The sequence below is a fragment of the Lepeophtheirus salmonis genome, chromosome 7 (genome assembly GCF_016086655.4).
Source record: "Lepeophtheirus salmonis chromosome 7, UVic_Lsal_1.4, whole genome shotgun sequence".
Taxonomy (NCBI): domain Eukaryota; kingdom Metazoa; phylum Arthropoda; class Copepoda; order Siphonostomatoida; family Caligidae; genus Lepeophtheirus; species Lepeophtheirus salmonis.
The window spans coordinates 2,513,730-2,585,818 of NC_052137.2; the positions used below are offsets into that span (position 1 = coordinate 2,513,730).

The window sequence follows — 72,089 nt, forward strand, 5'->3', positions numbered from 1 at the left end:
GACGGTGCCACTTGCCACACAGCGCGCGTAACAATTGGGACATCATTTTGGTGAGCAATTAATTTCACGTTTTGACCCGGTGAATTGACCACCAAAATTGTGTGATATCACACCTTTGAACTTTTTTGGTTGGGGGCTACGTAAAAGCAAAAGTCTATGTGGATAAACCAGCGACGATTGAAGCATTGGAAGGAAATATTGAGCGAGTTATTCGTGAGATTCCGGTCACAATGCTCGAACGGATCATCGAAAATTACAAAAATTAGCACAAAAGAATGGACCATTTATAGGCCAGTTGCGGCCAACATATGAAGGGGAATATTTTCTAGAAATAATTGGAAAAGGATTGTTTTTTTGGTTCATAATAAAGTTTTGACCATAACATAATATTTTATGGTTTTTTTTCTACAATCCAAAAACCGCACGTTTTGAATCACCCTTTACATACATTCGAATGTCCTTATTTGAGCCAATAATAGACTTTGTATTCAAATTTGTGGGATGTTTTAACATATCCAAGTATTTTAGATGTATTTTGAAACGTTTATTCGGTTTAAGTTACTTATATTTGCCCCAATATGACTCCTTTGAAACAAAGTACATTTATCCCGTTCTTATAATTTTATTGCGATGATAAATTTTGGCTATTTTAAGAGGACAATTCGCAACAAATTCAAAAGGTTAATAAGAATAATTCGTCTAAGAATACAGAATTTCATGTAGAGAAAATCTATTTTAGCTTGCTTTTTTTTGTTAACAGGCCGGCCACATATAGCAATGCTAGAGCCATTAATATTTTAGCTTATATATATAAAAAACATGAATATTTCCATAAGAATTTCTTAATTAAAATAAATAAATTATTCATATTTGAAGAAATTTTGTAGTCATTATTGATTACGTTCTGCTTGTTTATTCTTTTTTCCTCTCTTTCACTTCTTTTTAAAATTTAAAATACAACTATAATATAATACTGCGTATTTGTTTATTTTTTGGTTTTTTTTATTTACAAAACTCCGATCATAAATACCCAAAACAATGAGTAATTACTCATTTGCTAAAGACGTGTATTTTTGGTTGTTTTTGTTTCATGTTTTGATAAATTTTATTTATTCTCTACCAACATGCCATTGTAAATCAAAAATAACCTAGAGGGTGGGGTTTTAAATCCAGTAAATTTACGATAAGATATGTCACAATTTATTTCCCAAAATCAATTCAGCAACTTACAAATCTTTTTCTCTTACATGGATGTGTTCATAGTTTGAGTCAATCACTCAAACCAACCACCTCCAGCTTCAACCGCATCCTCCAACCGGGTCATAAACCTGGTGCATGCCTTGATGAGGAACACCATGTCCATGTTGGGCACTACCTCGAGAATGGAAGCCTATAAAGAGTCAACAGTGTTATGTATACGATTATTAAACTCTCTTTCCAAGACACCCGACTACCAATAGTAATCCAAGGAGTTCATATCCGACGAGCTAGGAGAAACCATTTTCATTTGCTCAAATATAAATGCTGATTATTTCAGAACAAATCCGGTTCCAATTATCCGATTTGGACAAACAGCACTAATTTAACATTGTAGCATGATCCCGGATCTATTTAACAGATATTTAAGCTCTCTAGATTCATTATCTATGGAGTTATTTACGTCATTGGGTGTGCACCCAGCATGAAGGCACAGAATAATGGCGGTCTATTTGTAGGTTATCATAACTTTTTTACTATTTTGTTTTATTCAATTTTGTCAGTTGAACCTGATTAGCTTATTTTGATAAACATAGATCAAAGGGTTGCCAAGATATTAAGGTCTAAACTTGTCCCGTATTTAAAATCCATACCCTGTACACAAACATTACACATAAAGTATATAAAACTTTTAAAAAAAAGAGGAAATTAAGTTAAAAACAAATTTAAATTGACATTTTTTAAGTCCTTTTTAAAGGGTATAACATCATTTCATTGTCTCAACTCCAAACGAAAGTAACGTCTTGTTTTTACTAATATAATGTTCATAGACACTGCTAGACTAATATATTTTTGTTGTTATTTTACAAGTACAATATATATATATATATTTTCGAATTGAGTCGTGTGATACATATCTCCTTTATTGTTCTTAGACTCCTTCTAACTTTTGGTTCCCCTCTTTTCATGTTTCTTGGATATTTCATTGTTTTTCTATTAGATATTGTACATTCTAGTTTTCTCACAATCCCCATTCATTTTCTTTAATGGATATACAACAGAGAATGTATATACATACATACATGAGGCAGGAAGGAAGGAAGTTCATTGACTACAGCAAAGGAATGATAGGGAGATGAAATAAATTGATGGGGTGCCCTCCTTTCCCTGTCCTGAATCCCAATGGTCTGGAAAATTGATGTCTCCGGGTCAATAACTACGAATCAATGCAATTTTATTTATTAAAGTGACATGGTAGAATATCATTATAATGTACACTGGCAAGAAAAAGTTTGGGGAAAATAGAATTTCACTCATTTTTCTAACTACCTATGACTTTATCCTAAGGTAACACAGTAATTAGACTATCAAAATGAAGAAAAATTAACGTTCAATATGCATATGAAGATTTATTTGTACAAAATCAAAGTATTTTTATTTAAACTTTGGATGTATCAAAAAATTCTCTCTTTGGCCCTAAAACTACTTGACAGTCTTTTGCCATTCTTGTTATTAGTTTTTCAAGAAAGACAGGTGTGATATTATTCCAATCATTCTTCAAAATGTTCCCCTTCCTTGTGGAAACTTTTTCCAGAACTTTTCTGTCTAGGTGTTCCCACAATAGCTCTATTGGATTCAAATAAGGAGATTGAGCTGGGGCATTGCCTAATGTATAAGATGTGAGAGGCTTCTTTCTTTTCCAAGAAGTTTTTGCAGAGCTGAAAAACAGACGTCTTTCCAATAAATCTCTATCCAGAAGGAATGGTCTGCGTCTTTAGGATAAAATGATAACCCTTCTGAAGGAATTAAATACCATTCTCTCATACTTGCCACATAGAAACATTACTAATGAATTTAAGCCTGTCCAAAACAGCTGGGTTTTGGCGAACAAATAATTGAAAAATATTTTATGTTTTTTTTTTCGCAATAATTTTATCGGGTTAAAGTAAAAAATATAAATAAAGTCATAAACATTGATGAAAATGACGAAAAAGTATTTTTTTTCTAAACTTTTTCTTGCCAGTGTATATAGATTCCATTGAGGGATATAGTCGAATTTATAAAACATATGTACTCATCTAATTAAATTAGGTAAAACGATGGAATAGCAAAATTCGTTGACCTGGTTTTTTTTTTAAATAAAAGTGTTTTTGTTTAATTTCAATCCAGCAAAAATAATTTTATACATCATTACAAAAAAATTTAAAATTCAAAGACTCCTAGGTAAAGATTAATAAGAAAAAATCAAATGTTAGAACTTTGATTTAACAAAGAAAGCGAGTGTGTGTAAAATAAATAATATATAATTAATCAGGCAATAAAAAAGGACATGCAAAGTTTGATTTGTTGGAGAGTTATATTTGTAAGTACTTGTTGGACTCCGAGTAGAATTGGGGATCGACGTCGAACTAATTATAGAAAAAATCCTTGCTTATTATCTTCTTTTTTTCCTCTCTCGACACATCTGATTATAGCTGATGTAATGAAACGTTATGAGCATTATTTTTTTTCTCCTCCAAAAAATTATTCAAATTGTCAGGGTTACCATGTTGATTTGATTTTTTTTAAATATCCCCATTGTACACAGGATTTTCATCGCATACAGCTTTATGTAATTTTCAAATGTTTTTACTGAGGAAGGCGTGGGACTGATTCTGCTCTATTTATGTTGATGGATTGATAGTAGGAAATGCTCGTATTTTTAAGTAATCCAACTTCCTATTTTCATCCACTCTCGGATCCGTCATCCACTTATTGCATTCTTTGTTTCGATAGACATCAAAACGTACTTTTTTAGACCACATGATACGAGACTAACGTTAACCCTTGCAGCATAAAAGATCCCCTGCAATTCGAATATGGCTAACTCCACGTATCTTGTGGATGTAGAAATGAACCAATCAGTATCGGTCTTGGACTTATTTGTGAACAATGAGGATGTTGCCATTCTATAATAACGAATCCATTTTTATTGGGAGTCTGTCAAATGGTTTTTCAGAACAATTCTTGGGTTCATAGACTCGATACTGTTATTTATATTTAATCTTCTTTTTCTTTGCTTCACTATAAGTGATGGGTTCTCAACATTGGAGCAATAAATCAGGGAGAGTTTTGATTTGGTAATTTGAAAGAACTTCTAGATGCATGAAGAATGGCGCTGTCAATTTGTGGAAGTAAAAAACCCTCCTTATCGTTATTGAACTTTTTTTTAAACCATCTGTTAGTTAACTGGGATATTATACACTCCAAGCTTGATAAAATTATTTTTATTCCTGTCAGTCTATAGTTTATCACCAAATAATTTTCGCTATGTTCCTAAAACATTAAACTGATTATATACAATTCTTTATTAATCTTGTTGATGCCTTGTTTAAGAATTATTCGTATATTTATCCTTTTTTCCAATGTGACAACTGAGGCCATAGATAAAAAAGGACAAAGTTTTTATTGAATTGTGATGGTGTTAGATATTGTCGGGGTAATTATACTGTAATATATATTTTTTTAATTATCTTTCTTTTTTCCATGATTTTTGCGGGCATACAACAGTACATGTTATCTTATTTAACACTACCTTATTCAAGCAATCTATACTTATGTATCACTAAGGCAAATAACAGTAGCTACAAAAATGTAGTATTATTGTTATTATTTTATAAACTACATGCAACCATATTAAACTAATTTGATTCCTAGAATTCGCATCAAGTAACAAATATTTTATAAAAATAAAAAGTTAATGTTCTTACGCTAAGAATAATAAATTATACTCTTGCTCAATATTTTATCAATATTTTTTATTCTTACAAGTATTTTTAGCATTTTGATTGATATTAACGAGTGCGACATGAATAAAATAGTTAAAAATAATAATACAAAGTTTAAATGACGTAGTTAGTATTATCGTTTATTATATGATTAAATACGTCAATATTTTTGGGGGTTCTTTCTTATCCAATTCGCTAACCGCGTTATAAAAGATGTTCACTTAGGGATAGTTAAAAAAAAGTTTTGAGTTTGGTTTCTGTATATTTATAATTTATCTTTCATTTTAGACTGCACATTCCAATCATGGGCAGTAGGTTAAAAGAGGAAAAATGGAAAACGGTTCACATTTAAAACAAAAAAAACACACACAATAACAATGAAAAGTTGCGTGATTACGTTATTAATTAATATCCGACGAAATTGTATAAAAGTCCTCCTCTCCCTATTTATAAATTAGTTCCATTGTTTTAATACAATTAACCATGTAGCGAAGTAAAAACCATGTGATAAATATCGGAAATATTTGAATACACTATTAATATTACTCTATACTTAACTATGTAACCTCTATGAATTCACCCTTTAAATTGAAAAAGAAAAATATATATTGTGTTTTTATTAACCTGTACATACTTTCTATGTCTTAGTTCAAAACAATAAAATACTTCTTGTGTCAGTAGAACCTACCAAGATTAAAATAATTGTTAATTTCCCTGGGGTATCTGTAGGAAACAGGCTAGAGCCCCCAACCCCCCAATTGAGAGAAATTTTTGTCATAACCTTACAAAAATTATTACTTTCTCTAAGGGCAAAACAGGTAAAAAAAAAAGATTTAAAGTTTTATTTTCCTAAAAATAGTTTACATGTTTGGTTTTTAAATTGAATTCCATCCATTCAAATAAAGTACCTTTTCCCGTATAGATTCATTGGTTTGTGCAACCCCATATGGGCACAATGATAGGCTAAAACATCCATTTACCATGGTTACCTATCGATACAGTTAATTGAAAATAAGGAAGGTGAGAAAACTGAAATGGAATTGGCCGATGAAGAATAACTCAGAGGAAGTAAGGAACTGCAGACTTTTTCAATTCTGATTGAGTATATACTCCCTTGCAGAATAACCCAAGAAACTTACGACTTCGATGGTCTCACATAGTAATCTGATAGGTATCTTGCAGCCATTACTATTCAAGAGATACGACGGTCTTGTAACCGGGCACAGAATAATTAAAAATTGAGATACAAGACCCTAACTGTTTTTTGGGTACTCGAATTTTTACCGATCTTAAAGAAGATCCAAAAAAATCATCCTGATCTTAAAATAATTATGATATACTTCATAAATATAGGACATGTCTTTGATACGGATCTGAAATACTTGGGTATAGCAATAGTGTATTTGTATTATTGAAGAGAGGGATACGAACAGACTTTGGGAATTCGAAGTTTTACTGACTTCGAAAAAAAAAATATTATAGTTTGATAATTAATCCTATTTAAAAATGTATATATGTTACCTATATCAAACGTAGCATTTCTATTTATCTTGAATTATTTATTGAAACAACATCTACATTTTTCATTGCATGGTTATTCCCAATTTTATTATAACAATAATTGTTATACTAATTATGTTCTTACAGTAATAAGATTGAGTTGGTCATTGTTTTGGTATCCGTAACCAGAAGAAATGTAATTTTAATCTGGATTCTATTCTGTTTAGGGCCAAACTTCACATAAAATACTCATAAAATTCGTCTAATTTTGAGCCAAAATTTACTCGCATATTCACAAAAAAAAAAAAGAAAATCGGTCCTATCTTTATACCATCCCTCTTATTTATTTTAAGAAAAGAAGACACCAATATAAAAAGTGAAAAAAATAGTTCAGCAACTAATCTTCTACTGCACTGTGGGCATCTACAGATCCAGCCGTGGAACAATACTTCCTTATATTTCGATCAAACAGACGAAACTGTTAATACAGCGGCTATACGGGCAATAACATTTGTAGTGAAATCTACAACGCGAGATCTTAATGTAGGGGGTAAGTTTCATGTAGGCAAGAAATTGTTGTCAAGGTACCTTTTGCAATTTTGTTTTATAAGCCAAATAACTTTTAGGCCTATTAATGGCCCAGCTAAGTGTAACACAAACTTAAAAGGTGTCAATTGTATGTATTAAATAATATAATCTGAAATGAAAAGGATATAAAAACCTAAATGTTCAGGTCACCAAAGGACGACGCTTTTTAAGATTCCAGTTTAATGTGTGAGCTGTGTAAAGAAAAAAACTCTGAAAAAAAATTTATTAAAGTGAATTATTTCTCATAGAAAATTGGAGTAAAATAGATATACAGAGAGCCGGGATCAAATTGTCGCCTACTTTAAACCTTGATAACTTGAAGACGACCTTATGAAATAAAAAACCGGTTACCAAATAGGAAAGGTATTCTCATCAGCTGACGATACGTAGTTCAGTTAGCATCATATGAGGAGATTAAGAGCTATAAGTGGAACGAGGAGCTTTCGAGGTCCGCCGTAGTTATGGCATTGGTTAATAATGTAGGTGAAATCTCCAATTCAACGATTGCTTCAACCTTAGGAGTGAAGTAACGGACTGTTCAGCGTATCCGTAAGAAGCTACAGGACACCTGGGATGTTGATGCCACCATAAAAAGGGCACCCAAGGAGGAGGGCGCCGACAGGAAGGTCAGGGACACCGACTTTGTCGACAAGGTGAAGAAGATTGTTGAGGATGACCCTACCAGGTCCATGAATGCAGGAGACAGACCGTGGGTGTGGCAACAGGACTCAGCACCCTGCCATGTGTCCAAAATCTCCATGCAGTGGTTAACCAAGAACTGTTATGACGTCGTAACAAAGGATTTGTGGCCTCCTAACTCTCCCGACCTTAATCCTTTGGACTATTTTGTCTGGGGCTATGTCGAGAGACATACCAACAGACATATCCATAGCACTAAGGCCAGCCTGATGGACTCCATTAAGGAGGTATTCGGCAACATGGACAATGAGGTGGTCAGAAGAGCCTGCAGCCGGTTCAGAGGCCGTATTGAGGCCGTTATTGATGCCAACGGTGATTATATCGAATGAATAGCTACTCTATACCTATATGCTCGTCATAGTTTTGATTTTCAATAAAAAAGTTAAGAAATGTATATTTTGTGTTGTTTTTTGTAGAAAAATATTTTGGCGACAATTTGATCCCCGCTCCCTTCATAATATAGAATTCAGTGGCAGGGAGGTTTTTCATAAATTAAGGGTTTTTGGTAAATTGACTTCTTCGGGTGGTGTATGATCATAGGGATTTCAATGAGTTACACATCAAAGAGGAGAGTCTGTGGGTCTATGTCTTGGTGGGTGGGCCCAGTAAAAAGTGAAAGGGGGTATGGAGGTTAGTAAAATAGTGCAAATACAAGGTTTTTTCAAGGTTTCAAAAATGGGCTAGTATGTGTTGCAGCGGACCCATAATAATAAATGGTAATTCCTGCTATGACTCTAAGCACTGAATTTATGTAGATTCATTAGTTCATATGAATAAAATCCCTTATTTTTCTGATCTTAAAGCCTTTGTATTCCCTTTGTTCCAAAGTTATTCATGTATGTATTGCTTGCTTACATATATAGTAGACATCTAATAATACATTTGTTTATAATAACAGAATGTACAGAGTTGGATTATCCCTTCATCCCTTCTTCGTGTTCAGTCTCCTACTTCTTCTCAAGAGATTGAGAAAATACAAGAAGGGAGAACAGATAAGAAAGTGGAGGGGGGATGGAATAAATAACGTAAAATCAAATTGTGTTAGACACACACCCACACATATCAGCTAATATAGAAGGATACATATATATACACATTGATCATTAACAAAAAAGGGATGATGAGATGGAAAAAAACGAACTGTGTAAATGTACTCATCAACAAGAGCAGAATTGCTTCAATTTACCTCACAAAAAGGGTTTTTATCTTATCATATAATAATTTTCTACAAACATATATATATATATAGAGAGAGAGAGAGATTTGTTGAAAGTATGACTATACTTGTGAAAGGTTTTTTCTAGGTGGCAACCTTAACAATATTTAATATATATTTTCTGATAGTATTATCATTATTATTTAATTCAAAATGGAGGGAAACTATAAGTATACAGTGTGCGAGCTGCTCATAGTTAATATACAGTGTTAGTTGGGGCGTTATAGAACATTTCTTAGAAAGCGAGAGGGCCTTTTCTAGATGGTAATATAATATAATTTTTTTAATTTCCAAATCTGTAGTCATAATTATTGAATTCTTAAAGACAGAACATCTAAGTATAAAGTAAAAACTATTGCTTGGTCTCGTAAAACATGAAGATGAACAATGAGGGTTTGCTTTGGAGTTATAAATATAGGCCCATGTTGGACGACTCGGAGTAAAATTGAGGATCTATATCGGAGTATTGTAGTCTATATTTCCTTGCTCTTTACGGAGTTGAATTTGTGTTTATTTATTTCCTCTAATTCTATTCGATAATCTAAACAGGATTTTTTAAATTTCCATGGCTGTTATTACTATTATTTAATTTTCGAGGATAGAACATCTAAGTAATAAGTAAAAAATAGTGATTTAGCTCATGAAAGACGAAAAATAACAATAATGGTTCAATCAGGAGTTATAAATATAAGTTTTTGTTGGACTGGGAGTAGACTTGAGGATCAACATCGGAGTATTCCAGTCTATATTGCCTTGCTAAATACAAAGTGGGATTTGTGTGTATTTCCTTACGATAGATTTAATAAAACGCCAAGAGAGCTAAGCTGCTCTCCCTCCCCCCTAACATTTTCAACTTGTCAGGATTACCACGTTAATTTTCTGGGTTTTTATATTATAACATACAAATAGGTCATATACAGGGTGTCCACGATAAATTAGAACTATCTTAAAATTCAACCTGCTTGATAAAAATGGAATTCGGAGTGTATTTGTTAATATGAAAAAGTTAGACATGATATTAAACAATAAATTTATTCAACTTGTCCTCCCTCAGCAGCCACCATCTTCTCCATCCTGCCCCTAAAGGATTTGCATACCCTGATGACTTCCGTGGCATCGACAGCATTCCACTCCCTCGTAATAGAGCCCTTCAGGGTCGCGATGCTCTTGTGGCTGACCTTGCACACCTCCCTCTCCAACTTCCCTACCAGTTGTAATCACACGGATTGAGGTCGGGTGAGTTGGAGGGCCAGGTGTTGCGATCTCAGAAAGTGATGTCGTGGGAGTTGAAGAGGTTAGTGGTCATTATGGCGATGTGTGCGGGCGCTGAGTCTTGTTGGAATATGAACTCCCTCCCAGCGGCCGTATCCTTCATCCAGGGGATGACAAACTCCTCCATGACTTCGCAGTACCTTATCGTGTTAACCCTTTCCTTGGGATTGAAGAAGAAAGGAGGCATCCCCTCACCGGTGCTGCAGATGACACCCAGGGTCATCACGGAGGCCGGGAACTTTGTGGTGAAGACTGCAGGGATCCCTTCTCTCTTCTTGGCAAACCACCTGTCATTCTGGACGTTGTAGCATCTGTTGACAGTCCAGTTCTTCTCGTCGGAGAAGAAGATGATTCTTCCTCCATGGCTCTTCAGGTCATTGAGGAGACGCTTACACTTTGGTGAGCCTGGTGGCCTTCATGGATGCCGTGAGGATGTGTTGTTTGGTCATTCGGTATGAAATGTACCCGATGCCCTCATTTACAGCCTTGGAGACCAGCTGCTTGCTCACTCCACGGTTCTTGGCCAACCTTGACAAGGAAGTCTCTGGCGAATCCTTGATGGACTTCCGAAGGCTTCAAGGAAGTGGGGAGTGCAGATTCAGTCACTTCTCATGTTGTGGGCCTTGCGGCTGACCTTTCCCTCAACCTCCCAGGCATTGAAGACCTGGAAGACCGTGGTCTTGGGGTAGTTAAGAAGCTTGTAGATAGCAGAGGGATTGTGTCCTGCGCAAGTCAATTCGAGGATGGCGTCTCTCCTTGCTTGTTCTATGATGATTATTGTTTGTTGTCAAAACAATTGTGGTGGAAGTTATAGTGTATTGTTCACGCAACCTTTTATATTTTTGAATTAACCCCGAATATCCACATTATGGATCTGGATGAAGTTTAAAGTAGTTCCAATTTATCGTGGACACCCTGTATTATGCATCAATGTTTATAAGTATATTAGTTCTTGCTGGAATCGGAATAAAATTGAGAATTAACATCAAGGCAATTCCTGCCTATATTTTCACAAGATACAGAGTGAGATTTGTTTTTATTTCCTTTATCATATGACTGCTCACATCTATTCTAATAAAACTTCATAACAGTTAAGCTCTCCTCTCCATAACATTATTTGAAATGTCAGTTTCATTTATTTTTACATACCGGATGGTCATATTTTATGGAGCTCTAGACAACATATCTAGATTTGTATGACTACCGCTATATAAAAAGAAAATAAGCAGAAAATTTACATAGTTAACATGACAATTTAAAAAATATTTTGTATGTGAGCAACTTAGCTGTCCTGACGGTTATATTTGGATATTCAACATCAACGATATCTACAAAATTTGAAAATATTGTTCAAGTTACCAACTACAAAAAGTATTCCACTCTTATTTTTAGGTCATATTTTATGGAACTCAAATTATATATTTAATGTGCAAGAGACTCTTGAGACTCAAATATTATTTAATTATATTGTGAATAACATATTTAATAATTTATAAATGAATGGGCTACTCGTAAATGTGATGGATCGAATATTCTCATTAATAAACTATAAACAAACATCCACGATTCCAATTGTTGATTAAATATTACAATTCCATCATCAGTTTTTTTTATTATTATATACATCACTCAAGTGAATATTCTGCTAATTAGAAATGTTTGTATTCACATTTCATACTGCAAATTACCAAATGGTGATGTTTGAATTATGAGTGTATATCCACAAAACTTCAAATTGGCATTTGGTTTCTTTTCAAATTGCTTTAAATAAAAAATTCACATTATATAATCTATAAATAACAGTTAATCTTTTTTAGTAATTCTACCTACAATCAAGGATTACAATATAAAGAAAAGGACTGGATAAATGCCCATTTTAATTGGAAGTTATATTGTCCCATTTAGAACTTAGAAAAACTTACTAACATTTTGGTGCGATGCAAAAAGTTTGACAACTTGGCGTAACAGGTGTGTGTCCAAATCCAGATCAGAAGGATGGGTGTTCAAATAAAGAGGTGTATAAAAAATTTCTATATCATTTTGAAACTCATTATATCAAATAGAAAAAAAAATCTCAAAAAATAATTTTCATCAACCATAAATGTGTCTTTTGTAACCAAATATCTGGATCTATCTCATTTAGAAAACTTAATTTTTTTTTAAATATAGTTTTTATTTTTCATATCGTAAAATGACTCCGTGGCGCAACGGTAGCGCGTCTGACTCCAGATCAGAAGGCTGCGTGTTCGAATCACGTCGGGGTCAGTTATACCCTTTTTCTTATTGATTCTAAATATTGATATTTTCTTCATCAATAATAAATTTATCGATAAGATTGAAAATCTTCAACATGGTTGACCCTCCAAATAAACATTAGTATATAATTTATCTCAAGTTTTTTGAAGCTCATTCATCAAATATAGAATCAGTTTAAAAAATATTTTGATCTATCGCACAATGCACTATGTCACAATGTGCATGTCATCAGTGATGTTTTGATGTGGTTTTTTTTGGATAAGACCATTCTTACTTTTAAACAAATGGCCCTTTTTTATATAGAAAATATACATAATTCTAGTCTCAAATCCAGTGCTGGTGTAAAATTGTCAAGTCACAAGTCAAGTAGATGAATGCTTTCTACGAAAAATGTGTATTGACATATTGTCGTTAATAACTAAAGCTTCAGAATCAAATGAAAATGAAATTAAAAGATAAAAAAATGTTGTATGTATGGAAACTTATTTTACACCATGTAATATAAGTCACTTTATTCGACTCCGTGACACAACAGTAGTTCGGTTGACTCCAGATCAGAATTCTGTGTGTTTAAATCATATGAGGGTAAATTTATTATTATATTGATTCTTACTTTTGATATCTTTATGCACATTGATAAATATTTAAATTAGATTAAATAATTTTTATCCTGGTTTACCAATCAAATATTCTTTACAATTTTTTTTAAAGGGGTTTAAAGCTCATTATTTCATTTACAAAACGGATTCATCAACTCATAATTTTTATAATGTCTGTCTACCTATTCATTGTAATCAAATTTCCGGATGAATTGAAAATGCAACATTATTCAATTAAGAGTTATAAAGAGAAAAATAAAGTTTGTACCATAGTATTTTGAGTACAACTCAAAGATTTATCCTTGACTCCGTGGCACAACCGTAGCGAGTCTATCTCTACGTGTTCAAATAACGTCGGAGATCAATCATCATTTTTAATTTTATTGATTAATTATTTTATAAAATTTTTAATCAATAAGCAATCAATGAAGTAGTATAATATCCTAATAATAGAGGCCACAACTTATTTTTGATGGCTGTTTGGCACTGTGAGGAAGAAGTCTTATTAATAAAAATCTTGGGTAGTAGAACTCACCTGTTCTAAAGATAAAATGGTTAGGGATATTCTTAGTTTAAAGAATAAGTTTTGACTATACTCATTGGTTTTATAACATCACCTGAATAAATTGAATTGATTAAATGATTGGCCAAAACAATATACCAATAGGAAGAAAAAAATTGATCTTGCATCTTTTTTCCAAAAATAAATATTTGTCCAGTCGAATCTTCTCTAATCCCTCTTTGTTGTTAAAAGCTGAAATTGCGAATAATCTCCATTCCCAATTTGTCGGCTCTCTATAAATTTGAGTAGTTATTAGTCAGTTGCAATGAGAAAGAAATATATCTAGACTACCATTTATTTTTGACTGCAATTTAGCATTTTGAAAATAACAAGTTTGGACTATTCAATATTAACATAATATTATGTCAGAATAATAATATTCCTAAAAGTAAAATAGAGTTTGAACTGTTGTTTTTTTTTCAAATGTAAAACCCGTTAATAAGCTTGACTCCGTGGCGCAACGGTAGCGCGTCTGACTCCAGATCAGAAGGCTGCGTGTTCGAATCACGTCGGGGTCAAAATATCTACTTTTTCTATTTTGATAAATACTTTATCATTTAGAAATGTTACAATATGATTGGAAAATCTCCATTTGTGTTAATCATTCGAAGAAATGGTTGTTAATATATTTTTGGAAAGCTTTTAGAGTTTATTTCCTTATACTTAAAAAATATATCCAATCAAAAAAGAAATTTCCAGTTTTTCTTTTTTATGATCACGTCGTAAGTTACCTTAAATCCAGATTTATAAAAAAAATGTTAATACTGTTATTACTTTCTGAAATTAATATTTTTTCATTGAATTTTTAGTTCATTGTAAAACCGGTTAATAAGCTTGACTCCGTGGCGCAACGGTAGCGCGTCTGACTCCAGATCAGAAGGCTGCGTGTTCGAATCACGTCGGGGTCATTATATATTTTTGATTTATTGATTCTTGATTTTGATGCTTTATGTTATTTTATAATATTCATTATTTTATCAACCATAAATCTCTATTAACCAGTTGTATTGTAGTCTAATCTGCGGATCAATTGAAAAAGCAATGTTATCAAATAATATAGATAATAATATAATATATTGTTGTGCCCGTTCTTTGTTAGAAATAAAGTCTGCAGTACCTTCCAGTTCAGTCTCACTCTATTCCAATTCAGTTCTTTATATCTGTTCTAAATATTGGTGACGTCACGCAACTTTATTTCTTCTTTGTTGAATCAGTTCTAGCACTTGTACGAATTACCACATCTACCGTGGATATTCACATCGGTTATTTTTTTATATGTATTATTATTTGTATATAAATATAATAAGTTGGTAAAAAGTAATTTCGTATTTCCTGCTATTTTTTTAACTAAGTATATGTTGTTCATTATTGGTCTCATTGGATCATAAGATAAGTCGTTGTAAAGGTGTAAGGATATGCTACAAACGTTTTTGTGACAGTATTGCGCTTGGCAGCTTTTGTCGTGCATTATCGTGCGTTGAGTATGGAGGTCTCTAAGGAAGAAATTTGCCAAATTTAACGTTTTCCCTACTGGAAAGGGAAAGTTCCCGTTGAAAGTGACAAAATAAATTTACAATACCGGCTGCGCCGAAAAAATCATTACATTTCAATCTAGAACATTATCAAGATGTTTATCTTCATATGTTTTTTTATTATCAGCAATCAGTTGTAATAGGGTATGTCAATATAATAAAGATAACTATCATGATGTCTTGGCTACCCTAATTATCGATGTAGACCCCCTTGGCAGCAATGATGGCTTCAAAGTGGCCAAGGAGGACCTTGCACCCATTGTAGATGTAGTCCTCAGATATGGCATCCTAGTGTTGGTTGACGATGTCTTTGAGGTTTTTGATAGTTGGATGACAGACGGTGCAGACCTTGGACTCAACATGCACCCAAAAAGTGAAGTCCTATGAGTTGGTATCTAAAGAGTAGGGGGTCACATTTCCGTTGGCCAGAAAGGCTAATTGTCCTCCAACCACTTCTGGGCATTTTTGGACGTGTGTGCAGGTGCACCATTTTACTAGAATACCACGTTCATGTCCGGGTAGTTGATCTGGACCCACGGCAACAACTTTTCCTCTAAGGCCTGCACGTATTTGGTCCCTGTGAGCCTTTACCCGACCTAGAACTTGATGAAATGCCATTTAAGACAACACAACCCAGGGACATGACAAATGCATTGTGTTTTGTGGTAGTGAGATCCCAAAGAAACTCATCAACCTCTCCAAAAGATAAATACCTGTTATTTTGGAAGTTTTGCAGAAGGTCCACTGACCAAGTCTTCTCATCACTGAAGATGACAACCCGACTGGACTTTGCGTTCTTGAGGTAATTCAACAAAGCCTTACAACGTTGGAAATGGATCTCTTTTATGGCTGGTGTTATAAAGGGTCTATCCACTGTTACAAGGCACTTGCCCCCAGCCTTTTTGATGGTCCTTCGGACGTTTCGGTCCGAAACGCCAAAGTCCTAGGCATACTCCCACATCAACTTCAAAGGGTAGGCCTGGGCAGCCTCCTTGACTTCTTTAAGATTCAATTTCATTTTTTCAGCCGACCCATGATTCCTGTCTACTGTCTCCTACTACATAATGGCATACCCAGTTTGCCTGAAGATCCCCAAGTGCTTCACAATCTCCATTGGTTTCTGCTCAGTTTTCAAAAGTGTATTGACTAAAATTCCATGGTCACGTTTAGATGATATTTTTTGGGCTTCTAAGACACTTAGGAAAATTTAGTTTCTTTGTTTTCATTTTTTGTTTAATTTTAGTATTTGACCAGAAACATTTTGCTGCATTCACAAAAACGTTGATTTATTTTGCAAAATCAAAGTGAAAAGATTTTTTCACCAAACACCGTACATACAATGCCGATACTATTTCCGTTAATGTTGAACAACAGTCGTTACAGCGATTTCTGGTACAGTGGAGGTGATTGATTCACCTCGCACTCATAGAATTGTCGTCAAAAATGTCAATAAAATCATAAAAATACAAGATAGACTGTCATGTTAGCATCGCCCAGAGGCTGAACATCGATCATAAAACCACTTTAATCAATTTGCAGAGGGCTAGATACATCAAGAAACTCGAATAAGAGGAGAGGATTCGTGTTTCATCAACTCAACGGAAGCCGGCACACATGTTTGATGACGTACCAGAAGCTCTGAGAGCTCTGATGGGAAGTACTGCCACCTGTTCCTGTCTATGGCCAACGCGCTTGGTGTAGAAATTTGGTCTGAATAGAAGTCTTTGAATATTGTTTTTGCAAGTTTTAGTCCAATAAGAACAAGGGATTTTACGAAAAGGACATTATGAAGTTGGATTCTCGTTGGCTTGAAGTTATCAAACAGAACGGGGCATACTTGGCTTATATCGAATGAATGTAACACTTCATATAAAACATTGAAATAAAGTAAAAAATACAACTGTACTTTTTTTCAACCTAATATCTAAAGGATATTTTTGTGAGAACACCTCTTCTCCTGATATCATTTTTATATATATATATACCCACATATATAATTAGATGTATATACATATGATAGATGCGGTAACCCGCTTTTATAGGTGTATAAACTATTTATTTGTAAAAACTTTGCGTATTATAATACTATAATATGAACAATTCTCTCTTTCAAAGTAAAGAGGTTTTGTGGTTTAAAATGTATCTTTTTGGTGGAAGTGACAAAACCATGATACATTCAACTTTGGAATCACAGAGCTTTTTCATTTTGACAGGGAGAATATTTAAGATTTGAATAATAAAATGTACAAAGTTCTTAGAAATAAATTTTGTGTACACGTACGATAGACTTGGTTACCCGCCTTCCGAGTTAGGTCTAAATCCCCAGAGAATTGGTTCGATTTTTTTCACGTACAATTGCCCGTCATTTACCATAAGTTTCTATTCGAATAATACTTTTATATATAAACATGGATTAATTAGTTTCAAAAGTATCAAACATTCCATTTGCAGACATAATAATGAATAGAAAAATATTTTGTTTCTTTTTTAAATACCCACACAAAGGAATAAGACTTTTGAGTGCAGTTTAAATATAACTTTATATTTTTTAAAAGAGTTATAATTTTAAATTCTTAAATTGAATTAACTCATATATATTTTTTTTTATTCTTAGCATAGAATAATGAAATGCTACTAATATGAATAGATTATGTTTTTAAAATAAGGAAATTTTAATGGTATTTGAAACAGCCCCATAGTCTTATAACTTTATTCAGTGTTGCTCAGCCTACCAAGATATTTAATGTAACAAAAAAGAATTTATCCATCCGTATCCAAAGGCTATTTTTTCCATTCAATCTTTAATTCTAATGTGTTTAATCAGATTAGTAAGTAAATTTGTCCACTTTCTTCAAACAAATGAATAAAACATTTTTTATTGCGGATATCCAAGTACAATGTGAATTATTTTACGCCCAAAGTAAACGATGTTCTTGTTTTAAATTATAGAACAAGGACATTTGGAGCACTTTTTGTTATTGGCTCCGTTATTTTAAGTCAGTTTAATTCAAACTTGCTACATTTTTACGTAACATATTTATATAGGTTTGCTATTGCTTGAATGTATTAAAAGTTTTAAGAGTCTATATTTTTTCCAAAAAATGAATTTAAATCAACTTGTCAAATGTGACAACTGTCCCCGTAGCCAGGAACGGTTGAAAAAACATTATAAGGGTGCTCTGAAAGGTTTTCCAACCTAAAGTGAAACTGGCAGCCCTCGTAAATAAAAGTTAATCACATCTATTTAGCATCTATTGGCATTTATTCAGCAAAATTTTACTCTGTTTGAGTGAGTTGATGTGAGTGTTTTTGTGAAAATAGACAAAATCGATTATTATCTAGCTGTCATTAAATATTTGATTTTACAAATCACTTTTAAATAGATTCAAACAATAATAGTAATATATTATGGCTTGTTCTGATAATATTTGATGTACCAAAGTCAATCTAACTCGAAGTAATAGAGCCAAAAACAAACGGTGCCTAATGAAACAACGACGTGTACTATTTGGATGGATTCCAGAGATGGGAGCATTATTGGATAAATGGATAGAATTACAAGGAAACTGTGTTGAAAAATAGAAAAAAAAATCAGAACAAATGGCTTGCATCTTTGTTAGGTGGGAAACTATTCATACCACCCTCGTAAAATATTTAATTTGAGTTAGAAATTAACTAAAAGAGACTTCATAATAAATAAATAACATAACCTTTTCATGATGTTGAATGATTAAAGTTTAATGTATTACAGAAAATAAAGAAATAATATCAATTATATTATCTACCTCAGATCAATACTATGTATCAGAAAAAAATTAAAAAACTTTTTAGAACCCTCCTTCGGCTGAAAAACATGCTCGATGTGAGGTATAATTGTATAAAATAACAAACAAACATAACCAAAGCCAGATAAATACCTGTACTTATTGCAAGGGTTGTACCATATTTTATTTGTTCGGTCCAGTCCATCCTTAGGACAGGTCAATGAGACTCTCAGTACTAGAATGGATTAGTTATGTTATCAAAGACCGAACTTATTTAAGTTTAAGGACTGACATAACATTACTTGTTGCAACTATTTACTTTCTACAACGCGTACGCCTTGTAAGTCTCAAATTCTTTATCAATGAGTGAGTTTTTGAATGTGAGTGAAATGATTTCGACTAATTGCAAAATAATTTATAATTTAAATGAAAAAAAAAAATGACTGGATTACTATAAAAACAATTATTCTGAAAAAACAAACTACTTTTACCAACAAATAAAGAACTTTTATCCAATATCTCGAATAAATATTGACATAAAATACAGTTATTTTTTTCAGAATGATTTACTTTCTATTATTAGGTATCGGCAAAACGTAAATAAAAAAACAGTTTTATTATAAGAAAAGAAAAAAAAACCGATTGTTGTTATTGTTTTTTTTCTGTTTGGTTCATTCTTCAATTCCTCTCCTTGAATGATGAATTCCCGCCTACTTCCGGTGTAATTTTTTAAATCCGTAATAAAATAACAATTTGTCAGAAAGTAAGGTGACTTTTTAAATTTCGCGGGCAAGGTACATTTGGTATGTTCGACTTTTTTTTAAATTTATTTTATTTAGTACACTTGCCACAATCATATATTTACTGTTGCAACTAAATAATATTTTTAGTTTGTTTGTAAGAGATATCACAGTTAGAAGTATTAATGTGTCTGGCGAAGAACATGAATCAAATACTTTTCATGAAATTTTGTGTAAAAAATGAAATGAAGCGCTCCAAACCACTTTAAATATTGACAGTAATGTTCACAAGTGGTACAAACTCTTCCAAAATGGGCAGGAATATGCCAATGACGGGCCTCGCTCTGGATGCCCAAGCACGTCAGCATCGGATGAAAACGTTGAAGCAGTGAAGAAAATTATTTTTGGAAACCGTCGAATCACTATCAGAGTAGTTGCTGATCATATTGACATATCGTTTGGATTGTGCCATACAATTGTTTCGTACGTTTGGGGCATGAGACGAGTTTCAGCAAAGTTCGCTCTGAAACTGCTTAATATTGACCAAAAGAATCCTGGCATGAGCATCGCTTATGAGCTTTACAACGATTGAGGAGATAAAACCTGCATCGCTGGTAGAGCTCAGGGCTATACCAAAAAGGGCTTATGAAAAGTGCTTCGGGGATTGGAAAAAGAATTGGCACAAGTGTATTGGACCTGATGGGGATTCCATTGAAAGGGACAACATAAATTAATAGTTTTCCTAAAAATACAAAGTCACATTACTTTTTAACCACAACTCTTATATATAGTGTGTCAACATAAAAATAATCCTCCACAAAAATCAAGATAAGGAGAAAATCCAAATATATTTTTTTAATTCATATATGTATACGTATACAATATACAAAAAGTTCAATATAATATAAAGTTATTTGAGTCAGTTTTAGGCTTTGTGTTCAAATTTGTTGGATAAGTTAAAATAACTAATAAATTTCCAGAAAAAAAATATATAGAAGTAAAATTTTAAGCAACATGCAGCAAGAATAATTTTTAGAATTAAAAGGTAATTATTTTGTTTTATATGAAGTAATAGTTTGTTAAAAAAATTCGTTTTTCGAAAAATGACATTTTAAGGCCACCATGCAAAATTTCAGCTAAATCTATTGATTAGTTTACTGTGATTCTTGAATACCCACATAAATACATTCTCATTTAATAAATAAGTAATTAATAACAACAAGAGTAAATTTGCCCGTCGTTGTCGGGATATTAAGAAATTGAAACTAGTTCTGAGCTCTTTTGCTTTTTTTTAAAGGAGATTACATGCCTTAAAGAAGAAAAAATATACTAGTTGAACTATTGTTCGCTCAGCTATCATATTATTGTCAAAAATCCTTTGTCTTACCTACGAGTTTTCTCTCTTTCATTTTTTCTTTAAGCTTTGTAATCTCCTTTCAAACAAAAATGTACAAAGATACAGACCAACATGCAGCAAGAATAATTCATCATACTTAACGCCCTTTATTTTTGTAATATGAAGTAGTCGTTTGTTTGTCAAAAAAAATACTTCATAAAAAGTAATTTTAACACCGCCACGGCCTTAAAGGCTAAAAAAATTATATTACTAAAACCATTTCTTAAGCCTTAGAGACATATATGAAATTTTTAAACGTAATGTATTCATTGGTTTGTTTGTGATTCCCAGACACACATTGACATTTGCAATAAATATATAGATAAATAAATAATAATAATTAATAAAAATATATTTTTGTGCAAAATAACTATAATTAAAATACCTAAAGGATATAAATAGCTTTTAACAATATCTTTTTATCATAACCATCATTTTAAATTAAATTAAAATATGCAATCGCAAATATCAAAATATTAATAATCATTTTTGACCAAACTTCCTGAATGGTCCTTCTGCCAAATGTTTGTTCAACAGATTGTCCATCAGTAAAATGTACATTAGATAAATTGTCCTTCGACAATGTCTTTAATATGTCTCTTGGCAATGTATCATAGAACACTGTCTTACAACTGCTCCCCCCAATTTCTTTCACTTCGAAAGTTTTGACTCGGATCATACATTAAATAATTGAAACATAACTTAAGAATAAGTTTGCCATGAATGATGGGCTTTAAGACTCTATCAGAACAGGGGCGTCCACACAATTATATTGTGGGAGAGGGCTTAGTTTTTGGATTTTTTGGAAAAAAAAAATATTTTGGGGGAAAAAATGAAAAATTCACAGCAGTTGACAAAAAATTATAATTTTAGGAGAAAAAAAAAATTAAATTTTAAATATGAATTTTCTTGGTAAAAAAATATCAAAAATCCAGAGTTATTTAACAAAAAATTCAAATATTTAATTTAAAAAAAAATTCGAATATTAAACTTTTGGGAAATATTTCCAAAGTCCATAGTTTTTCTTTTAAAAAATCAAAAATATATAGTTGTTCTCAAAAAATTAATTTTTTGGGAAAAAAGTCTCAAATATTAAATTTTTGGAGGAAAATTTTGTTAAATCAATAATTATTCACCCAAAATTAAATTTATTGGGGGAAAAATTAGATAAAATTTCAAATATTACATTTTCTAGTAAAATGCAAAAAATTTCTTTTTTGTGGTGTCCTAAACCCTCTCCCCTCCTGAAAAGTGCCTTTATTTTTTGTGTTTTTTGTATACTTCGTTTATCCCTCTCGTCACACTGTCTATTTTTTTGAATAGGTTTACATCTTACACACATACTTAGATACGCCTGCACTCACTTCATTCCCAGAGGGAGTCTAAAAGAATCTTAAATAAAATATACACATACACACATGTATATATTGTGGGCACATTATAGGGGCCACGAGGGAACTTTTCATAAAAAACTATTTTATGTTCTATTACAACGAGTGAAAACGTGAAAATATCTATGAAGAAATGTTTTCACATTTTTTTAAGGATTTTTATTTTTTCCTCTCAAATAAATTATGGCATGAATCAATGAGTTGCTGCCTATCTCGGGTTTGCAATATGAATAAATTAAGTAAATTTATGAGGTTCATCTTTTTTTTTCTAGAAGGTTTTTTTTTTCTTTTCTTTTTTCAATCTCAATTTGAGATAAAATACATATGCATTAGAGTGGCTCTTATTTTGTGCTTAAAAAAATCAATTTTTTTATTTATATTATCTCACCCTCTCTCTCAATCAAGACTCAAAAATGTATATCGGGTATTATCCTGTATATACTTACATATATACAGGGTTCTCCAGATAAGATGGTAAAATTTTTAAAGGCTTATAACTACTGATGGGAAGAATCCAAAAAAAAAAAGTCCAGGTAGCGATTCCGATTCTTATGTGTTATAAATAATTGTTAAAAATTATCATTTATTTATTTTGGCGTCCACAGGATTATATAAATATATTTCTATATTTTTTTTAGAGGGGGGGAATCCAAAGCCTATATTTTTTAAGCAAATAAATTGTTTATTTTTTATTCACAAATTCTGATTAAGATTGTCAAATTTTGCTTTCAAATAAACTATATCTTTAAGATTACTATGAGTAGCCCGTGAAAACAAAAGCTAGCACGAATTATTTTTCTTAAAATTGAGTGTAAATTATCTTTGTACTCATTGACAAATTATCGTATATTTCTATCGACAATCTGTAATTATTAAGCCATTGGATGTGTCACAAATTGCACTCTTAAAGTAGTCAAAATTGATTTTTTGCTGTGAAACAATGATAAATTGGTGTATTTGATTGTATAGGCCATATCAAAAGCAATTTAAGTCTCTTAAATCATATAAAGGTTTTTAAACTATGGGCAAAATTATTTAATATTTTAACTTGTCCTATAAATTTAGAATAGAGAGCCTATAATTCACTCAAAGACGTCTATGAAATATTCGGTTATATGTAAATTTAAAGTAAAAAATTATTTGAAATTTTCTCTGTTTCCTAATTTTTGTTCAAATTGTTTTTTGCCTTGATACGCCAACAATAATTCATTATAAGGACACAAAAATTATAAATTTAAGGTCGATTTAAGTTTGATGTTCATATTTGCTTGGTGTTAAATATTTCAGTTTAAAAATAGATGAGATGCAAATGTTTCAAAATAATTAGAAAATAAAGTAACTTATGGCTAAAGTACGACATGGTCATTATTTACCATGTGTAACTCACAAGAAAGTCTTAAATCATAATACTCAATATTAAATATGAAGTCCAAGTCAACACTAGCTAAAGAAAAATGAATATTATTCAAGTCGCAAATCATTAAAAAGAAGCTTGAATAAAACGTGTAAGTTTATAGGAAATGTGATTTTACAAATAATAAAATGTTATTTTCAGCTTATGAAGTTTAAATTACTCCAAAATTACTTGACGCACTTTGTAAATTAGTTGAGTAAACATAAAAATTACTTTGAACAAAAAATCGAAAAAAGGAGAAAATCCATATCTTTTTTACTTAATGTATACTTGCAGCTGATTATATCACATGCATATTTTAGTCAATTATACGCCTTGTATTCAAATTCGTGGGAAGAGTTAGGACATTCATTAAAACAAATGTAATCCAAACTACATTTTAAGAAACATCAAAGTAGCTTACTTTTGTGCTAACGGCCTGCAAATATTCTTAAAAAAAGTATTTAAGTGCTATTAACTAAAATTATTAGTAATATGCATATTTTGCTATCATAAAAATACATATTTGAGGATCATGAATTACGATTTTGCAAGTAATGTCTGTATGACTGGGTTTTAAAGAGATAAACCCATAAATCATAGATTTATATAGTTGGATAAATTATTAACTTGCCATTTTTATATGAAAATAAATATTTATATTCCTCAATACTTTTGTTTTGCAATAACAAAAAAATACATATATCATTGAACCTTTAGAATTGCTTTTTATTTACTTATTTGACTTATATACTATTGCTAAGTCATTGAGTGAATTAATATATCACTTTTTTAATGGAATCTAAACTATAATTATATCAAAACAATGAGAAAACTGATCTTTTTGGCTCATCAGTTCATATATACAAAATTACATTTCAAACTATTTACATATATTACCTGCTTGGTAACACGTTACTTGTATCGTTTACATTAATGAAAATCATTTTTTTGCACGTCTTAAGGGTATGTCGACAGGATAGCCAGTTTCCTATAATTTCACATAAATCCCAATTTAATTCGGAAACCCGTGTAACATAAACAAAGGTGTATAAAATACATTTATCCGAGGGTTTTTCTAGTTGATAATCTGAAGGGTAATTTTTAATTTCTTGAAAATATAACATCTAAGTATATTTTAATAAAAATAGATAAAAATGGGTTTTTTGTAGTTTCTAGCGACAGAAATGTTATTATTTTCCAAAGCTGTTATCATTATTAGTATATATTCTTGAAGAAATAGTTCACTTATAAGTTTTTAAGTAATCACCAGTGTGTGAAAGACTAAAAATCCCACTAAGGATTTGCTGAAAAGTTATAAATTGTAGGACTCAAAGTAGAATTGATGATCGACACCGGAGTATCTCCTGCCAATATCGTTGCTAGATACGGAGTAGGGTTTTTGGTTTATTTCCTTCGTCTTATAACTGACACACAGCTAGTTTAATGAAACGTCATGACTGGCTCACTGCTCTCCTTCTAATATTCTTCAAATTGTCCGGGCTATCACGTTAATTTTCAGTGTTTTCTTAAGCTGCCCGACGTGTAATATTATTATTGATTATTTTCCTAACTGTCCTTACTAATACAGAGTGTGATTTGTGTTTACTTCTTTCCTCTCACAGATGCATGCATCCAATCTAAGGTTACGTCATAGAAGCTTAACTGTTCTCTTCCTAAACATTCTTCAATTTGTCAGAATTAGGCGGGTCATTTTCAGTTTCTTTTATTTGCACATAGTGGCAGAACATACTCAGTGTATTACTGAACATATACAACGAAGATTGTAATTTAAAATGGTCTTTGTTCCATTACTTTGTTTTGAATATTTAGTCGAACCATGTGTGTGATTGCTTATAAGTCATTAAGAGTAACGCTGAGGATATATAGGTGATGTCCTAATCAGAATAGAATTCAGGTTCAAAAACAGAGTAATTGCTGCCAATGGCCTGGCTTGATAAAGAGTCGGAATTGTGTTTATTTCCATCATATAACAGCTGATCGCAGCTAAATTAGTTTTCTTCTCAAACATTTATCTGTTTTTTCACTGCTAACTTTCACTTTTGATCTGTTTGTCCTGGTGGAGGACTACTTTTTAAAAAACCCCAGATATTTATTACCTAAAAAAGGCAACAAATGACATCAGTTTCCCTTATGCCTTAGATAATTTTTTCTTCCATATCTTGTTAACTCTGTTAAAAAACTGAATTGATGGAGCCCTGTAGTTAGTTATAGAGTATTACTCAATGGTTCTTGTGGAAAAAAGAATTGCATCGTTATTCCTCACGTGATCTTAGTTTAACTACTTTGTTTTAAAGCTTTAATCATAGATTTTTCTAAATCGTACATAATAAAGGACTCAGTAAACTCTGTTTTATGACATTCATAAAACATGAGCCTTTCATTCTTCCCAGTTCCACAGTCAGTCTTTTCAATTCATTCATTAACGCTCTTAATTAAGAAATGAACATTAAAATTTATACATTAATTATATTCTTCTTCCTCATGTCTTTTCTCTCTCCTCTTCTTATTCTTTGATAATTCTGCTGCTCTAATAAATATTTTAGGATCGAAACACAAAGGAATTTTTTTCCCTTCCTTCTTCTACATTATTTTAAGGCCTTTTGATGTGTATAAACGAGAAGCTATATGTGATGATAAAGAATAAGAATAATAATCGGAGGGAAAGTCGATTAGTTTTTTTTTTTTTCATCTTTGATCTTTTTTTTATAGTTTTTTCCAGAGAAAAATTAATGGATAAGGTCATATTAAATCTATCAGATTTATATCAACATACATACATCTCCTTGCCCTTTAAAAAAATTACCCTACATCTAAGCTTTTATAGATAAGAGTAGAGTTGTAAAATATATGAACTTGGACGAGAGAAATACTTTTTGAAGTTACAACCAGAACCGTTTTTATTATTTTATACTTATAAATACTTATTTAATACTTACAGGACACTCATCCCCTATGAATATATATGCATAATATGAACGAACTCTTTCAAAACTATAAAAATTCTTGTTATAGCATTTAAAAAAAACTACGATATGAGGGAAATATACTGCACTACGCAAGGAGTCAGAATAATTCGAAATACCGCATTATGCAAAATCCTCGGTGTTTGAAACCGACTTATGTGGGTAGCCCTTGTACTTATTTTACTTAAAGCTGCTTAAATAGTACTTAAAGCTTACACACAAAGTAATTAGAGATACATGATCGTACCTATATCTTTTTGAGCATATAATGACGTTTTTATGATATTTATGATGAGTTTACTTTATCATTTTTTGTCTTTTTCTTTTATGACTTCCACAACTTTTTCTTGCCATAGAAGAATTTACTTTGTTAATGTAATGAAATGGATGAATTCATAGAAGCTGCTTAGATAGTTATGACTGGGATGTGTGTCAAGAAAACACTAAGTATAGTGATTAGAAAATGAAAAACGGTATATGCGCGGGTTCTTTTTTTCTTTCTTTAAGTTAATCATTTAATCTGATGTGGCTGTGTTATCATCTCCCTCTAAAAAGTAGAATTTTCCCGTATCTTTAACGTCAATTGATTTAAAAATGTATACAAAAATATATATATTAATTTCTTGCATTAAAAGTAATTTTAAATGTACAAGGTTCTCCTCTTTATACGAGCAATTCCTTGTTTTTGTAAAAAACACAAAGTCCCCTTACTTATTGAACACAACTCGTACCCTTTTATTTTTTAATAAACAATATAATTGTTCAAGGAATTGTATCATTTTACCGCAAGACGGCGTCAATTTTAGTCACTTTGTTTACCAGCTATATGTATTTAATTATTTAATATAAGTAAGGCTGGGCATCGACCGAGTGCGAGGAATATGCGCGAGCAGGACATATTGTACTATTGACTAAATATGGTTTTGGAGGGTATAATATAACGTAATTTTGCTATAGAAATAAGAATCCTCTATATTTCAAGGCTCTAGAATAGTTAATTTAATACAAAAAAGTAGTTAAATTTCAAATTCAGGAATACTTGATTACTTTGTGAAACTCATGGAAACGCTTTCATATATCTAAATTTTAAATCTATTAACATTGAGATCTCCTAAACTTCTTCACTTAAAGTCGCTAATATGATATGAAGCATGGTATTATATAAAAATATTAATTATCACTATTTATTTCGAAGTATGATGTATTTTTCGTTACATTCAAATAGTGAACATTATCAAGATAATTTATTTAAGTATTATAACGTATGTTTATAATAGTAAGTTAAATAAGTATGGGTAAATTAAAAAAAAAAAATACAGCTAAAAAAACTATTATGCTAATTATAACTTTTAATAGAAGTCATAAGCAGAGAATCATACATATTTATATGGACAAATGATACGATATAGAAGTTATTAATATTAAATAAAACAAATAGATTCAACAAATTCTGAGTGGCATTATACATATACAAAATGAAATGAAAATTTTTGTACAGAAATAAATATACTTGTTAGCAGAATAGAATATGAATTGGCAATGCAGACAAAACGATCGAGAAAAAAGAGGCACATTACATTATCTTTAGGAGCCTAGAGTTATCTTCCACTCGTCTTCCATTGACAAAAGAGGCACACAAGTAATAAAAAAATCAAGGGTTCCAGGTTACTTAATTATCCACATACATAGATTATACATCACAAGCTCCACCTTACAAATGGAATTTTGATTAAAATATGTTATTTCTGTGTTATATCCATCAAGGAAACTGAAGGACTCTAATAAATGAAATATTTTTCTTAGAATAAGAGACGAAGCAGAGTTGACTTAAGAAGAAAATGACTTCAGAATTTCAATGGAAAATCAGTGGATGGACGATGAGAACTCTTTCCGTTCCTCACTTGGATTTTCAGTGTATTATTCTGTCTTTTTATGGAACTCATTAGTTTTTATAGCAGTATACGATTATTCCGTAGAAGATCAGGAGGATTTTGTGTATCTTTAAGTATACAGGCAATGATTCACTATGCCAGATGTGAATATCACAGTCCTTGATGGGAAGGGGTATCTACACAATGAACGATCCTTCCATTAAATAAGATAATATCAACCGAGTGAGGTACACTGAGACGAGATCAATTGAACTTCTCATGAAGAGAGGACCAGAAGGCGTATGGCTACAATATCCAGATGGAAAATATGAACTCGTAGGGAAAACAGATAGATGCAGATCCAATGAATTGCAATCCAGGAGTAGGGGAAAACTTTTAAAGTAATTTGACTGATAAACTTAATTATATTCAATATTTCACTAAGGCAAACGATAGTCTTTATCGGAGGGAGATGTTGTATAAAAATTATTAATACATATTGAATAAAAAAATTAGAAAGAAGTAAGAGAACATCAAACAATTGTTTCCCTTTTCTAATCGATACTAAAAAGTAATTTATTTTACCAAACGCGCCCAGCCTTAAATATACGTAAACAACGATTTTTTCCCCCATTATAAGAACTTTAAAAAACCACAGTTTAAATTGCCAGCAACAATAAAACGTGCACATCAAATTTGCTTCTGTTTTACATCTATATCTATAAGACACATACGTATATTCACATTTCACAATACATAAATGTCAAGTAGCAACAAAGTAGTCTGTTGTATTTAAAAAAGTAATTTTCATCAAAACCCTTCATATAAAGCTCTCTCTTTTGCAAATTAATTATTTTCAACCAGAGCAAAGAGACTATGCTTATACTTTTGACAAGTTTTAGGTGGAATTAATATATATTTTGCTCATTTATTTTTGAGAATGTAATATTTGGTTATGCATTGCATATAAAACTTGAAAAAAAAGCAATTTGCACTCATTGCTGTCTAATTGTATGTATTATATTTTTGTTTAGATAATATTTCATAGAGATTTTAAATGTTGTAATCATTTGATGGCTTTCACAACTAGTATGTATATGTGGCAAGTATGATTTTTCTAAAAAATGAGTCTGGGTAATATTGTCAAATATTTGTCAATTTTATCAAGAGACTATTCTGATTAACCCTTTGGAGTCATGGCAAATTGCGCTCATAAAGTAGATATAATTAAGAATGAAATTAATATATTGCTCAAGAAGTATGAACTTTATAATTAATATGTCATAACAATGACGGAATCAAAGACTTTATTGATTCTAATGTATTTGTGACGTGTGGACATAAAAACTGGCTAGAATAAACAGAGGGAAAAAAAGGAGCTTATTCTCTTTTAACTTTTTTTTCTTCATCAGAAATATCATATAATATTTTATAGACCAATATACAATCTTAAATCATCCATTTCTTATGCATTTTATTTAGAGTTAATACTTTGATCTTTTTCATTATGCGTCTCATCAAAAAATTTATATAATAGCTAAACGATTTTCAGTTTAACTTTCAAATTAAAATGTAAAAAGTGCGGTTTCCACACAAGCAATATAAAAAAATGTAAATGTCGATGAAAAGTAATGACTTATTTAATTAGTTTAGCATATTGATCAATTTTCACGAAAAAATTTCCAACTTGCTTTAGTTGAGACACCTCATATATATATATGATAAAAAAAATTGATCATTTTCTTTGTTTTGTTCAAGATTGTATGAATGTTGTCTTACCACAGTTGTACATTGTGCATAAATATTTTCATAGGTAAACATAATAAAGGGGAACAAATAGGGGGGGGAGTTTGTAGAAATGAATTGACGACAATGATCTAATTAATATATGTGAGCAGAATCCAAAACTGATCTCAGTTGTTCTTCTCTGTCATCTGAATTCTGAAATATGTGGGATTATAGTAATTCGGAACTATTATTGTTCAGAGTCCTTTTTTACCCTTAAAACAATCACCAAATTAAAATAGGATTAATAATACAAAATCGAACAAAAAAAATCGATCATTTTTTTCTAAATTATACATTGAGTATATTTCTATAATATAAGCTATGATATTTCTCATCCCTATTTACCCTGAATAAGTTATAAGGGTCTAAAGAAGAGTGTTGTTTTGCATAATTTTTCATCCTAAAAATGGAAACATAGGAAATTCAAAAGGAGATACAGCATCAATAAAAATTGCTTTATAATCATTAAAAATACTTTTAAATAAGTTTTATTCATCCTACTTTTAATTTTGTGATTGTTTAAAGGGTAAAAAAATAACCCTGAAGGATAATAGTCCGGATTACTAAAATACCAGATATTTCAGAATTCAGATGACTGAGAGAACAATTGAAATCTGTTTTGAATTCTGCACTCAAAGATTAATTCCTTTTTTGGCTTGAATTGATTTGTAGAAATTAAGAGTTGCCCTGTGTTATATTATCTGCTGCTATGTAAAAAAAAGAAACTGAAGAATAATGTGGTAACCCTGATAATTTGCTTAATAATTCGGAGAAAAGCAGCATAGGTGTCATGAAGTTTCATTAAATAAGTTGAATGCAGCTATGAGATGAATGAGTGGGGAAAAAAATATATAAACACTCTTTATTGAAGCAATGATATAGGCTGGAATCCCTTTTATATCGACCCTCAATTCTACTCCAAGCACAAGGGATTACTTTATAACTATATGCTCTCTCTTTCTCTCTTCAAGAAGAAAGACAACATCTTTGGAAAATAAAAAACACATATTCATGTAGCAACAACAAAAATAATGAGGGTATATTGTATTTTTGATACATCAAAAAAATTGTCGACTCTACATATTTAATATAAAAAAGAATCTTACATACTTGATACAAATTATTCAGCTCTTAATTTTTTATTTTTTTATACACCTTCCCAAAAATCTATTTTAAAATGATAATGATTCCAGAAGAAAAAAATGGAGGAAATGTCTGCTGATTTTTATATCATAAAAATATACTTGCAAGGAAATTTTTTAGTAATTTTCACCATGTATATAACCAAATGCATTGATCAATGGGAAAGAAACGCTACCCAATTAGGAGTTTAGAAAAACTATGTTTAGAGCAAGGTATTAATAAGTAAAATACAAATTCCTTAAATGAAATGACTCCGTGGCGCAACGGTAGCGCGTCTGACTCCAGATCAGAAGGCTGCGTGTTCGAATCACGTCGGGGTCAAGTAATCTTTTTCTTGATTATGATTTTTTTTAATCATTTATAAATCTATAATTAAGTTTGGATAATCTCCCAAACGGTTGACCATATAAAATAACATACAGTCTGGTTATCAAAATATGTTTTGTAAAATAACTTAAAGATTATTTATTCATAAAAATATAAAAAGGATAGCAAATTTCAAAATATTTCTTCCAATTTACCATAAATTTTTTTGAATATGTTATTTGGAACCAAATATCTGCATCAGTTAAAAAAAAAATACGTATTAATAGTTTTTATAAATGTGTGATCGAATCTCTGCGGGGTCAAATATCATTTTTAATTTGATGGATTTTAATATTTTCTTAGTCCTTGAGAAATCTTAAATGATATTTTGTAATCTCCAATTAAGCTGACCTTTCAAATAAGGTTGTTAAAAGAGTTTTTTTTTTTTTCAAACTGCGTTTTATATCTAATTACTTCATATTATGAAACTAATGTCTACCTTCAAAAAAGGATTTTGATCTTTTATATATTTCTACGGGCACGTCTTTTGCAATTAAATATTTCGGTCATATAAAAATAATAACATTGTCAAGTTAACCCCGTGGCGCCACGGCAGTGCTGCTGACTCCAGACCAAAATGCTGCGTTTTCCAATAATAACGGGTTAGATACAACATCTTTTATTATTAAATCTTGTGTTTTTGTTTTTTTGGTACGCCATTGGTTGAATAATAACAATTACTGACTACCAAATATAGGGTCATGTAAATTGGCGCTTGTTTGTAAGATTCTTAAAGGGCTAAAATGGTGTATCCGTACAAATTTTTCATGATACCAATACTTTTGATAGAAAATTATGAATAAGATTTCACTTATTTTATTTAAAAATGTTTCAAAAACAAATAATGTTTTCATTAACTGTAATATGTATTTATAATTAATATAATGCAAATATCAGCTTAAGATGATTCGATTTTTCATTTCTTTTTCGGATGATAAATTGTCTTTCTCGCTAGGAAATTCTAAGTTAATTTCCAGTAATTTACTTTCTATATTACTCATGAAATAAGTTTGAGACAAAACAATAATTAAATTTATTTTCATAGTACTTACTTATTTAAATTACTAACATACCTCCAAAAAATTAAGCTTGATATTGGTTCTTGTACTTACCTTAAGTACATTTAAATTATTTAATGATCACTAATTGAAAAATACTACTATTTGTAGGATGAGATAATTCAATCCCCTTTCATCAAATATTAAAAAATCTTAAATACGTAATTTATTCATCAATAAACGTGTTACATTAGGGTGGACCTTTTATTCAACTGCGTTTTATTTCCTTTATAATAAAACTGGTCTGTACAAAATATTTTTGATTTGAATGACTATTTACCTGCGTCGTTATGCTTTGTCATATACAGAAAAATTTAACAAAATATAAAAATTAATATCTCAATTTTTTTTTAACGGTATAAAGTTATCTACAATACTAACTTTGTCTATAGACATAAGTAACTAGAATGGACACTTTATAGAGTGAAAAACCTCTTCCTAAAATCAAATTTAGTGATGTATCTCTATTTGTTCAAAAATTATGGTCAAGAATGCACTTTTTACGTTCTGTGTTACCCTTGACCTGGACCTTTTAAAATTAAATGAGAGTTTACTGTGACCTTATATAATCTTCGGCTCTAGGATGTTTGCCTCAGGAATTTTTGCCCACATTTACTGATGGCATAAATATATTTTCTCACACACCTATAATTTAAGGTTTAAAATGGGTGTCCCTGCACTTGAAGTAATTTGTAATGCATTCTTGAATTGGCATTGCTAGCTAATCGAGATGACTTTTTGTTATTCGACAGTGGGGAAATGGATGATTATCGTACGTTAATTTTTGGAGTAAAATGGGATTCTCTACCTCTAGCTTCCAAATGCTGCTCAATAATATATTTTCAGCTTTTCAGAATAAGTGCCCTTATAGCACAAGAATGTATACCTCGTCTTTTCCCAAAACTTCCATCTAAATATCATCCTCAATGATTGATTTTGAAAAGACCCTGTTGAATTCATTTGGCAAAGTTGTCCATGTAAAAAAATTAATTATTAAGGACTTCAAATGAAGGAAAATCCGTTTAAATTTCATAAGATGTAGTGGTGTAAAGGTATAAGTATATACTTAAAAAAAATTTCGACGGTATTGCACTTGGCTAGTTCAGTCGTGAGTTATTCTGGAGAGTATGGAGGTTGGAAATGAATAAATTTGCCATATTTTACATTTTTACTACTACGTGAAAATGACCAACACAATTTGCAGGGCCGATACTCTTTCGGTTCGTGATGCACATCGGTTGCTCCAGCGATTTTTTTTGACAATCAATTCTTCCCTATCCTGTGAATAACTTGACCGTTTCTTGCTGGCGATCGTACAATAGGAGCCAACAGTGGTAAATAGGAGACAGCAAGACATCATCAAGACAACGCCAGGCGGCACACATCATTAATGACGCCCCAAAGCTTTGGGAGCTCGGATGATGAGTTAATATACATCCGCCCTACACTCCTGACCTGCCACCAAGTGACTACCACCTGTTACTGTCAATGGCGAACGCATGTGAGGGTTTAAGTTTGGCCTCAGCCTCCGAGTTTTTTTACCAATAGGAACAATGGCTTCTACGAAAAGGGCGTTATGAAGTTTGATTCTTGTTGGCAACAAGTTATCAAACAAAATGGGGCATACTTGTCTTATATCAGATGAATTTACACTTTTCATAAAGTATTGAAATAATACAAATTACTTTTTCCACAACCTATTATAAATATGATGACGAAAGTTCCCAGGCAAAACTTCCAATAAACATAATCTTCCTATCAAGTTTGATCAAAAACGATTTGTAACTTTTAGTGTAATCCTGGTGCCTCACAAACAAACTTGCAAAACACATAATCTCTGTTCAACTTCGTTGACAGAGGTAAATATATGCCAATAGCAATACTTTTACTCGTTGTGTAGTTTTTGTAGTTTCAATATTCAACCCTTTTTAACATCATTTATATACATTTAATAGTTTTGGTACTATAATGTATTTTATCTACAAAACGAACCATAATTTGGTACATTCTTCAATAAACATTATTCCTAATTTTTTTGTGTTGTAAAATAAAATGTCAGAAATTGTTGAGCAAATTTCCAACCGGAGACATAAGTGTAAGAGCCAAGGGCGGCCACCTCTGAATGTTAGAGAAGGCATGTTACAAATTTATTTACATGATCATATTTTCACTATTCAAATCAATGGAGAGGCTAAGAGAATGAAAATTAAACATAAAAAGCCACCCTAGTATACATATAAACTTTTTTTAAAAGATTATCATTTCTTTTTTTTAAAGTATGAAAAGATAATATATATATAATAATAGTAAATCATATCACTTTTCGTGAAAAAGTGATAAGAACTAAGAAAAAAAAAAAATAATATGAAGTGAGTTTTATATTCATAATAATGTCGAATATGTAATCTAAACTTTCTTTCCTTCTCTCTTTCTTCTTTATCTTACTCATTCTCCATCTATCCGTTTTTTTCTTCTTCTTCTCTTTTATTATAGAACGATAAAAGAAATATTTATATTAACTGAGATTTATGTAGCTAAAATATTAAAAAAGTTATTTTGATTATGCTTATGAATGTGATATATTTTTTAAAGCATTTAGGACTTTATATAACCAAGTGCTTGTTTTTAGTCTATAGTAATTAATTCAACAGTAGAAATATTATAGAAATTCACTTCCCCTTACAGACTCCACGTATCCAAAATGAACCCTACTGTTTTTAAGCAATGAAAGTCATTGTCCACAAAATCACTTCGAATTTTGTATAAATATTTTGTGCACATTATCTGGTTTTGTTTTTAAATAGTAGCAAATACGGAATAGAAAAGCACAATCTGATTTACAGACGTTAAAGAATATGAAATTTGATGATTGTGTTGTAATTCCTAGCAGAAAATGATTTTGATTTACGAAAGCTGTCATAATTATTCTTTTATTCTCGAAGAGAAAAACATCAGAATAAAATAATCACTGATGCTTATAAGACGAAGAATAATTCTAAAGATTAGTTTGGGTGTTATACTTGTAAGTATTTGATGGACTAACTAAAAGTGTAATTGAGGATCCACTTTGCTTTGTAATTCCTGATCATATCATTCCTGGATATGGAGTGTGGTGTGTGTTTATTTTCTTCATATCATAGTTGCTCGCCCAAAAGTTCAAAAGCCCATTTGTCATATTTCCTGCAAAAAACAAAACGAAAAAAAACTCATTTATTTGATTCAAATACCCCGTCGAATGTGCACCTATATCTCAAAAAGAGGTAAATTGTAGCCTATATATTTCTTTTTCCCCCATAAAAATATGACAAATGGCCTTTTATATTATGTCAATACTCATTAGTGTGATTTCTCAGTTGTTTTGTCCCATTTGTAGCGGGTGCACTTAAGACTTCGCTTACAGGTTTCTAGTATTCTTTGACTAAGCTACATCGCTCCATAACCCATCAATTTTGATTATTTTTTTCACTTTGTTATACAAACATATAGCTACGGTCCATTACACATCTTCCTATTTATTCCAAGTGAATCATTAACCATTTTATGTATGTATGGTAGAAATTAAAAGTAATAACAAACTCTTTAATGTACATAATACATTGAGGCATTAATTACGGTAAAAGAGTTTTGAAAACAGAAATTAAAAGGTATCCTTGGAATACCATACTTTTTTTTCCGTATTTACAGGGTCGACACGATATTTTTGACACTTGATATTATTGCCCATAATGACCGTTAGGTAGCAGTAAATTACTGTAGCATAATTGATTGGACTTCTATAATTCTTTGGCCCCCTAATAATCCTACAAATAAAGGATTTTGTTTTATAAAAAATAACATATTTATTGAGTGGAACAATCTTTTATAAAGAGATAACTAGTGATGTAAATCGTGTATATTTTCTGGCTATAATTTAGTGTTGGGGTTTACTATTGTCTGTGATTATATATCCTATATTTTATTATTTCACAAAAAAATATGAGTGTGCGAATTTTTTCTAAATTGTTTTAGCAGTAGATAAAACAATACAAATACATAAATTCAATTTGAAAATGTCATTTTCAAATGATATGTTTGAAATTGACTCCAAAATAATTATTATATATGTAAATGATATTAAAATTTCAAACTGTTGAGATTTCAATATCCTATTCAATCATTAAAGCTCGAATACTCTATAGATCAATCGGATTCTTATATTTATCAACCACAAAAAAAGAAGGCTTTATTTTAAAAGGTTATGTAAAGTATGTTTTTCTTCCATTCGTTAGGATCTCAAATCTTTTGAGTAATAGGACTATGAAAATGTTGAAAGGCAAAACAGTAAGGAGAAAAAACGGTTGAAGGTGAAGAGGTTAAAAGGCAAAGACGTTACAAAATGAAAACGTCTCAAGGCAAAAATGTCACAAGGAAAAGATGTTACAAGGAGAATACGTACACGGCAAGCACATTGAAAGCAAAAAATGTTCAGGTTGAATTGTCCTAAAATTTATTTTTATCACCGTGGATAACAATACACCCCCTCCGTTATATCCTTACGGTGTTTATTTATACGCAGAGTATGAAGGCAAAAAAAAAAAATCTTTCAAATACATATAGAAACTTCGAATGAACAAAGTATCGATGTATACATTAATATTAATTCAAGAGAAATCTTAGAATAGATTTTTAAATAAACATTTAAATGGACAGAGAAAAATGTGATATTAAATTGAGGACGCCTTGATAGGCTTTTCTCAAAACACCAAGGCCTCATTTATTAAAGGTATCCCAAAGAGAATCAGGTAGAACAATGAGAAGATAAATAATCTGGAACTTTCAAATTAAAAAAAAAATAATATCTAGAAAAACACGGCCGATTGAGTGTGGAGAGGCTGAACAAGTTTACAATGGAGATGCTTTAAATTAAGTTTATATAGTCTTATGAGTTGTTTGGTTAGGGCTTGACCTACGAGCAAGCAGATTCCATTACTTGTAATCCAAGCGTAGGATAAACTTTTTTAAGGCATTTGACTAGTAGCATTAATTTTATGTAACAATTCACTAATGTAAAAGGAAAACTATAGTACTTAATAGAGGAAGATGTTATCACAACAATCATTAAGCAAATAATGAATAAAAAAGGAGAGAGAACCAACAAAACAACCGTTTTTCTTTTTCTAATATGAAAAAGTTATTTATGGAAACTTGATGCCCTGTTTGGATCTGACAAGAAAATGGAAAAAGACCACACACAGCCAATTGCATCCATTCATTATCCCAGCTTTCTTTTATGAGAATTCATGGCCTCTCTAGAGTCCAAAACAATCAAAATCATTTGGGCATACAAAAGTTCTACATTTTGTCCATTCAACACTTTGTCTTTTGATATTTGATTCTCTGACATTTTGTCCAACTACTTTAATATCTTCTGTCCATCCTATTTTTCCTTCACTTTCTATGTACACTCTAAATTTATCATATCCTTCATAAATTCATTTTTTGAAGTGGTTTCTTCATTAGGTATAAATTATTACTTAATTTAATGATTAATTTTTGAGGTTTCAAATAATATTTTTGTGCAGTCTATTTATTGATCTACCCCAACGTTGAATATTAACAAGGAAAATATAAAGTAATTTAAAGGTATTTTGTATGCGAAAAACTTGTCTTCTTTGATGATAATTTATTCATTTAAAAATAATCTATCCTTTTATGTCTACAAAATTATAGACAATATTTTAGACTATTAATTAACAGGTTTAAAATATAATGAGGAAAAAGGATTCAAGACGCTCACTGATGAGGATATGTAGTATCATATAAAATAATTACATACATAGAAAAGATTTTATAACTTTCAAATAATCATTTTAATACTGGGGTGGTAAAACAATGCAAAGGCGTATCAGCGTTAGTAACAAAGGTTTAAAGAAGCAATCATTTAAAAATATATTTAGACATGAATACTTCCTAAATGTATTCCGTTTTTCAGACCATTTTTCATGGCTTCTATCTACTTAGAATTCCATAGACCCCCAATAGAGGCATTTGAAATTCCTATATACATCCAATGTCCCACCAATTTTTAGATTTTTAAAAATTGCCTCTATTTTCTCATCTTCTAAGTCTTTATTTTATACAAAGTATATCCAAACTTTTATTCCATAATTCATAAAAAAATATTTCAAGTCCATGCACAATATGCTTTATTTATTTGCTTCAACATTAACTATTTGGTCTCTAGATAACCCTGTATTTGAAGAAGAAAAAAAAAGCACATCTTCATAACTATAAAAAACTTTGTATCAAAATAGATTAAAAGTCCCGTTTTAAAGTCTCTGACAGTACTTTGATTAGTTTATGTTAATTTAAAGATATAAATATTTGAGTTATGAAAGTGGAAAAACTGAGATATAGATCTAAGGGATTTCATTTATATAATATTTATAGGCTTATACAAGGTGTGTCAACACAATTTCTTCTTTATAATGAGTGGCAATCAGGTTGTAGAAGTTGTAGCAATCAGAGTGTACATGGTTTTATTCTAGAGGTGAGTTTCTAAAGTTGTCTTGAAAATGCAGTCATGTGTCTAAGTAGTGAGGAACGTCTATTTCTCGTCGAATATAAATATAATCATCATTTTTAATTTTCCCTACATTTTTATTGCTATTAAATATACAAAAGAATATGATGACTATGATGGGGGTGTTAAAATAAAATTCAATTTTAACCCTACTTTCCTGATGCAATAACATCTTTTAAGCACTCTAGAATAAATAATTTTTAATTTCTGCCCTAACCTTACCCCCTACCCCAAAAATAACTTTTTCATCCAAGAATGCATATTTTTTTAAATCTATTTTCAATGTAATAAGTAGAAACTCGCGAATGTCTTGATCATTCAGCTCTTTTTATGCTTAAACCAACAGTTTTATAACATTGTAATCTTATAAAATACAGTTTAAAGGTCACAAAAATAGCCAAATTTCACAAAAAGGTCAAAAAAAGGTAGTACGGGGTATGTCTCTTACTTTTGTCTATATTTGGAACAAGCATCAAAAAGTTGATATACCTCCCACAACGGTTGTAGTTTTTTGGGGAAGAATCAATGAAGCATTTATAAAATTATTAACTTCACACTTTCTCTTATTAAAGTTTCATGTACCATCAAAGAATACCTATATAATAATTAAGAATGTATCATCTAACATTAGCATGTAAAAGTGTGCCTAAAACAGTATCAAATTATATTAAATTTAGCTTCAAGTTTGGGTTCTATCCATACGAAAAGTGTTACATTACATATCCTCACGTATGTAGGCATAAACTATCTTATTCAGTACGCTACTTATGAAAGTAAAAGTCGGCAAATTATGCAAATTTCCTTATACTTTTGTTCAATGAATATAAAATAATTCTATGAGAGAGGCTTAGACAAATTTTCTGAAAAAAAATGTAAATAAAAAATTACTTGCCCAGACACATTGCCAGAACCACTTTGCCATATCACCAAACGAACACTGCCAAAAAAAAAAAATATATAATTGATTAGGATTCAAGCTAAAATAATAAGATTACTGTTAACTGACGTCACAAATTGGATAAAAACAATACCACAAAAATACAATAATTTTTTCATCTATATCTTTTCTTAGTGGACATATGTGGAATGTTAACATAAAAACAGGTGGAACTATTTTTCTTGAAAATCGATCAATAAGTTAAAATAATTGATGAACTTTTCTGCTTAAATATTACCCATTTTTAGATTCCTTGGGAGCTTGGTTTTTAATGTTGTTATTACGTGTGACTTAAAGTTCAATATACCATGTTAAACATAGAAATAGGGTTTGATTAAAATCCCACGACTTTTGAGGCCTACATTTTGAAATGAGAAGCATACTCAAGAAGTTGAATATTTTCTTATGAAGTATTTAAATTCCAAATCACACTTCAGGGTCGCCACATCAAAGAAACATGTACTAACATAGGACGGAATCGCCTCCAGTAAATGGGATAGTTAACAGCTTGTGGAACATTTTTAGGAATCATATTATGAAGTATAAAGAAGGATGGTCCAGCTATAGGGTCGCAAGCATGCCCCTCTTTGTTAATGTATATCAAACGAGAAGGTAGGTAGTGTACATTCTGTAAAATGGCCGTGGAGACCTCACGGAACCTATTTCATAATTCTTGTATAATAAAGCTTTTTTTAATGGAGGAATTAATTAAAGATCGCTTGTTCACTCTTTCTCTCTCTCTCTCTTTCTTCTATTATTTGTGTTATTTTTTTTTTTCGTTTCTAGTTAGAATAGCTCATAGGAGGCCTGCAGCAGGAGGAGGGGGGCATAGAAGAGCTGTATCCCTTCCTCCCCTTCCCCAAAATTACATAATTTTTATCTTGATCAAAGAAAAATTTGAACATGTGGAATAACAAGGAAAATTTATCACTTCTGAATTTGTATAAAATTTGGAAAATTTTAGTTATTAAAATGGTAATTTTATTCTGACACGGTCCAAACTGAATAATGGGTTGGAGACAAATTAATTTTTAATTATTTGCTTTATTTCAATGCTTTATAAGAAATGTTAATATTATCAAATTTAAGCCAAGTATGCCCCGTTCTGTTCGACAACTTTTTTCCAACGAAAATACAACTTCCTACTGCTCTTCTCGGATAACCAATTTTCATAAGCCTTTATTGAAAACAAATTTGTACACCCAAACGCTTTAGCACTAGACAGAAATAGAAGATAGTCACTTGGTTCCAGATCTGGAATGTAGGATGGATGGATAAGAAGCTTCTGGTGCAAAATCTATGATGTGTGCTACCAGGTGTGTTCTTGATGATGGCTTGTGGTCTCATATTATCCAATGGTGGCCACTTCTGTTCGATGGCTAGCTTTGAATGCTTGAGTTGTTCACAGTCTAGGGCAGAATTGAGCGAATAAAATCAAATCTTTCAAACCACTGTTGTGCAACACAAACCGAAATAGATTCCTATACATTGATAATTTTCTTTGTTGCTTTTGATGCGTTTTTGCATTTGAGTTAGTATAAATATAAAATATGGCAATATCCCTTCCTTTAAGACTTTTATACTCGACGCAGGATAATTCACGAATGAATTGTCCAAGCGCAATATTGTCCGAAAAACATTTGTAGTATACACTCACACCTTTACAACGTCTTATTTTATGATCTGATGTGACTAATAAACTAAAAGTTTTACTTATTTTAAAAAAAGGGCGGGAAATACGAAATTACTTTTCCCCCATCTAATAAAAACAAAATAAATTGTCAATTTTTTTACTCTTTGTATCTCTTTTTTTTCCTGCAGTTCATAAAGATGAATTGCGTATAAAATATTTTTCTTCTTTTCCTTTTCTTTTTCTTTCTTCTTCTTTTTCTACATTTGTGACGTGTCACTTCACAACTAATTCAAATACTGTTTATATAATAAATTTATTAAGATGAAAAATTTCATTAAACCAAATTGTTAACAAAGGCTTTCAAGTAGAGCTATTGACAACTTTTATTTTCAATCATTTTTTGTATAGTTCAAAAATACAAGTCATAACATCTTTAAAAAAATGTTAAAAGATTAAGTAATGCAATTTAAATGAAATTTTTGCAAAACTACTTTTAATATCAAACTTTTTGTTAGGGAATCCTTATTATTTTTTTAATAATAAAAAATGTGTTTTTGCAATTTAATTTTTTCCCCCTTGCTCACTACTTGAATATATTGTTTTAGTAAAGAAAAATGAGATTAGTATCTACATATTATATTCAAAACAAATGTTTACCTATAACATATGTCTATTTACCATTTTTTTTAAATAACAATAACGGAGTTGTACCATGCAGTAACACATAATATTACATTATCTGCTAAAAAAAATTCATATATCATATGTGATGCGTCAAGATATAAACAATTCAGAATAAAAATTTAAAAAAAGGAGAAATTTTCAATTAATTTTTTTATTCATATTATAATACAGACCAATGTTTCATAGACATATTTGAGTCAATTATAACCATCATATTCAATTTATTGAGGTAATTTAAGATTTCCAAGATATGTGGTTATAGTTTTGAACCTTTATTTGACCTAAGTATTGACTCCGATATGCCCTTTTTAATATAATTTGTCAATTTATTATGGGAGATGGGTTTTCTGTCATCGTAGACAATGGTCCTGGAGACACACAACTGCTTGCTGTGCGCGAATAGAAATTCGTCTATCATGTTCAGTTGCCATTTTCTCGAGTTTTACGTGAGGTGGAGAGTTCAGATTTGTTTAAATTAGTAACTAATGATTTATGGCTTTATTCATCTAATAAATTTATATCACTCAACCTTCATTAATTATTGAATTAGTAAGCGTTAAGATTTTAATCAAACCTCGATATATATTGGCCATTATATTATTTCTATTAAGAAAATTTGACTAAAATATAGAAATATACATGTTTAGCTACGGTTTTCATTTAATATTACTAAGTAATATAATTATACAGTATCTAATAAAATACACTGTAGGATTTTAATATAACGAAATATATATGCATAGTTCTTTTGAACTAGTTTTTGACAATTTCTCCCCCCCCCTCCTCAGACCTGATGCCAACCCCCTCGACCACACATTTTGGGTGCATATGGAGGGGAAAGCCTGCAGTTTCCCTAATCCAAACACCAAGGCTTTCAATGCCACTATCATCCAGTAGTGGGACACCATGATAGAGAACTATATCAGGAGCTTGTGCCTGGCCTTCCACTACTCCCTATAAGCCATTATTCCCGATATTGACGGCTACATCAATGATTAAGAGAGCTCTGATACACATTCAATTATAGTCTTTATTTTTTTATCGAAATTCTATTGATAATTAATAAATTATATCTTTTCGAATAAAAAAAAAAAATCAGAATTTAATGAACAACTCGTTGTGTGCATAGACAAAATAAACTATTGTTGATGTAAGATACATTAGAAACTTGAGTAAGGATCAGGAATTCCAATTATGACGACAGATTTGCATGGACTAAATGTAGGAAAATTCTATTTTAGTTAATGGTGTTATGATATTAAGTTGAGTTTATCTATCTGTTTCATTTTGAAGTAATTAGATTCAAAAACTTTTACCAAAATCTGTACCCTACTCATGGGTACTAAAAATTAATAATATGTAGGGTTAGTGTTGATTAGTCAAAACTTGTTCTTCAAACTAAGGACATCCTTACCCCATTTATTTTTTATAGCAGCTGAATTATTCTACCTCTGCTCTATATTCATAAAGACTTCTGCTTCACAATGGCAAACTGCCCTCAAAAATAACTTGTCGCCTCTATATATTGCAAATTATTCGACTTTATTAATAGATTATTAATATAGATTATATCAAAATAGAAAATCAATAAGATTACCAGTGATGAAAATCCAAATATATGGTTGTGCCTTCACTCAAAGTTTCATTGAATTAATATCCGTTTATAACATTCAAATATCCTTTTTGTTAGGGATCTATTCTCTGTAGAAGAAGACATCGTGCCTAACTACCTTGAATGGAAGTATCGTTCATTGTTCAAATATGTCACCTCATCAATTATTAGTTCAAATACAAATGAGTCGTTTTATATCTGTTATGGAGTTATAGTATACTTGTATAAGAACTAAGGTGTTTGATAAAGAGAAAAAATACTCAATGAAAACACACAATGTGGAACAAAGAGCAAGAGGATTGAATTGACAGCTGACAACATATTACTTATGGTATTTTTGTGTTAGTGAAGTAGGTAGTATAATTATATAAAGCAATTTAAGACGAAGAAATTGCAACTTATACACATGTTTATACTTGTTAAAACTTGCACTGAACATATACATGTGTGATTACAGTGTTAGAAAATATAGCTTAAAACGAGTGCAAGACTTTTTTCATTAGGTAATCAGAACAATGTTGTTTTTTTTTGTTTTTTTTTAAATCCTTGACGCAGGAATATCTAAATAAAACATCTCCTCTCCTCGTTGCACAGTCATCCTCATCAACAGGTTTTACAATGTACAAAAAATACTTTGTTACAAACTTAATTTTTTTAACCAATTAATATTTTTTTCAACTGATCCAGAAATTTGGTTTCAGACGACATATTCATAGAAATTTATGGTAGATGGAAATAAATAATTTGAAATTTGCTATCCTTTGTATATATTTATGAATAAATTATCTCTAAATCATTATACAAAATATAAATGGATAACCAGACTGTATGACTTTTGAAATGAACAACCATTTGGGAGATTAGCCAACCTTATTTATTGATTTCTAAATGATAAAAAAAATCTTAATCGAGAATATTATAAAAAAGGAAATCTGACCCCGACGTGATTCGAACACGCAGCCTTCTGATCTGGAGTCAGACGCGCTACCGTTGCGCCACGGAGTCAAGCTTATTAACCGGTTTTACAATGAACTAAAAATCTAATGAAAAATATTATTATGTATATATATTTTTTTTATTCAGAAAGTAATAACAGTATCAAATGATTATGTTTTTTTTATTAATCTGGATTTAAGGTAATGAAACGACTGCGATCATAAAAAAGTTTTACAATGAAAAACTGAAAAAATATTATTTTCAAATTTATTTTTTTTTTTTCTGATTTGATATATTTTTTAAGTATAAAGAAATAAACTCTAAAAGCTTTCCAAAAATATATTAACAACCATTTTTTCGAATGATTAACACAAGTGGAGATTTTCCAATCATATTTTTACATTTCTAAATGATAAAGTATATATTAAAATAGAAAAAATGAAATTTTGACCCCGACGTGATTCGAACACGCAGCCTTCTGATCTGGAGTCAGACGCGCTACCGTTGCGCCACGGAGTCAAGCTTATTAACCGGTTTTACAATAAACTCAAAATCCAATGAAAAAATAGTATTTTCAGAAAGTAATAACAGTATATATATATTTTTTTTTTCTTAATCTGGATTTAAGGTAACAAACGACGCGATCATAAAAAAGAAAAACTGGAATTTTCTTTTCTGATTTGATATATTTTTTAAGTATAAAGAAATAAACTCTAAAAGCTTTGCAAAAATATATTAACAACCATTTCTTCGAATGATTAACACAAGTGGAGATTTTCCAATCATATTTTTACATTTTTAAATGATAAAGTTTATATCAAAATAGAAAAAATAAATTGTTTGGTTTATTTAATTGATCCATATTTTTAGTTAGAAGTGACACGTACAATAACCATTATGATAAACATTATTTGAGATTTAAATATCATGTAATGAGTTCAAAAACCTTCTACAAAAATTTAACTCATATCTATTTGAACACTTAGCCTTGCGCCACGGAGTCAACCTAATGAACTGGTTTTGCATTTTACATTAAATACAATGATCTAAACTTTATTTTTCTTAAATTTTAATTGGATATTTTTTTATTTAATTGATTTAGATATTTCGTGTCGAAAGACATGTACATTACATAGAAGTTTTTGTTACATCGAAATCCTCATTTAAGATTGCCTATCCTTTCTATGGCAACAGGTAACCTATGGGCTGGTCAACTATCCTCTGATTTCTCGCAACCCCCCTCACCTCTTGTACAAGCTTATTATTAGGAGTGTTTTTGCACCGGGCTATCATTCGATTGTTGATTGTCGACATTCACGTGGATATATATCCCGTTTTTATATGATTTATATCTCCTGACAATAATATGATAATTTTTATTTCTTTTAAAATAAGGTAATAAAATAATTAACAGAATGATTATTTACTAAAAAAAATCCTACATCAGATAAAAATATACACAGTTGAGCCCAAAACTGTTTGTACCCTCACAAAAATGCCAAGCATATATAATAACATAATTATATTGTCATGTTGGACCTACGAACTCATTTAGAATACCTCCAGTGAATCAAAAACTACTCTTAACAAAACAATATTTTTTAATTTTTTGGACTAAATAAACAAAATATTATTTTGACGTTTCAAAAGTATTCATAGCCCAAGAGCAAAATGACTTATTAATTTGTGACATAGCCTTTGGCTTTCTTCAATATTGAATACGTTTTTGATAATTCCTAAACAAATTGAGGCAAACACTGGGATCAATTTTGTTCTACTCTTCTTGAAACAATCTCCAAAGATTATAAAGATATTTTTGTACCATCAATTTTGTGAAGTTCTCAAGTTCCATTGGCAGCAATACAAGCCCAAAGTATGATGCTTCCACCACTATGTTTCACAGATGGAATAGTATTTTTGAGGTTGAAGGCTTGGCCCTTCTGTTGCCAAATTTACCGATGCTGGTTGTGGCCAAACAACTCCACCTTTGTCTCATCTGACCACATCAAAGTGCGCAAGGAGTTGAGCTCATCATTTTTATGGTCATTGGCACACTTGAGCCTGGTCTTTATGTGCCTACTTTGGAGGAGTAGAGTCTTTCTCGGCACATAACCCCAGAACCCATTCCTGTGCCAAACCATAGATCAACCCCTACTGGATGGATTTGAGAGTTGTTGTTGGATTCTTGGCAATTTCTCTGAGAGTACAGGGAGCAGGGATCAAATTGTCGGCAAAATATTTTTCTACAAAAAACAACACAAAATATACATTTTTTAACTTTTTTATTGAAAATCAAAACTATGACGAGCATATGGGTATAGAGTAGCCATTCATTCGATATAATCACCGTTGGCATCAATAACGGCCTCAATACGGCCTCTGAACCGGCCGCAGGCTCTTCTGACCATCTCATTGTCCATGTTGCCGAATACCTCCTTGATGGAGTCCATCAGGCTGGCCTTGGTGCTATGGGGATGTCTGTTGGTATGTCTCTCGACATAGCCCCAGACAAAATAGTCCAAAGGATTAAGGTCAGGAGAGTTAGGAGGCCACAAATCCTTGGTTACGACGTCATAACAGTTCTCGGTTAACCACTGCATGGAGATTTTGGTCACATGTCAGGGTGCTGAGTCCTGTTGCCACACCCAGGGCCTGTCTCCGGCCACCGTTTGTATCCGTGGCAGAACCATTTTCTCCATAACATCCAGGTAGACCTCTGTATTGATCTTTAGACCCGTTTCAAATATGTGAGGAGGCATAATATGACCTTCACTTCTGACCACCCCGAACACCATGACCGTTGCAGGGAACTTGGTCTTCATTACCTTCCTCACATGGCTGGTGCAGGTGGCTATCCTTCTGTTGTTCTGCTTGTTGCTTGACAGAAATTATTTTCATCAGAGAAAAACCACAGCATCCCGGGCTGCTTTGGGTGCTTGAGCTTGTTGAGCAATTTTGTTGACTTCATCAGCCTGTTGTCCTTTGCCTTCTGGATCAAGATCTAGCCCACCTGCATCTTGTAGCTCCTGCAACTGAAATCCTCAGATACACAGTCCCTTATTGTTTTCTCATGGCAGCCCAGATCCCTCGCCATGGCCTTCATGGACCTGGTAGGGTATCCTCAAACATCTTCTTCACCTTGTCGACAAAGTCGGTGTCCCTCCTCCTTGGGTGCCCTCTTTATGGTGGCATCAACATCCCAGGTATCCTCCAGCTTCTTACGGATACGCTGAACAGTCCGTAAATTCACTCCTAAGGTTGAAGCAATCGTTGAATTGGAGATTTCACCTCCATTATTAACCAATGCCATGACTACGGCGGACCTCGAAAGCTCCTCGTTCCACTTATAGCTCTTTATCTCCTCATATGATGACGGCATGATGCTAACTGAACTACGTATCCTCAGCTGACGAGAATAGCTTTCCTATTTGGTAACCGGTTTTTTATTTGATAATGTTGTCTTCAAGTTATCAAGCTTTAAAGTAGGCGACAATCTGATCCCCGCTTCCTGTATATCTCACTCCGACTTCTTTCCGTGTAGAGGAAAATTCTTGACATGGTCAGTTCTTTTTAATTTGATGATGATGCTTTAGAGCAAGGATTTTGAGATGGGAAACTGAATGGAGATGTCTTTATAGCTGTCAACTTGATTATGGAAATTGAATACAATTTGGCCGATGTCCTCACTGTACTCCTAGGCATGATCATGTTAAATGTTGAATAAGACTGAAGCAAGAAATTGGATCATTAAACTTTTTTTAAATCAGAAGATAGTTCAGGGCAATTCTTGATCTCTCGTGTACTTAATAAAAGTCTAAATTTTTTCAAACCCTCACCAGCATAAAAAACCAGAAAATGTCTTTATTAATTTTACCTTTTTGTAGGGGTATAAATACTTTTGAAACAAGCAAAAAATGTTTTCGAGCCGTAAAAAAATATTTTATAAAGGCAGTTGATGTCAATATTATAAAACTGCCACTCCATTTTTAAGTGTTCATGTTTTGACAGAGTAAAATTGGCTGAAAAGTATCTGGCTTAACAAAAAAAAAAAACACACACATTTTAACCTTGGTTAAAATTGTGGCTAGACCAGGGACAAATATGATTGTGCAGAGCTCATTTTTGACTTTCTTTTTTGAAAATTTGTATTTGATTTTCGATCTTACTATTTTAGAAAATTAAATTTATCAATTGATCATTTTTGGAAAAATAATTTAAGAAAAATGACTTCCTCATAGGCCATTGAAAGTGATGTGCCCACTAGGGCTGCATCAGTTGTAATGGTCTAAAGGGGGGCCCATGAGAGGGTGCAAGTAAAAAAGTTTGAAAAATCATTGCTATGGACAAAGTATAAAACAGCTCATCCATTTCTTACGAATTATATTTCTTTTTTCATCCTCTAATTCCATAACGAGTCACGTAAAATCCCGGAACTAAGTATCCTAATTAGGTTCCTCATTATTTTCGTTTATTTTTTTTCTTAATGATGGGATATTTATTCACAATATTTACTCCAAAAAAGACAAAAAAACCTTGAATAAATGTATGTATTTAACGTCTTATGGCCCATTTAAGAACTCTTATAAATGCTTATTCATCATTATAAAGGCAATAAAAACAGATAATATGTAAAATATACAAAAACAAAAGTTTAGGGGTATCATACTCGGGGCAAAGGATCATTTTAATTATTTACATATGTGGCTTGTCAACACAAATACATACTAGAATGGTATGTACCACAATTAAATCTGAATTACAAATGTGCTGTTTGACAAATAATTACTGTCAATTTCTATCAAAAAATAATTATTGTAGGAGATGATAAATCAACAATGTAACTGAAGAATAAGAAAAGGTGATTGGGTAGTGACAACGATATCAAGTCACCCGGAAAAGTTCAAAATAAAAGCTTTGATTGCAACAATAAGTACATGTACGTGGCAAGATCTAATTAAAAGGCAATACCTCAAAATGATTAATATCAACAATGGAAACTATTTTATACTGAATATAAATATATATAAATAACTAGAAAGGCAATGCGTCTGCTAAATGATAGGGGGATCAACAGAAAAGAGTATCTCCTATTGATATTGTCCAAACTACACTAATGTCTTGTTTTATAATACTGTAAAACCAGGATAAGGCGGTTATACTGGACATGTATGAAATTTACGAATCATTTGTTTAATAGTTTATATAATTAATTCAAAATGGCGGATTTATTTGGATAACAAATTTTGTTACTGGAGATCCGGCTTAAGTGGATTCAATTGTTATATATAAATTATAATATATTTTCTCTAAAATTATCTCAGGCATTGTTTTTACGCTCACTGCTATTTAGCCAATATTCACATTCTCATTTATTTTTTGAAAAATACTTGTGTTCGTTTTGAAAAAACTAACAGAAAATATATATTAATATCGAAAAGTGTATTATTTATCTTTATGTGTTTACACAGAAGATGCAAAGTTTGGCAACTTCTCATTACCAACGTAAAAATTAAAAGAGGAATGGAAAATGTATCTAATAATAAATATTTTTCTTTCTTTTAAGGTAATGACAATTTTTCAAATTAAATAATAATTCATATAACTTTTCTGTATGAAATTTTTTTTTATCATTTCATATGATTTTCCACAAAAAAAAAAAATACAAAAATGTGGCTGTAGAACTCTAAGAAATTCAACCACTTAAAAAATATATATATAACGATAAAATAATATGCTATACTTATATTAATACTATAGTTTAATTTATAAAATTGAAGAAGAAAGGGGAAAAATGAAAAATCTTTATGATAGTCGAAAATGATAAAAAGAAAATGAAGAGTTTAAAGTAAATAAAATGATGGTTTTTTCATCTTTATTATTTTTTTTTTGCTTATAAATATAAATTATCCTTAATTACATATTTGACCTTCTAAAAGTAATTTCGTTTTGTAAGATATTAATAAATATAGATGGACATTTTAGCTTTTACCAAAAAGATGTGTTACATATGTGTTAAGTAAACACAAAAACAATCTTTAACAAAAATAAAAAAGATCCACAATATGTTATATTGTAATTTTTTTTAGTATAGAGTTATTAGCTTTGTTCAAGGAACAAATTTATTTTTTTGTATTTTATTCCATTGTACTGTATATATGTATACATATATATTGTTCAAGATTATAATAAATTAAGTGAATACTTAAACAGAAAGAGGATAAAATATAATAAACAAACAGTTTTTTAATATTTGAGGTAAAATTAACTTTTGGGCACAAAAATAGAGTTAATATCATATATGTACATCTAAAAATTGAAAAAAAAGTTTATTGGTTTTGATTTGATACCCAAATCAACGCTATACGACAAAGCCATAGCGAAGTTATAGTCAAAATAATGCAAACAATCACGTTTTGTTTTCTTTTTTTTAGTACCACCTACAATAAATTTTCAAGGCACATACGGCAGGCATAGCTGCGGTTCAAAATCCAAATGACTAGTATTTGTAGTTTCTATAGACTTTAGAGAATTGGAAAAAGTCAAATATTAAAAGGTTTGGGAAAAAAGTTAATATTTGAAGAGGTCTGATGTACATACTATTGCGTTTTCGATTTCGTTTTATTACTAAACCAACTGTTTTTTCAATTACAATTAGTGTTGGATCAGTCTTAGGACTAATTACCTAATCAGTCTTTTCTCCCCCCTTTTAGTCTTTTTTTTATCAATCATACCTTTTTTAGCATTCAACTGTCCTAAGGACGGATACATGGGTCTTTCAGTCCTACGGTTCTAGCTTTTTTTTAATTGTCTTTCCTTATAGCTAGTATTGAAGAATATAAAAACTAAGAAAAGTTATGAATGACAGCTAGAACGTCTACTAATATGTTTAGTCACGCATCACCTACTTTTAACTTCTGATATCTATCCTCTTTGAAAAAGATAAAGAATTAAAATGACATTTCAGCGACTCAAAGGACGTCGTTATTAGAAACTACGTCATTTCAGCTCCTGTAGTTTCCATAAAATACCAATAAGTACCGATCCTAGTATAAAAAAATTTAATTAGGACTGGAGTGATAGAACTACAGCCCTTTTAGTTTTTTTTTATGGCCGATCCAACATTAATTACAGGGCTCTAATTTCTTATGTATGTCTATATAAAATGTTCATACTTTGTTTACCAAAGAGTATCTATAAATATTTCCCTAGGTTAATATGTGATTCTTGAATTTTGTATAACATGAAATATAACAAAAGGAAAATCGAGTTAATTCGATGCTTAAGATGATGCGAGAGTTAACTCACACATGAATGCAAATCCAGATTCAATTTTGATAAAAACCGTTCTAGCTTACTTTTGTGTTGATGTGCCATATATATGGAGGAGATCTACAGGGTTCGGAAGCAAAACGTGGACTCAATGACTGATTTGAGAGAAATGACAATAATTTTGAATTTTTTTTTACAAAACTTTGAGACACGACATTTGTGAACATGTCCACTCAATATCCCCTCAATATTGCCCTCAGCAGCAATCACAGGCTCCACACGGGGGTGGAAAGCATTGCAGGAGTTGATGATACACTTCTCGGACAAGTTGTGCCACTCCTTCATAATGGCGACCTTAAGGGAGTCCACGTTTGGGTGAGATGTCCAGTTAGTCTCCCTGTCCAAAGTGTCCCACTCAGCAAAGTCCAACGGCTTCAAATCTGGCAAATATTCATGGATTTTGTGGAGTCCTCCGTCCGAATCCCTTTTCAAGTTGTGTTCCCCACTTCATTCTTTCCTTGAGAGGTCTTTTCCATCCTTTTTCATCTAGGCCATCTTAAAAATTCATAACTTCACTAATGATGTAATTAGAATAGAGTTGGATGGATGATAAATGATATGATTAAATTTTTATTTTTATGGCTCCTCCTTCGATCCCTTTTCCTCTTCATGATCAAACTACTTTTCTTTAAATACATATGCATGTACATTAGGATGCCCTTAAAAATAATGTTTACCTCCTCTCTCCTTTCATTTTGTTCCCTAAATAATAAAACTTCGCATAGCAAAATGTTTTCTAATTTAATTATTATTTAATTATGGCCCTTGCATTTTTGTATTCCCTCAAACACTATCATTTTGTAAATAAACGAGTTCCTAACTATTTCTTAATTTCAATAGATAAAATATAAAACATAATTATTAAAAAAATATTTTGAAATAAAACATAAATAATATCAAAGATTAATAAAATTGAGTTCTTAAATAACATCCTGTCAATAACTTGGTTCTCATAAGAGAAGAAAACTAAATAAGGGGGATGATATGCTCCTTTTCTTAATCCGACAATTGATATATCAACTTAATACTAATAACAGTGATGGGAGGATTTTTGTAAAAAATCCTGATGCCGATTCTTTATTGCTTTAAATAATAGTTAGAAAAAACCAAGCCGCCCTCAAAATAATTTATACTGCGGACTTCCCTGGTTTTTGAAGTTCTTGTAGTTTCAATACTCTTTTCTTTTTAACATATCCATTTAATTATTATTTAATCCCTATATATTATATGAGAAAGTACTTTATCCTGCTATGTTTCTTATAATATTAATTTATTCTATGTACATATGAAAACGTCAACAAATGTTGAGAAACTTAGTCAAAAGTGTATAAGTTAAAAATTTAGGAGCCGCCTCCTCTTAATGTCTCTCAAATGAATATATAAATACATATAAATTGGCAGAAGAATTTATTTTCATATTTTAGAACTGATTGAGAGGAGAGGAGAATGAAAATATATACATTTATTTTTCTTTAAGTACAAAATATAAGCCACCCTAATGTACATGCATATTAAACAAGTTTTAATAGGCATATGCATTCAAAAACTTAAATAAAATGTCTTCATAGAAAGTTGAAATTGCATTGACCATTACTTTTAAGTTTTTTATTCCGAATTTTTGTTTAAAAACTATAAGATATGTAATAAGTATTAACTTGGGTTAATTCATTAAAGATAAAGGGATGCATGGATATAAGTTTTTTGCAATACGTCTGCTTATCATAATCCATGCAAAATCGACCTATTTTAAAAAGTCAAAAATATATATTTGCCATTGCCTTTCCTTTCCATCAAATATTTGCTAATTTTTTTTGGCGTTTTTATAAATAATGGAGTTTTGTGAAGTCGTTATTTTTTTCATAATATTTTTCAACGTGCAAATATTTGGCTAGAGATATATTTTTATTTATGTATATTGTATATGAATGCTATTTAAAGCCACAATATGGATTACTTTATAGTAAAAATAAGATCATAGCTTGTATTCACTATTCCAAACCCCTAACCCTCTCCGCCTCCTACCTGGGTACATACTTTGATGTGGACCCTTAGTGCATGAAAGTATTATTGGTAGATTTTTGCTGCAATTGTTGCCTTACTTTTTCCATCGTTGGAGAGCAAGAGTTTTAAATAATAAGTATATCCTAGAGTATGTTTTTTTTTTTTTGTAATTTGCAATTTATAATGCGTTTTTTTAATTATGCAATGCTGTTGCAATTATTTAGTTTTTTGGGGAGACGGCATCTTTTGTATAAAGTATTCACTTGTGTGAGTACTCACTTCTCATAAATAAGCCACAATTCATCAGCACCCACACAAAAGGACACTGGTAAGACTGTCAACCAGCTAAAATTGACATTTATTTATGTTGTTTAAGCCATATAGAACACAAAATAAACCATAAAATGTTTCCATTACAGTAGGTATGGCCTTTAATACAATTAATTAAGAATCACCATTTTAGACTGTTATTTGGATTTAATGCCTTATTTCCAAATGAAATAACTATATATTGATGAAATTTTTAGTTAATAAAAATTGACGAAAACATGCCAGCATTCAAAGATAAATTATTTATTGAGTTATCTTGATTTCAGTCCCTACAAATTGTGTCTTGTCATACAAAAATCCAGTAAAATGACAGATCATATTTGAAAGCTAATATATTTTTTATTCAATTGTTATATATTCTAGCTAAAACTAAATAATTTCAAAGTCATGGAATCTTGAATGTCACTCAGATGACACCATTTTTGGCAAAGGGATGCATTTTCACTATTAAAATCAATTGAGAGCGTGAGAGAAGAAAAATACAAACATTAATTTATTTTAAGTATACAATTAGAGCCACTCTAATAAACAATTTAAATTTAAAAAGATAACCTTACATATATATATATACTTACCTTCATTACTTTTGTATACCTTAAGAGATATTTCATTCCTTAAAACATCCTGATTAAAAGCTCAAACAAAGTACAATACACATTACATTTGATGAGATCAACAAATAACGTATAAAATATACTTTTAAAAGTGTTCATTTATTAGATTATATGTTTATACAAATGATAGTAATAATTTTAGTACCTTTTAACAATATTAAACTGGATTTATGTATGTATCACGTCATTATCCTTATTGAGTCATGCAACTTTTCATACAAAAAGAAATAGAAAAAAACACCCAATAACAGTTGGTAGTTAACACATTCTTTTTCCAAACTATCTAAGTTTTACTCAACTAGCTGAAGTAATCCTTTTACGCCTTTTTTTACCCACATGCAAGGTACGGTCAATGAGGCATGTGGCAAAATAATACAACTCCCTGAATGTCAATATTATTTAATATTAAATATAGGGTATGTAACTCACATACCATAGAGGGCGCTTTCAAAATATTATCCGCACACGCCATTTTTTCTAACAACAAAAAAAAACTACTTGTAAACTAAAAGTACACTGTAGTTAAATTTTACTTACATTGATTCCTTCAATGGTTTTCGAATTTTTAATGGTGATATGTTTAGAAATAAACTAATGAATAAAAAATTATATTTTCAAAAAAAAAAAATATTTTTTGTTTTTGGATTTAGTATCTACAGTTTTGGATCGGCTATCAAAAATGTTCATAATCTGAAACTTAGATATTTTTGTATAAAAGTATCATTATATATATATAAAAAGATATGGTTTTTGTTTTTGAACGATCTAAATGAGATTTTCTAATTTGAACAATTGTTTATAATATATATACAGGGCCATGTTCTCCCTGCCGAAATACTTCACGTTCTTAGACGTGTGTGCCGAGGTGTCGTCTTGGGTAAGCACATGTTGTCCTTCGGAAACATGCTCTTCAACGATGGCAAGACGTGGTACCTGAAGACCTTGTAGTAGACGTTCGTGTTGACTTTCTCGTTGGACTTGAAGAAGTAGAGAGGCATATTGCTGCCGTCGGACACTACGACGCAGAGGACCATGACCTGAACTGGATGAAAAGGGTTATAATTTTGGAACCCTCACCTTGTACTTGAAGAATAATCGTTTAAAATCTTTCAAGCATTATGAGTCAAATATGCAAAAGTCTTAGACGTAATATAATTGATACGTTTAGCTTTCCATCTCAACTTAAGAGTTTTCACTATCAAGTTTTTGCAGGACCATAACTAGCACTTGCCAACAATAATAAAATCCAGTTATACTAGAAATTAGAGTCAATAAATAATATTTTTAAAATTCTTTTTATTTGGCCATAAAATTTCTTGTAAGAAGTCACTTTATTCTCCTTAAACAGTTCTTATTTAACAAAATGTATCTAACGGAAGAAAGACAATGGTATTCACTTTTGATACAATTTTAATCTGGGCGAAAAATATTATCAAATGATCAAATTCTAACCTTTAAAAAAATTGTTATGTAGTTAAGCAATTCGTCTTAAAAAGTTTTGCAACCATAGTCCATTTACTATCTCAAAACAGCTTATACTACCTCGACAAACGTTGGAATCATTTTGGGATCCATTTTACACTTAAAACTTTATAAGGTAAAAATAATAAATCACCAAAAAAAAAAAAAAAAAAAAAAAAAGAACGAAAAGGGTTATACAGATATAATTATATTCATTATTTACTAATGGTGGTCAAGAGATATAACATCTTATAAAAATGAAAGCTCTTTAGCCATTTTGGAAATATTTATCTTTTTTATATCCTGGAATAAAGATACCCAAGTTTAAATTAAAGCATATATTAAATAATTATAATAATTTTCCTGAAAATTCAAAAAAGTAATAATTATAATATTATTCAAAATTGCAAACATTGATAATAAAGCACTTCATTTTTAACATGATCGTGTTGTTTAAAATATATTTACCCTATGTATTATCAATTTTAAAGTATCCAATTTCACTTTGCTATAATGAATTGGTTTATTTCCAATAATATAAAGATAAATTAAAGAAAAAAAATTAAAAAACTTTTATAAAGTTTCCATTTCGAATTAAGCTCCTCAAAAAAGAATATTTTTGCTCGACACGTTGTGTCTTCTATCCATTCCCGTTTCCATCTTTTCCTTATGTACTTATTTATCTAAAACACAACTGCACATTTGGGAACTTCCAATAGAGATTCTTCAAGCATAGTTCCGCCATTCTTGGCAAGCGAAAGTGCATATTCATTTCCTGTATACTCCCAATAACTTTTTATCCAAGTTATTGACTCCTAGCTTTTCAAGCTCTTTATTTCTTCTATCAGCATAATTTGTTGATCCACAAAGAAGCCTTCAAATTTGGCTATAGAACTAATAGCAGCTGCGCTTTCCATGAATATTTTAATCGGTATTAGAGCAAACTTTTTCATATGACGGAGAGCACGCAGTGCTTTTAAAAAACCCTCTCATTCTGCTTGAAAATATAAATGTTGAATCATTTTTAAGTTACTCCAGCCTTCCATAATACAAAAATCATCATATGTTATACACGACTTTGACATCCATTCTTGAACCATAAGTATAAACGTTGAGAAATTTGAATGAATAGTTCCTCCTTGCTTTTCTATTTCAAGCTAATGATTATGCAATGTTTTTTTTCTAAGTAATCGCTATTGATTAAAAAATCTATATTAAACCCATAACTATTTATAAAATTTTTTAGTAATTCAAAAATCGTGCTTTTATGTAATGAACTTAATTGGTGCACACTACATGCGGTACACGTTCAGAGTATGCATAGTTAGTATCATTTTTTGAATAGAAAGAACCAATTTTTAAGGGATAACATATTTTATAGTCATGACAGAATGTTGCTTATTTCAGGTAAAGGTTGATAAATGCAATTCAGATTCTGTTGTCCTTATGAAATACTAAGAAAGGTGTATGGGTAAAATAAAGTTCGAATAGAACATTAAAATAACTTGCCTAAGAAGCTACAGACCTTTTAATCCTCAGAGAACCAATAGTCAAATATCTTTATATCTCCAGCAAAATTGAAAGGCTCAAGTGTGTTAATACTTTGATTTTTTTAAATATCCAATTGCAGCAAATTGCCATGCAATTTAATACGATTTAACGTCATTTAACAAATGTTGTTTTATAAGAGTGGACGCCCTTTTAATCAGATTCGAAAAATTAAGGAAGGGACGTCAAAATTTTAGAAGTGACACATCTTTAAAAATAAATACTCAATTGAATTTATATAAAACTCTCAACTTTAAGGTTGAAAAGCCGGTTCAAATTTTTGGGAGCACTTTTTAAATTGCTAGAAGTGTTCAAGGGCTTGAGGTATTTCTGGAATAATATTTTAGGCTTGTGGGAAAACAATAATTTCTCTCTTATAGCAGATGGGTCGAAACGAGCCACATAATTTTAATCTGTGTCTTTAATCATAGGATACAATATTTAGTCAGACGGAGTCGTCAACAATGGCCAACAATCGCCAAATTTTTTATTCCGATTTCAATGTGAAACAGGATAAATTGAAGGATGGCAAATTATTATTTACTTACCGACTTATTCCATTTATTTGTCTATTTGGAAAATGACCTCAAAACAATTAGAGATGCATTGAAAAGCTCAGAAGTTAGACAGTGGTTCTTCGATTGTTGGAAGGCGCTGAAATAAACTGTGGATTTAGGTTTTGATGGGGATCCTAAAACAATATTGCAGAAACGTTTGGCTGATGATGTACAAAATTACTTTTGATATCAAAATTTGTTTATAGGAGGTCGAAAAAGAGAATGATAGTAATTAAAATCATCTATATATAATAAAACAAACTTCTTTGAATGACTTTCTGTAGTACAGTCTACAGTATTGGAGAAATAACAATTTATTCATCTTAATGAAATCTCAGACGTGTTTAGGTTGCTTCAGATGATGTACAACTCCATGATATAAAATATGAGTTGAAAATATAGAGATAAAATACATAGAGCAATGACGTGAAGAATTATTTTGACACCGTCAAAATTAGTAAAAATAGTTGACAACACCATTCTACTCATAATGGATAGGTACGTTCAAAAAATATACCTTGCTTTTTTTAAAATGTTTACTATAATAATTATAATTTATTACTATAATTATATCAATTTAGAGATGTCAATAGGTTAGTAAAGTGTTTTTGAACAGATTATTTTTTGAAGTATATTTCATTCCAATTTATATATCTAAATATAATTTGATTTAGACTTTCAAAGTATTAATAATGGATTTGGGAGATTATTCTGACTCTAATTCAATTCAAGAATCAAAATTTAATGATTCTTAACTTGAATAAGATTCATAAATATGCCCCGAACTTTGGTCCCTTGAATCTTCTCACTTTTACGTTTCCTCTAATGATATATAATTATAAGCTTTTAGTAAAATACTCTAGATCTACGATAGACCTAAATTATAAATTAGTTCTAAATTGAAATACTTAAGCAAAAAACCATATATTTTTCATGTTGGTACATTTCTTACTCTCCTTCTTAATTTCATTACCAGCTTCTTGAATCGTTTCTTGCTCGTGGTCACAATCTTAATTATTTATCTGAGAATGGTTTCCATATTTGGTGCGTTTTGTAAAACAAAGTACAAATATAAGCCATAAAAGTCGGTATGTTCAATCTAGGACTTTATATATGTATATATTATTTAAATAATATACCTATGAAATAATTATGCGAAAGTAGATGTCATGTAATGACCAATCAGATGTAAATGATGCCTCTAATTTGAAAAAAAAAATGTTAGATCTTATCGATAAAATTCTTTACTTTCGAATGTTTTGGTCAACTCTAATTTTTTTTCTTTTCTACTAGCACAGCATCAAAGAATTGCTATTGCTCTGTATCCTCACTTTGTGTATGTTTTATCTATGGTTAAAGAATGATTTTAAAAACGAGCGTGTGTCGCTAAGGCTCAGCCATGTATGGCTCTAGATACTGAAGTACTCCCTGGCTCATTGCGTAATATTATTACTTTTTTTCCTTTAGCTGTTTCATTCTTGAGGAGAGAACATATACGTATTGAATAACTACATGTGAGTGTGCTGATGAAAAGCAGTGAGTAATATAGTTTGATACTCTATCCAAAAATTGATTTTATTTTTTTTTCCATTCGGTCTCAAGTGATTTCTTCTGCACAGATATATCGGTCTAGCCCACGATCTTAGAGTGTAGACCGAAATTTAATCCTTTTGTAATCATGGATGGATTTTTTTACATTCTCAATACATAGATCCATATTTTGGTCTGTATCTTTTTCTCATCCTGATTTATGAGTTGCACAAAATGTATGATGTATGCAAAACATTGAACTTCATGGCTTCATGTTCATAATTATGAAACATAACTAGACGTCATCAAAAGTATAATATATATATATTAAAACACTCAGTTTTGAAAAGTTAATTCATCAAAAGCATATATATATATATAGCTATAGTTGAAGCATTCCATTATTTTGAATACATATGAATACTATCAGTACATGTATATGTGCACTACTTGGATATAATAAATGTCAGAGAGTAGTAGTGCACTAATACAATTATGGAATGGGGAAAAGATCACTACTGTATATGTACTACTCTGGTACCCCCCTTTTTCTGTTGAGAAAAATATATGAAGGAAGAGGGAATGGAATGATTAATGGACATCTTCTATTCGTTTTGGATATATGTAGTAATAGCTCTGCTTTGGGTTCATACAATTACATACATATGTATTTTGATGCTGATGTTATTGTTGTTACTGCTGCTGTAAATGATAAACAAAAAAATACACATTAATAATTATAATATGTAGTCATAATGAAAGAAAGCGGAAATTTCATGGGGAATGAATCTTCAAAGTAATAATCTGAGGAGATGTCTTAAAAATACACTCACAGTTGAAGAAAACGAAGATAAATATGAAGTTTTTTTTTTGTTTACATCCATAGTTTGTTTACACATTCTATATACATATATGAGGCTATCAACAAAAAGAAAAAAACTTGATTCAAAGAACTACATTCATAATGTAAAGCAGAGCAGCCCAATCTAACAAAGGGTACGCATACAGATAACAAAGATTCTTTTAAATAATGATATTTTTGCTATTTAACATATTAACCCTTCTTTCAAACACTAGAGGGAGTACTTTCCTGAGAGGACCCCAACATTAAAATGGATATTTGAGAAATATATAACTTTATTTACTCTTATTAGTTGTTATATAAGATTAGAGATGTAAACCCTTAGCATTTATTAGCGTGCTGCGAGTTTGATGTTGTGGTGAAAGGTTTTGAAGGGGAAAAACAAATGAGTAAAGGAATAATGATACGTATATATGCATTAAATATGTCCTGCCGGCATGTAAAAATTGAAGAAACTGAACCTGTTGATCTGGATAATTTGAAGTGTTTTGGGAGGAGAGTAGCTTAGACGTTCCATTAGATCCGGGTTTCCCAAACTTTTTCAGGCTGGCGCCCCCTTGGCTTCAAGATAAATTTCGTGCTCCCCATAAATACATATAAGTTTTTCTTCCAAAATGAAAATAAAATATATTTTCCCAAATATCTTGGTACGATATCTCGAACTTTGGACTTGGCTGAATGTAGTTCCTGGGTACATTGTTTGCCCACACGTCATATTTTCTCTTTCTTTCTCGAAATCTCGAAATTGGACAGTGGATTGTCTTAAATCAATTATTGCGGGCCTTTTGATAATAATAAAATAACTGTGAAACAAAGAATATATTAATGCACTAGGAGGAGAGAGTTTTGTACTCATTCGATCATAATTGATCTAATAAGTTTCCACGAAAGATTAGGGAATCATTTGAGTTTGTACTCTATAGTTCTATTTATGTATGTTTATACTAATTTTCTGTTACAAGAGTTCTTGGATTTGATGACATAGAAGTTCCTCTTCATTATACCAATTACATTCATCCTGTAATTATACTGTAATGGTTCATGGTAGATACTAGAAAAAGTTGTAGTGCTCTACTGAATGAGATGTAATCTCCTGTGGCCTCGTTCCTCAGTCCACGAATAACCTCCTCCATATAATGTGACCTTCCATTTACTTTCATGATACCCCAAAGTGCTAGCTGTCTGAATAATTCGGGGAAGTACAACATGCAGGCAAACTTACACACATTACCCATCGTTCTTGATTAAAAATCATTCTGGCTTTACCTCTCTTTTTCTGCACCGCTGACTTCTAAGAATGGATTAACAATCCAATCTGGATCTATTAGCTATAAAAATCCTGATATTGTTCGGACAGTTATCTTATCAGATTTTCTGAGATGTTATTTTCTTCATCCCATTCATGCCGGCTTGGAAACTGTTAAACTTCATGACAGGCTAAATTTCGTTGGAATAACTTACACTTAGTTAAAAGGCAGAGATAACAGATCTAACTCAAAAATGATTGCTATAATTTCCTTGCAACTGCAAATTAATTTCATTGAATGTTTGTTAATAGATCTGATAATAAGCTATTTCATTCTCGATTTTTTTTAGATAATCACTAAGCACGGTTTTAGAGTCGAAAAAGAATAAAAAAGTTTCAGAACGTTTCCCTTTGATAGCCATGTAACGTCCGTGTGTAGGAATAAACGTTGAAACTGTTCATCATTATCAATGACAAGCTGTCGAAACAGTCTTGAATTGAAGGAATGTACCTGGAACTTCCTTACTGCTGTGATAACAGTATGAATTGATTTGTGAAGTCAACCACTAAGATTTTTATCATACCAGATGCTGCCTGTGGATTGCACAAAACACTACAAGTACATAAGGTACGGCTTTTCGAGAAACTGATGATGGAACTATGATGATAAATCATGGATGGTACACCAATTTATTGCAATGTAAGAATGTTAGCAAATGGGTTATTTTTCTCTTGGAAAAGATTATTATTAAGATTCAGTATTTATTATAATATTTCTTACAAATATTATTTCTTGAACCAACTTTTCATCTTTGACAAAACAAACCTATGCAAGAAGTACATATTCATTTCCAAGTAAAATTGAGTCATCTAATGATGTTGCAGCAAGTATGGTACACAATTCTTCTATGTTTTCAGCCATTTAATCTATTCTTCATTGAACTGAGTTATTAGTGAAAGCTATAAACTTCATAGTTTTGCTTGGTGACTTATGTACATCTGACGTATAATAATCTTTGTTACTGCCAAATTGTGTAACCCTAGCAGATCTACCAATTAGCAAATATAAGTTTAATGAATCACTCAAATCCTTAATGGATTGTTGTCAACTGACTAAAACAATATTTCCAATAGTTTTTTGTGCCTTGAACATTTCTCGAAGCAGCAGATAAATATGTTTCATGACTCTCAGGGACATTTTGGCTTAAATATTTCAAAAAATTAAGGATAATTAATACAAAAAATATATTAATAGACCTTTATAATTATTGACGTTGTTTAAGTAATTGCGGGGTGTTTTAGAATGGAATTAATCCAATTTCAATTCCCAATTCTACCCCCACTCAACAAGGACCTATACTTATCACTTCCGAGCAAACCCTCATTGTAAAATCATTCATGTGCACAAACACAAGTTATTACCTTATATTTGGACTCTCGCTGAATTTAATGTTGCTCCAACGAATACATGCCATAACATAGATTAAAAGTGGTTTTTTTTATTATAACGCGCGTAGGTTTAGCAAAATACGATAGGTTCTAAATCATATCTAAACTTTTATCATTTATTTATCATCATATAGATATGTATATAGGCTAAATTTTTTTTAATATGAAGGCTTCACATGTTCGTTTTTGAGAACGAGTCATTCACTTACAACAAAAAATGTAAGACAGACAAAGTTCGCTTTATTTAAATAATATATAGAAGGTCCAAATGGGTGTTTGGGTAGGTAGTGGTTATCTTGTTTGTTTATTTTTATTGTAAGGGTCCATACAGTATCCCCACCTGGCATGTTATATATTGTTTTTTTAGTTTGCTCTTGTGTAATTGAAGTTTCATGCCTCAAATTTAATTCTTTTGAAAGAAAAAAAAAAGGTATATAACAGCTAGTCATTAAAATCCATAATTAATATGAAGAGAAAGGCCATTCTGTTTATTAGTGACATATGGTTGTATATATAAATTAGGGTGAGGCATATGTTCCAACATTGTCTAAAAAAAAACACTAAGCCTCTTCATCTGTTTATGAACCTAATGAGTAAAATAGATTCATTCTAAAAAAATGCTTATTTGAATTTTGATATGTTTCTGCATTTTTTTCAATGCTTTAAGATGTGAGAAGCTCAAAAATATTTTTTCAAGCTATCTAAAAATGTCCTATTCCCTACCTCATTGCCCTTAAATTTTTTCAAAAATGTCATTTCTGATGATTCTGCGTAGTTTTTGGACAAAAGTATAAATTTTTCAAGTCTAATCAATCTCCCAAAAACAGAACAATCTTCGATTTTTATCAAATTTCAAAGATCTTTTTAATATTATTTAAAACTCAAAAATCCAAAATTTTAGTTTTTTTTTGTCCTTCCCTTCAGGATTTAGAAACTTCTAAATTTTTGGCCTTCATGCCACCAACCTATTTTTAAACAGCTGTATTTGGAATGTTTTGGAAGTATTGATCTACTTTAGAAACCATTTAAAAGATCATTGTTATTTTTCATTGTATAAGCCAAGAAAATGACTCTTTAACAATAATGTAATGAGGACAATATTTTAGCCTAAAATAAATCGAACATATTTATTTTTAATTTCACTCAAATTATTATATTTTAATTTTTAATATATCATAAAGATATAAAATAAGTATTTAGAGATGCATTCAATTCCACTTAATTACTTTCGATGAAAATGTCTGCGTAGGTGGAGTAAATTAATGAATATATAATTTAAATATTAAACTTTTCTGAAATTGCTAAAGAAAATTACAAAAACTATTTCCAAAAAAAAGTATGAAAAAATATTTATTGCTATTTTAAAAAGGAATACAAAACCTACCAATAATTATTTCTTACTTGCAAAAACAAAAAAGTGATGGAGAATAATGTCGTTATCAAATAGCCATTGATAACTTTGTTAAAAAATAACCCTTGATAACTTCGTTCATTTTTTTTTTAAATATTGCAAAAATTATGTATTGAAATGTTCTGAAAGTGAACAATAGTTTATTTTAATGCTTCATAATATTATTTTATGTCCAAAATGCATCGATATGTAGCATTACTTTTTAAAAGTTGATAATTGACGTTTGATGAAAAAAAGACAAAATGAATTGAATAATCATTTAGATAATGACAGATATTTCAGTTAAACATCCATTTTTATATATTAATTTTATATACAAAGAAATTTATATACACATTTAATCAAACTTTATTTTATTTTTAACTTCAACATTCCATTGGAAATCCAATTGTTGTTTTTGAGAAGTCAGTCACCTTTTAATTCAACCCCTTATCTAGTCTCCTTGGGCTCCAAAAAACAATTTATGTGTTTGGGTATAGTATATGGGCCCTTATATGACGATCCCTAAATTCAGGATTCCTGTCTTAACCTGTTCAGTTTCAAACGAGGCACCCATGCAAAGTTTAGTCCTCCTAAATCCAACAGAATGGGCTCCCATAGAGGAAACACACACTAACTTTAGGTAAATATATAATCTTTTGAAGTCATTTCGACATTATCATAGAAAAAAAAACGTTTTAGTAGTTCCGTCCTCGCACTTTTAATTAATTGTACTGTGGAATTTTGATACTTAGATTTAAAAAATTCGTTTCATACAAAAATAATTAGATTTTGTTCAATATCATTTTTGACATTCAATCGTGTGTTTATCTAAACTTTTTGTCTAAAAACTGCACAAAATCATCAAAAATTGAATTTTGTAAAAACAAATAAAGGCAGATGAGGCATGAGACATATTTAGATCCTGCAAAAAAAAAAAAGTATTTTTGAGCTTCTCACATTTTACTTATAGCATGGCAAAAATGCTAAAACATATTAAAATTCGAAAATGTATATGTACCATTTTATTCAAATAACTTAATATTTAATTGGAGATCAAAGTCCATTAAATAGAGACAAAAGACTATGACAATATTTTTTTCTTTTGATTTTGCATCTGTTTAAAAATATACATATTAGATTAATGTACAATGATTAATGAATATATATATCTCTTTTTTGTGAAATTATCTCTTGTTATTTAAAAATGAATTATTTTTCTCTAGTTTGAGTATCAATTTTATTTGTATTTTTTAAAAATGATCATATATTTCTCTGAACAAAATAATTTTTTATTAACCCTTTGAGTATGTCCTAAACTTCACTTAAACTAGACAAAATTGATCTTCACAATTAAGAATGGTAATGAATATATGTTATGTATTCAAAAAGAGCCATATTGGCCAACTAAGTATCTTAAATCAATTAAAGGTTTTAAACTACACCTACAACTACCTATTGGGTATCTTAGTTCATCCATTAAATGTGAATAAAGCTTATAATTGACTCAAAAAAGTCAATGAAATATTGAGCTATATATACAGGGTGCGCCAACATAACTTCCTTTGTTATAATACGCGGCAAACAGGTTGTAGAAGATGTATCGGAGTGGGCATTGTTTGATTCTAGAGGCAATACTCAAAAGTCTTTTTTTTTTTTTAAATACAGTTAGTAGATATCATGGATGTGAATAGTGAAGAACGTGGGTTTGTCGTCGCAAATAAATATTGCAAAAAAATGGGTTTGCAGAATATTTTATAAAATTTAATTAGTTTTAACTTTGCTCTTGAGTTTTTCTTTGTGCAATTGATGAAAATCAATTGATTGCTTTGATTTCCAATAGTGATGGTACGATTAATCAGGAATCGGAGAATCGAGTGTTTTTTCTTGAATTGGGATCGGCATTGGGGTAATGACGATTAATTTGCCATTGGGATATTTATTTATTGCTGGTATTTGACTATTTCTTACTTTTGTAAATTATGAAAAAAGTAGCCCTCGGCCCCAAATGAAGGAGTTCTGCTTTTTACAAAGAAAATTTTAAAAATTAATTTAATTTAATTTTTCAAATTTTTTTCCAAAAATTAAATTTTCTTTTTCTAACAATGTATTTTTGATAATTTTTTCGCATTTTTTTTTAAAATTCTATATTGGAAATGTTATTTTTAAATTTTTTTCTTACAAAAGTTATTTTTTGCAAATAAGTGTGGATTTTAGAAATTTTTCTTATAAAAATTTACTTTTTGGTAAGTAACTGCGGATTTTGAATTTTTTTTTAATAATTTAATTTTTTGAGAATCGCAATTTTTTTTCAAAACTATTATGAATGTTAATTTTTTTTCAAAAAAGTTACAAAAGCCATGATCCCCCCCCCACCCTAAAATATAATACTGTGAACGCTCTTGATAGCAAAATTGTCTTTTTTAACTATTATTTAAAATATGAAAGAATTGGTATTGCTAATTTTTGCAAGAATTGTATTGGAATCGGCTTTGGGATTTTTTTTTGATTTCGTTACATCACTAATTCTGAATATACAAAAATCATTTTTTTTTCAATGTATTTTCTTAATTTGAAACTTGCAAAATTCTTTGCAAGGCAATAACTCCACATATAATGATACTAGAGAGATAAAAACTGTACTTCTCGGATTGGATGTCAGGCTTTACATTTATTTTTCAAAATTTAAGAACTTATTTAACACAAACCTCACCCTAATGCACATACAACTAATAATTTCAAAGTATATATATACCAAAGTTAGTTTAATTGCCTTGTTAAAAAAAGAAGTAGGAGATTAACACTTCAAGGTCTTTTATGGGGAAATTAATCTTCATTTATAATTTTATTTAAATGTATGTAGAAGGGGGGGAAGAATACTTACATATAAATATCCCTTATAAAGACTTTAAAAAAAGGGCCTTTACTCATAAAAACCAATCTTAAGCCATATTGATTATTTTCCTTCTTCTCCAAATCCAATTTTAATGGGTTTTTGTATATTCTTAAATATATATATTTAGGTTTATTAGCGTGACCGGTAATTTTGCTTTGAAAATTTTGATTTTTTGTGATTTTTCTACCTTTTTATATTATACCTTTAGTCTTTACAGCAAAAACATCCTTTTTTTCTATCAATGGAGTTTCTTACATTTGTTCACCCCTTAATAAAGATTATGAATAAGGTGTCTCTAATCAATGATTCTAATTCACACTGGATCCAGCCATGGAATTCATTATTCTGTTGTTTAAAATAAGTAAATAATAACGATTTGCCCGGTATTATAACGGCGAAAGGATTAAAAGATAAGAAAATATATACTTAACTGTTCTATCTCAGCTATAGATCAGAAGAAGAAGGAACAAGAAAAATATTGAGAAAATATAGAAGTGTTGATAAGGACTAGGTAGACCCGGACCTATTTCAAAAAGACTCATGACTAGTGGTACCTTACCTATATTCAAAATCTTTGTTGATGCTTTAAGGTATGTAAAAAACTCCATTGAGTGAAAGAAAGGAATTTGTGAAGCTATAATTTAAAAACTTAAAAATCAGACGAATGAGTCGAAATTACCCGAGGTGAAAATGTTTGGAGCAACATTACTAGGGGCGAAACTACTTAGAACCGTGTATTAGGATGCCAATCTATATGTATGAAAATTAAACCTTAAAATTAGAATTTATCTTCCCCCACCCCATCATTCCAAATTTGTATCTTTTGTTGGATTAAATCAGTTTAACTAGGGCTTGTAAATTTTTAAATTACAAAAGTTACTTAACGTCTTTGAAGTTATTTGGCTAAATTGTAGAAATCAGGATTGTTCCCAAGTAATATATGTACCCGTAAACTAGCATTCGGAACTTTTAAGAAAAAATATCATTGTATTACCGGCAAAAACAGTTACCGTACTTGTCAATGAGTAAAATTATAATAAATAGATATTACGACTTTTATTTATTGACGGGTACTCTTTTTTTTTTGTCATTCTAAAATACATTCACTATAGATATATTTTATATATGTAGAATATATATAAATTATAAAATTTCCTAATAACAAATATTAAAAGTACACAATATAAGAAGATTTCAACTTATTCGTGATTCGCAAATAAGGGCTTTCATTACCTTTATAAGACCATCCAAATACAAAATACAAAGTTTAAAAATATACCTATATATATTAAATTTACTATTATTTTTTTTAACAAAAAAATGTTTATCAAAAGCGTGAAAAAAAAAAAAAAATACTTTCACGTAGTTTTTGGCGAATGTGTAGAAAGATTTTAATTTTCTAGACACGAAAAGTCATTACTGAAGATTCTAAAAAGCAATTACTTCATTAATATTCCTCTAAATTGAAAAACAGAGGTATGAAAATATTTATAAAATAATAACAAGTTTGGAGTTTGTTAGCAAAAAATGAGTTCCTATGGTTTAATATTTTGTCTTCCCGTCATATTTTCTTCTGCTATCTCAAATTGGCAATAGCGTATTGGGAAGTGAATTATATATATTCTGGAAGAAGAGGAGAGGGACATCAACTCTTACGAGTTATTTGGACAATTAGTACTTTGGAATATCTTGAAAAAAGATGGTTTTGGCTTGTATTTTACATGTAATCTATGACGACTTTTTCTTGCATCTATCATGAATCATGGCAGTATAATTACTGTCAGAAGTACTCCAACTGGGAGTCTTAGTAAACAAATCCGTTTCGTTTAGTTTCTTGCAGATTTTTTTTGATTTCATGCCCCCCTCCCCATGATACTACATAAAAGACAAATTCGCAACCTCAGTAACATACAAAGTTATTTCCTTATTATTATAAGGTACCAATTGTTCAATTTTAACTTTCCGCTTACGATTTCTCCAATTTCGACAAGGAAAGAAAACTTCTGACGTCCATGCAAAATTGTAAACCATCCCTATGTGGTTGTCAACGAATGTTTTTACAAGACATTTTACAAGATTAATAACTCTTTTCTTTTCTTCACACTATATAAGACAAAATTAAATGCATTGAATACATTGGAGTGGCATAGCTCAGCATGCAACTCCCTAAGAACCATTTCTAGTGCTTAGTACCCGTCATTGATTAGTTAAATAATTAGGGGTCAGCATATATGTTTAGACTTTTGGAGTAGGAAAAAGTCAGTACATTCTTTTCATTTTTTGATCAGATTAGTGAGTTTAATCAACAAATTTGAGTCATTTCATTGAAATCTTAGGTTTTCATCTTTCTTTTCATAAAAAGAACATAAGAAAAAGAAGTAATATACTCACAATGGAATAAAAAGGGCCTACGTGTGGGTTTTAGTCCAAGTTAGACCAATATTAAAAAAAAGAAGAAGTAAAGTACATGTATAAAATAACGATGTGACTCTAGATGAAATTTAGTAACGAACATGAGTAGCTAAGGCTCAGGGCATGTTATTAGAAAATAACATAGCGGGTGTATATATTTTTAGGGTTCCTTCCAAGTTGTACTGTTGTTGTACATCTGAATAACGTTAATTATTTTCCTTTATTCTTCTAAGGATGTTAGTAACTACGTGTGAGTGTGCTCGTGACAAAAGGAAACTAGGATATATGATTTTTTCTGTGGAGTTATGTGTAAATAAATATATATATTTATTAGAGTTTGTGAGTCCTTTATGTGTGCCAACACCATTGAACTTAAGAGGCTAAAATTTAGCATAGGTGCCTCTTTCGTACCTCGCCAGACTAAGAGGGGTATGCCAATTTTTGGGGAGATCATATAAGGGGGGCTTATGCTATACCCAAAACACAAAAACCGTTTTCTTCCGCTGGGTAATTCCATGTCAAGTGTACACACCCTCACGGCATGACAATCATTGATTTTGATGAGCTAGCTTTTCTATATGAAGGAAGAGAGTGTGTGACATTTTAGGGTTATGTGAATCACCTGGGCCGTTCTAGGACTGCTCAAAGTTGGGCATAATGCTGTTCAGAAAACCATTATTCCTTTTATAGTGGCTTGATTTTAACAAAAATTACGTCAAAAGATGCACAAAGTATCATTTATATTTGATCATAATCTTATTTGAATCAAAAATAAAAGTTTGGGGATCTGGTGCGCCCTTCAAAATGGCACCCCTGCTAAGGAGCAAAACCAATTTTGTTTTAATTTTAGTAGAACATGTCTCAATATATGTTTCTAAATATATCCAAAATTCATAGTGGGATCTTTATAAGGTTACTTCCAATGAGAGCATTAACTATAGAAGGTAGAGCCGCTTTTATAGTATATTAGTATTATTCTTCTATATTTAAACTCGTATTTTATGTAATATACATA

The 72,089-nt window shown here is 30.6% G+C and overlaps 1 long non-coding RNA gene and 6 other non-coding genes across 7 annotated transcripts in view; 5 read left to right on the top strand and 2 right to left on the bottom strand.

The window, feature by feature from the left end:
- Positions 1–12,432: 12,432 nt before the first annotated feature.
- On the top strand, positions 12,433–12,504 carry TRNAW-CCA (transfer RNA tryptophan (anticodon CCA)). The gene has a single exon. It is a non-coding gene; the product is annotated as a tRNA-Trp (tRNA).
- Positions 12,505–14,102: 1,598 nt separating this feature from the next.
- TRNAW-CCA (transfer RNA tryptophan (anticodon CCA)) lies at positions 14,103–14,174 on the top strand. The gene has a single exon. It is a non-coding gene; the product is annotated as a tRNA-Trp (tRNA).
- A 318-nt stretch (positions 14,175–14,492) lies between these two features.
- Positions 14,493–14,564, top strand: TRNAW-CCA (transfer RNA tryptophan (anticodon CCA)). The gene has a single exon. It is a non-coding gene; the product is annotated as a tRNA-Trp (tRNA).
- A 17,346-nt stretch (positions 14,565–31,910) lies between these two features.
- Positions 31,911–31,982, top strand: TRNAW-CCA (transfer RNA tryptophan (anticodon CCA)). The gene has a single exon. It is a non-coding gene; the product is annotated as a tRNA-Trp (tRNA).
- A 13,464-nt stretch (positions 31,983–45,446) lies between these two features.
- Positions 45,447–45,518, bottom strand: TRNAW-CCA (transfer RNA tryptophan (anticodon CCA)). The gene has a single exon. It is a non-coding gene; the product is annotated as a tRNA-Trp (tRNA).
- A 378-nt stretch (positions 45,519–45,896) lies between these two features.
- On the bottom strand, positions 45,897–45,968 carry TRNAW-CCA (transfer RNA tryptophan (anticodon CCA)). Its single transcript has one exon. It is a non-coding gene; the product is annotated as a tRNA-Trp (tRNA).
- A 21,475-nt stretch (positions 45,969–67,443) lies between these two features.
- Positions 67,444–72,089, top strand: part of LOC121122199 (uncharacterized) — a 6,206-nt gene continuing 1,560 nt past the window's right edge. Inside the window, exon 1 of the long non-coding RNA XR_005865736.2 lies at positions 67,444–67,507. This is a non-coding gene — a long non-coding RNA (uncharacterized lncRNA). The remainder of the gene's footprint in view (positions 67,508–72,089) is intronic.